The sequence below is a fragment of the Helianthus annuus genome, chromosome 14 (assembly GCF_002127325.2).
Source record: "Helianthus annuus cultivar XRQ/B chromosome 14, HanXRQr2.0-SUNRISE, whole genome shotgun sequence".
Classification (NCBI taxonomy): Eukaryota; Viridiplantae; Streptophyta; class Magnoliopsida; order Asterales; family Asteraceae; genus Helianthus; species Helianthus annuus.
Genome location: NC_035446.2, coordinates 163,414,856 through 163,486,944, shown reverse-complemented (window position 1 = coordinate 163,486,944; position 72,089 = coordinate 163,414,856). Strand labels below are relative to the sequence as shown.

At 34.3% G+C, this 72,089-nt stretch overlaps 3 protein-coding genes across 5 annotated transcripts; 1 reads left to right on the top strand and 2 right to left on the bottom strand.

Moving 5' to 3' along the window:
• The first annotated feature begins 31,984 nt into the window (after positions 1-31,984).
• Positions 31,985-46,895, top strand: LOC110904725 (rRNA biogenesis protein RRP5). Of its 2 annotated transcripts, none has more exons than XM_022150575.2 (36): positions 31,985-32,201; positions 33,392-33,560; positions 33,651-33,859; positions 33,951-34,094; positions 34,172-34,345; positions 34,549-34,758; positions 34,856-34,978; positions 35,563-35,634; positions 36,028-36,120; positions 36,251-36,364; positions 36,452-36,574; positions 36,702-36,887; positions 36,964-37,038; positions 37,141-37,277; positions 37,376-37,510; positions 39,126-39,268; positions 39,352-39,417; positions 39,510-39,616; positions 40,167-40,247; positions 40,327-40,401; positions 40,485-40,586; positions 40,675-40,843; positions 40,921-41,066; positions 41,152-41,235; positions 41,323-41,423; positions 42,064-42,205; positions 42,284-42,358; positions 42,444-43,187; positions 43,816-43,961; positions 44,049-44,328; positions 44,423-44,961; positions 45,044-45,140; positions 45,730-45,885; positions 45,962-46,192; positions 46,292-46,375; positions 46,529-46,895. In XM_022150575.2, the coding sequence occupies exons 2-36, from the start codon at positions 33,395-33,397 to the stop codon at positions 46,634-46,636; spliced, it is 5,637 nt and encodes a 1,878-aa protein (XP_022006267.1). In that variant the 5' UTR covers positions 31,985-32,201; positions 33,392-33,394; the 3' UTR covers positions 46,637-46,895. The 2 variants fall into 2 exon arrangements, with proteins under 2 accessions (XP_022006267.1, XP_022006266.1); XM_022150574.2 differs by having other exon boundaries at positions 31,985-32,227.
• A 3,467-nt stretch (positions 46,896-50,362) lies between these two features.
• Positions 50,363-53,795, bottom strand: LOC110904723. 2 transcript variants are annotated; one of them, XM_022150572.2, is made up of 3 exons: positions 53,642-53,795; positions 53,452-53,562; positions 50,363-50,748 (listed from the first exon to the last, which is right to left on the bottom strand). In XM_022150572.2, exons 1-2 carry the CDS (start codon positions 53,732-53,734, stop codon positions 53,461-53,463), a joined length of 195 nt encoding a protein of 64 aa, XP_022006264.1. In that variant the 5' UTR covers positions 53,735-53,795; the 3' UTR covers positions 50,363-50,748; positions 53,452-53,460. The 2 variants fall into 2 exon arrangements, with proteins under 2 accessions (XP_022006264.1, XP_022006265.1); XM_022150573.2 differs by lacking the exon at positions 50,363-50,748 and adding an exon at positions 53,088-53,353.
• Positions 53,796-56,419: 2,624 nt separating this feature from the next.
• LOC110906209 (protein ALP1-like) lies at positions 56,420-59,120 on the bottom strand. Its single transcript, XM_022151429.2, has 2 exons — positions 58,863-59,120; positions 56,420-57,606 (listed from the first exon to the last, which is right to left on the bottom strand). The coding sequence occupies exons 1-2, from the start codon at positions 58,978-58,980 to the stop codon at positions 56,531-56,533; spliced, it is 1,194 nt and encodes a 397-aa protein (XP_022007121.1). The 5' UTR covers positions 58,981-59,120; the 3' UTR covers positions 56,420-56,530.
• Between the last annotated feature and the right edge of the window lie 12,969 nt (positions 59,121-72,089).

The following is a 72,089-nucleotide window of genomic DNA, read 5'->3' as shown; positions in this document are numbered from 1 at the left end:
CTCCCTGATGTTTCAGTTTTTTTGTCAGTTTGCTCCCCGCCTCTAACTCCATTCAAATTGTTTGTTTTTCCATTTTGCTCCCCGCAGGGAGCAAACTGGCAACAAAACCAAAACATCAGGGAGTAAAAGGGTTATTTTTAAAGGTTTGGGAAAAAATCGTTAAAGTGACCAAACCACAGGGAGCAAAACGAAAGTTTACTCTTAATTAAATGATCCAACATCACATGAAAGAGGGGTGCACGTGGATGGGCTAGCATATAGTGGGCTTTTATCGATCTCATACATCATCAACAAATCAATTTGTTTTAAGTGGGCCGCAAGACATCACGTGGAAAAACACTTTGAGGTTCTTGTTTTTTACAGCAACATAAAGGGGACTGTTGGGCTCTCATATTTACGAACTGGAGGCAGCCGCACATAACCTTGAGCTCTAAAAATCATCGCATCAATATCATCATTCCACATCCATCGATCATGAATTCAACTTCATATCGAGCTTTTAATAGTATCATGAGCGGCTAAATCTTTTGTGGACACTTCGGGTGAATGATTATTGTGAGACACTTTTAATTCGAGTTTCTGTTTTGTATTGAGATTTGAATTTGTAGTCGGGTGACAGCCGACTATTTACATGATTATATTATTTGTATGACAGACAAATCCTGAGTGACAGTCAGAGTTATAATTATGTTTTGAATCCAACTATGCTTTTGTTGATTGAATGATTTCTATGTATGTTTGTTTTAATATTTATCTGATTAATTAATATTAAGATTTTGAACTGTATAGGTAATTAGTAGATGTGACAGATTTACTATTTAATCAACAGCATCCAATAAAATCAAAACTAGGTTATTAGTAATTACAGAAACAAAATCCCGGAGTGACCACGTTTTTTCTATCATTGTTTTTACAATCTCAAAGTTATTGTTTATAGTTTTCTAGCAGGTTCTCAAAGTAATTCAAATATTTACAAACAAATAATAATTAGCATTAACCACAGACTCCTCTGGATTCGATACTCTGCTTACCCTTGCTATCTAGGTGAATTAGGTTTTTGCATGTCCATAACGACAAACATCATACACTCTAGACACTTCCCGCTATAGATACATGCATGGCGAGATTGTGTGAAAACTTGATATAACATCTTAAAACTGGCATCGTCGTGTAAGGATATTAGGTACACGTAAACTAACATAAACTTTCACATTTTGTTAATCGTCATACATTATTTTTGAACCATTATGAGTTTAGCTAGAATTCGCCTACAAATCCCATTCCTTTGATCTAATCTTGTGAGGAAAGTGAAACTCTCACATTATTTCAAACATGTCAAGAATTAAAGGTTCAATGAATTGAAACCTTGCCACATTTTGTAATTCACAATGATTAAAACCATCCAGATACATTGAAAAAAAAAACAGTAGATGGCTAAAAAAATTCATGTAACAAAATATTACAAAATTACAACACTTCGGTATAAGACTGAATTTGTTACCTGATTATATACTTTTATCTCCTGTGGCTAGAAGTTTTACTTTTGAATATATTTAAAAGTCCGTTACCCTTACTGATAAGACCGAATTCCTTACGCATTTATTTAAAAAAAATTAAGTTTATTACCAGTGGTGGACCCAAGAATTTTTTCATGGGGGTACGGAATATTTTTAAAATTTTTAGGCGACTAGATATATAAATAAAAAATTCGGTTCGGGTCAGGTTCGGATCGGGTCATGTAGAAACAAAAGAACAACACACTAAAAAATTCGGTTCAAAATATACAATGATCTTCGAGTGTTCAACCATTAATATTCCTTAATTTTCAAGATTATTCACATCAACACGTTTTGAATTTCAACGTTTCAAACCCTAAACTAGAATCATATAATTAATAAGAGATTAAGAGATAACAAACCCATCCTATAAATACTAGAACAACCCAAAATTACCTCAAAACGCATAAAGTTTAAACATTTTTAACTCATCCTATTATCTCTTGAGTCTTGAACAAAATCACATAAACATCAAAATAACTAAAAACAAAACATGTACCTGTCTAATATTTGCGATTACAAGTTGTTAGTGGCCGGAATTTTGCAGTCGTCGAATGGGGCTGGGTGTCGAAGTCACTGGCAGAAGCAGAGGGAGGGTCAGAGTCACGCACAGTGCTGGCATCGGATTGGGTTTGTTGTTTTGTTGACTGATTTTGTTTAATTAAAGTAGTATTTGGATTAGGCTTGAATTGATATTAACTTATTGGGCTTGATGTTTGGTTACAAGAATGAATACAAGTTTAATTAAAGGGATTAGTGCCGGGGCTCAATCCGTGTTCACAATTTTTTATATAGATTCCTAACATTTTTTTCTAAGGGGTGCGGACGAAAATTTTCAAGGGGTGCGGTCGGAATTTTTCACGGAAAATAGCACTAGATTTTTTTCAAGGGGTGTAGTCGCCCACCCACGCCATAAGGTGGGTTTGCCCCTGTTTGTTACCCTTATCAAGAGTAAAAACACCAAGTTGGTTTCGAGTTTCAGACACTTACAATTTGGACAACATAAAGGATCTAGATTCAAGTACTAAGAGTGACCAATGTTAAGCAACTCAATAATTCGTTAAGACTCATTTAGCAAATTAACATTTAACTAGTATTAAGCACCCCAGCATTGCGGCGGGGGCGAGCACTAATGCCACACCATTGTCAGCGACCACCGACACTGAAGTTGTGGTGTTAATGCGAAGAAATTAAACCGAAACGTAAAACATAAAATAAAATAACTAAGTTGATCTAGGACTCGCGCGTTACGATGAACCCGCGTCTATGTTTTTCCGTTTGACATGTTCATCGTAATCTATATATAATATATATCACTACCACTACACAAACCATAATGCATACATTAGAACAACCATTGCATCAATATGTTGCAAATTATATTCATACAAGATTTTGGCTAAATTAGTTATATTATTATAAAAAATAATAAGTTACAAATAAAACAACACAACTTTTAATGGATCAAACCGATTGAATATGGTAAGATAATGAAACCATTATTTAATTAGGGTACAACCACTTAAGCATAATTTACAACCATACATGCATACAAAACAGATTGTATTTGGTAAGGTAATGAAACCATTATTATTTGATTAAGGTACTACCACTTAAGCATAACTTACAACCTATATTTGATTAAGGTACAATCATTTAAGCACAGCTTAAAACCTAAGATGCACACAAATGTTTCAAATTAATAGTATATAAATGGATCAGCCAAAAACATAACATGATTTCAACTTTTCAAGTATGTCTAACTCGGCACGAATAAAATACGGGTTAGGTCCGGGTTCACCTAATTTAACCTGACACGACTAATACCCCCTGCTATTTACCGTGGAACAATTTGAATCATCATTTCCCCCAAGTCAATTGATGGAGAAAAACTAGCTTATCTTTTACACCTAGAAAGAACTTAGATAAGTATCGGAGTAAATTGCTATTTTAGTCGGTTTGACCAAAATTGCCACTTTAGTCCAAATAGTTTTTTCTTGTCATTTTAGTCCAAATAGTTTTGTTTTCTGCCATTTTAGTCCCTGACTTTGTTATTTTTTGACATTTTCATCCAACCCACTAACTCTGTTCAAAAAATAGTTAACTTAGGTGATGGTGACGTGGGTAGCTAAAGCTTAATAAACTAACAATAAGTGCCAAATTGATTAAAGGGTTAAAGGGTTCAAGTAAACCACCAACTGTAGTGAACAGCAAAAAGCACTACACAGTGTCTTGTCCCATCACACTTTACGTGTGACTTCTCTCACTCAGCCGCAAAAGGGGCACGTGAGAAGAGACAATCTTTTACCCGCATGTCCGAAGCCTTGAACCTACCAAAATGGGCAACCCCCTCACTGCATCACCGGATCACTAGTCAAAGGTTTCTACTATTGGCTTCCTTTTTCCCTATAAATGACCGCCTTTGGTCATTCGGCCAAACATTCCAAAATCTCACACACTCTCTCTAGAACTTGCACATTGCATGTTCTATTCTTCACATTCAATAACACTATCATGTTGCATGCAACAGACCTAGGTTGAATCTTCTTTAAGCTAGAATTCGAAGCAATTGATAGTAGAGTGATCCGACCCTACGTATTGCATACGTAGGGGGACCTGCGACCTGCGTTTGGCAAAGTCAGACTCCTGATGCCTTTTATCTTACAAGTCTATCCACTATCCTTGGTCTCGTATTTGTTGTAGCAACAAGTTGGCGCCCACCGTGGGGCTACGCCACTAAGTTTATCTTTGAAGACCAATAGTGTAGCTCCAACTTCGTCAAAACCATCATGTCTGAAAGCGAATCTCCGGGTGAGGTGAGGTGAATCAAGTACCGCGTACTTCGACACCTAGTGCTAGCCAAACTCCACCGACTATACCCGCCTCATTCTCAACCCCGGAGAACACCCTAACATGAGCCACGTATCCTGAATTCTCCTTCTTTCACCCCATCTCGTTCAGGGGTTCCATCCCATCATGTCGGTGAAACAGGCACACCAACACGTATCGATCTAACACCTGATGGGGTAGCAAGCAACTTTCTACAGTTAAGGTCTCTCCGTAACCAGTAGGTGAACAGAGAAAGGGACAAAAGAGTAAGAATCAGGCTAGATTACGACGAGCATGAGCCCTCATTGTTACCTCGGCCACCTCTACCTCCTTCTGTGAGCTCATAACCTACCATGTCCAGAAATGAAGTTGGTCCAAGTCACCCTCCACAAAATCCAAGCCCATATGCAGTTGCAAGACCAAATCTAACCATCTTCCCTTTACTTTCCTCTCAACCAGTGGCAACTGGTGCACCGTTGGTGCATGAGTTAACTTTGGATCAGTTGTTACAGTCACCAGCTTCAAGCCTTCCCCCTCATATATCCACCACATGGAAACAAGCCTTCCCCCTCTTGGCACGAAGTGTAGCTATGAGCACCCCCATGGGGATGAACTACATGTCTACACCTGAAAGCCTTCAAGGCTTCAACCTGATGCCATAAATGATGGCTCAAATGATGGCAAACTTCCTGTGGCAACACTTCATTAACCAGGTGCTGACCACTCAAGGGAATGCAAGCAACAATCCGGTATCAATAGCAGAAGAAGATCTTGCCAAACCTTACAACCTAGAAATTTGTCTTGTTTTTTCTCAACAAATTGTCGATTATGATTTTCATTAAGATGCCTGATCGGAGTGTCGCGCTCCGGTCAAAGATAATATTTATAAGCCCAAATTACCCTTAACAATGTGTTAGTGGTAGTAAGGGGTCGATCCATAAAGAGTATGTGGTTTGTGTATGGATTTGACTGAATTATAAAGAATTGTCACAATTATGAAGCTTGCCAGATATTCTTGTATTTTTGTTTAGTAAAAAGATGTGAATTTGAACTACTGGAATTGGATTAATTAATTAACGACTACTAATTAACGATTTCAAGAAAATTGGATACTAGAACAATAATGATAAAAAGGAATCACACCCGGTTTCGGTAATTGCTAACCTAGGATTTCTACAAGTTTTAGTTTCAACTCAAATGCATTTGATTAACGGATTTAGTGTACCGTGACTTAGGTGCTACAAACTATCAACGCCCCGAAGAACGGACAAAAAAGACACTTTGTAATCAACACAAGTAAATCCTAACAATGACAATGTACAATTACATATCACCGTTTCGCAAAGTCATAACTTTTAACATCGCTCGACAATTCACGAATTTGTAACAAATGTAATACTATTGTCAAGAGTTTCAAAAACCAAATACAAATTGTCACTAAGATGAAACAAGAACAAATTGAAACCCTAAAATTAACAACTACCTACACCGGGGTGAAACCGATATGATTAGCCGCTCATGGTTGAAAAAGCTTGATCACCGGATGATTGGAATGCGGATGAAGTCATCTTGAATCTTGAAGGATGAAGGAATGATGGATGATTGAGGTTTGTGGGTGATGATGGTGAGATGGATGATGAAAATGGAGAATTAGGGTTTTGGGATTGTGAGTGAATGATTGATGGATTCGGGTTGTAGAGATGAAGATAGATGGAATGGTAGGTGAAAGATTGATGAATATGGCTCCAAGAACAAGTTCAAAACTCAAAAGTGAGTGTAACTTACGAATTGAATGCCCCAAGACCAATTAGAATCGTTCCTATATCAAAGATACCCAATTTTTCGTGTTTCAGGAAACCACAACCCGTCGCCGACGGCCTGGGACCCGTCGGCGACGGCCTCCCCATTTGCTGAAATCACCCGACGGCTTGTTTGGTTGTTTACGGGAATTTTTTCACGATGGAACTTTCTAGAGCCCGTCGGCGACGGCCTAGAGCCCATCCCCGACGCCCTCTAGTTTTTCCTGTTTCGTCCGAAACTGTTTTCTTCATAACTTCTTCGTTATAGCTCCGTTTTACTCACCGTTTTCGCCCACGTACTCGTAATTCAGCCCTCTATCATGCCATCTTCCAATATATTCATTTTAAATCCATTAACATTCCCAAAACACATCGAATCTTCGTGATTAACCCGGTTTTGTTCATTTCACATCCCCGGTTGATCCGATTCACATCCCGGTGCTCCGATTAGCTCCCGATTAGCTCCTTAAACTCTTTTAGACCTGTAAAACACAAATCCCATTAAAAGTAGGCTATTCAAAGATTAAAAGCTATGTAAAAACATCAACATAAGCACAAACGATAACAAGTTTTCGACCACGTATCAATGCCATCTCACATAAGAACGTATGACGGAACCGAAGATCCCGAAGACCACCTTCAAATCTTTACAGGAGCTGCAAGGATAGAAAAGTGGTCCAACATCGAGTCCTGCCTTATGTTCATGCAAACCCTTGTAGGGTCTGCCCGGATTTGGTTCAGTGCAAGTTGACAAAAGCATTCGAACCTTCGATGATCTAAGCAAAGGCTTCTTGGCCAACTTTTGGCAGCAAAGGAGGTATGTCAAGGAAGCGACCGTAATTTTCCAGATCAAGCAAAGAGACGATGAAAGCCTTAGGGATTTCATTGAAAGGTATAAGAAGGAAGGGTTAACATACGTAGGTGCTAACGAAAAGATGAGAGTTGCAGGCTTTGTAAATGCAATCACCTCCAAATACCTCACATGGGACTTTAACAAGTGCCTACCCAAAACCCTTGAAGAAACCCTTGAAAGGTCTGAAGCTCACATCCGGAGGGGGGGGGAGCTGTTGATATCAAGGAACAAAGATAAGGGGTCCTAGTTAGAGGAGTAACAACCCTAATAGAAAAAGAAGCAGTTATGGTTCTTATGACAACGTTCCATGAATTCAGATCCACGAAGGTCAGAAGGCAGGAACCCTTCAAGCAAGGAGAAGATTGTAAACTTTACAGCTTTAACCAAAACCCCACAAGAGATCCTTGCCACTAAAGAGGTAAAACATCGCTTTCGACCACCCCGACCTTTGCCCAAGAGCAAAAGAAATGAAAACTCCAATCAATATTGTGAGTTTCATGAGGAAAAAGGCCATCACACCAACGATTGTTTTCAACTCAAGAAAAGAATTGAGGAAGCTGTTAAGTCTGGATAACTTGCCCACTCGGTTAAAAGGGGTAAAGGACAAAATGGTTGATGGAAAAGGTAAAGAGGTAAACATGGCAAACATTGATGGAGAAACTTCCCACAAACGGCAACGCTTGGAGGCTTGGGAGCTTCAATGTGTATGCTTCCCGCCACTAGAAAAGGGCCTTATGTCGAACCCTTTGGTAGTAGAAGCCACTGTAGGAACCATTAAAACAAGTAGGGCTTACATTTATACAGGGGCGACAACTGAGATAATGTTTGAGAAATGTTTCAACCGTCTCAGCAACGATGAACGTTCGAGGCTTCAACCAACTGAGTCCTCTATTAAAGGTATTGCTGATATCCCCATCAAGCCTTTGGGCCAACTAACACTTGATGTTTGCTTCAGATAAGTAAAAATGGAAAGGACCAAATCGCTCACCTTTGTGGTGATCAACATGCCTTCCAACTATGACGTTATCATAGGAAGGCCGGGGTAGAGTGAGTTTGGTATGGTTTCAGTTGGTCAAGGTGTAGTCAAGTTCCTAACCAAAAGAGGGATTGCAACCCTTCAACCTACCCAGGAAGTCTTCCTGGTTGAAGGGGAAAGCTCAACAAAAAACTAAAAGGAAGAACAAGGTTGGATCATTAACCCTAAGTATCCCCAACAGAGGATAAGGGTGAATACCAACCTCACCGAAGACACTCCTTCATATCTCAAGAAGAAGTTGTTGCACAATATGGACATCTTTGCATGGTGTCCCAAAGACGTGACCGGTATCCCTCGAGATATCTAGTCGTGTCTAGAGCTGCCCGGAAGGATCCGGAACAGCCCGTATTGTTCCAGCAACATAAGGGCACTATAAGGACAACAATGCAACCAAGAAGACTTTAGAAATTGCTGGAAAAGGGTGGTCAAAACAACAAAAAATATCAGCCATGGAAGGATCTAGAATTCAGCAAAGAATCATGATATTTTATTACTATAAATAAGCAACAAAAATATGCAATACAACTTGTACCTTGTGCTTTGGGACTTTTTCAAAAAAACTTTTTTTTCTACTTTTAATCCAAAGGTTTTTACCTTTTGCAATTTTAACCCTACATAATTTGTTTTTTTAACTTTAACACCAAACTTTTCATTATTTGCAATTTAACTTCACAACTTTTGTCACTTATACTTTTCATCTTTCACAAATTTTCGTTTTACCTATAGTTCTAAATTTTTTTGAGTTAATACGACTCAACGTACGACTGTGGTTCAACTTTTTTATGTTTTGTTTCAAATTTTGCAAGTTAACACGGCGCAACGTGCATGCGTGGTTCAATGTTTTTACCTCTATTTTTCCATGTTTGACAGATTCGTCGTAGCACGCAGAGCCTAGGTCGAGTCAGTGTTGGTGGTCGATGACGGTTGTGTGGCATTAGTACTATTTGACACCGTTTTACGCCATGCCGCAATGCGATGTGTGCTTTGGGGTTTCTCAAAGAAAAAATGGTTATGCATATGGTTGTTGTAACCTTGGCTTTAGGGGTTTTCCAAGAAAAATTGATTTTTTTTTACATTTCACCCAAAAGTATTTCATAAATTACTTTTAACCCCAAACTATTTGTTTTTTACTTTTAACCCAAAACCGTTTATCTTTTGCAATCTATCCTCACAACTTTTTTGACTTTCAACTTTGGTCCTTTATAGTTTTCATTTTCCTCAAATTTTTCGCTTTATGCTTGGTTCTAAATTTTGTGACTTAACATATCGCAACGTGCGTTTTTTTTTTGTTTAACGTTTTTACGTTTCGTTCTAAATTTTACGAGTTAACACGACACAACGTGCGTGTGTGGGTGAACGCTTTACATGTCTATTTTTTCCCCGTTTCACAGGTTTAACATAACGTGCGGGTCCTAGATCGACTTGGTTATAACTAAAGAATCCCCATTGCATTGCGGCGGGTCGCAATTCTAGTTTTAGAAGAAATATCTAGATATAGTTATGTAGATTTTTGTTAAGGAACGATCTAGATATAGAACTATCTAGGTCATGTCCAAGTAGTATAAATAGAAAGGTTAGGCATCATTTTCACTTACCCCTCATAACTCACTCATAACCCAACTTATTGTAAACTCTCTTACTTGTAAGCTTTGTTCAGGTAATACAAAACCCATATTTGTTGTAGTATTGCACTACATAATTATACTTGTGATCCTCACAAACAAAGACTTCTGCTGCTATATATAACCAAACTCATCCAAAAGGCTGAACTTAGAAGCATTATAAGTGTCGCACAAGAGTTCAAGACTAACTCCATGACACATGGCTATCTAGAAAAAGAAGAAGACACATGGCATAAAAAACATGTCAACAGCAAAAGAGAGATTAGGTAAAAATGCTCAAAATAATTTAACTATGTTGGGTAAAAAACGAAAATTATGTTAACAACAAAGCGAGAGTTAATAAAAAAACTCAAAATAATTTAACTATGCTATGTAAAAAATAGACTGCCAGGTAAAAAACAGATTATTTTTTTTTAGCATGACACTATTTATCAGCCATGGCTATCTAAAAAAAAGAAGAAAACACGTGGCATGAAAAACATGTTAACAACAAAAAAGAGAGTAGGAAAAAAAATCAAAATAATTTAACTATGTTGGGTAAAAAATGAAAATCATGTTAACAACAAAGATAGAATAAATAATAAAAAAACTCAAAATAATTTAATTATGCTAGGTAAAAAACAGTTTAATTTTTTTACGGACACTATTCATTGGCTAATAATGGGGGTGTTTAGGATTCCTTCTCAAAAAGGACTTATTAACTTATATAAGTCAAAAGTGAGAAATTACAAATACTAACTTCTCAAAAACAACTTCTCAACACACAAAAATAACTTAAATAAGCTAATCCAAACACTATAAAATAACTTATTATATTTTATAAGCCAATAAGTTATAAGTTGCTCCAAAATAAGCTAACCCAAACACCCTCAAAAATCATGATTAAAATCGTATCTCCCCAGAAAATAATGTTACGATGTCCTTCATGTCAATCTTTTTAAAAATCCTTCAGATACTGATGGCATAGATGCAATCCCCGTATCAAATTCATTCACTAGACAACTTTGAAAAAAAGTCCAAATAATTCAAGATTCGGCTAATCACAAATTCGAAAAGACTTTCATAAAAATTAAGAATACACAATCGCCTTCAAGAGTTGGAAATATGAATCCATAATCATAATTTTCATAAAAAAAATGAAGAATACACAATCGCCTAAAAATTATTCTTAGTAGCTCTTTGAAAAGAAATCAAGAATTTTCTGAAATCCTAATCGCCTAACAGTTAGACTAAACACAGCAATGAACAAAAATCAAAAATCACTAAATCCTAAACGCATACCAACTTGCCTTTCTTATATTTCAACTCAGCGTACAATGCTTTCAGCGTATCATCTTAAAGGAGTCTCTGTTTATGAAATTGACGGTCTGCTACCAATAATGCATTTATTTTCACGGTTATCACTTCTACATCTTCATTCAGGGTATTAATCTGCAGTAGCAGATGTTGTTTATACAAATCTTCGTTGGAAGCCATTGTTGGACTGTTCATTCGAGGAAGAGCGCGGGAAAATGATAACAAGTAGTAAAGACTGAAATTGTTGGGTTAGATTTTTTATTTTTTTTTTATTTTTTGGACACATTACATAGGTAGAAGATCAAATGAGAAAGGTTAATGTGAGAATCAATGGTTGAGATTAGGGGCAAGATTAATAGTTTAGATTAGGGGCAAGATTTATGACAATTGTCAAAATTTGCATGTATCCGTACAATGATTAGACAGTAATTAGTGCCTTAATGACTGTGCTGATTTAAATTAATGACATGAGTACTTTCTGATTACTGTTATCAAACATACATGTGCATCATATATATTGCATAATGTCATATCATTATTGCATGCAACACTCTATTGACTCAAATGATGCACGAAACAAAGATGGCACAGTTATCAGACAAATCAGAAAAATGCTGACGGAGTTCAGTACATAGACAGACATGGTATTGAGACATAGAATGAGCCAGAAACCAAGAGTCACACTAGTATAGTGTGTAGGGAAGTAAGGATCATAAAAATGCCTTCTTATAGATAGTTTAAATGCCGGAAAGTGCCTAAAACTCACACAAACTGCAGAATTGTGCATAATTCAGCAAAAATCAGCATTTAAACAACTTGATATTATGCAGAATTATGGTTAAATGGTCCAGAATGCTTTCCTAAGTGTCGGGAATCAAAACTGTCACAAAAGGTAACATAAAGCACACTAAACTACATAGTTTAGCACCTTAACGAACCAGTATCCAACCGAACAACCAGACACTACCTGAAACACAAAGTTTTCACTAAAAGCATTGTTTTATCATTTTCGAGCTAGTTATGGTCCCCGTACATCATAACACCTATCATAACAACTAAATAACTTAACTAAACCATTAGATTTCAACTAATAAACTTAACAAGTCATTACAACCTAATCTCTACCCCCCCCTCTATTTACGGTTAGCACAAGGGTGCCCACCCATGATTTTGTTGTAATATTATATTTGATCTTGTCCATTCTTTTGTAACATATTTTACACTAGACATTGTTATGTTGCAAGGATTGTTATATGAACCATGAGACAATTCACAACTTCATTTCACAAACTCACACCACTCAAACTCTCATTTCTTCTCCTCTCCCCACTCACAGCCGAAACCACCAACATCAACATCAACACCATCATTTTCAAGTTTATTCCATCCATTCTATAGTGATATTAAGGTGTGAGAAGCTTGTTTAAGGAGCTAGGAGCCATTGGAAAGTGAAGGACCTCTTTCAAGTGCTATTAACCACCAAGTTTATCATCATCTTCATCTTGTGTTCATCTCTAGCCTTGTGCTAGTAGTAAGATCCTCCTAATCCCATTTTACATCTTGTTATGATGGTTAAAAGTGTATGTAAAAGTTTAATCATGAAGAACACTAAATATCAAGAACATAATCTTTAACATAAGACTAAAAATCATCATGATCTATGTTATTTAAGTGTTTATATGCTTATTGATTGTTGATTGATTATATTTATGATGTTAAACAACATATGAAACTTGCTAGAGTGTGATTAAACACATGATCTAGCAAGTGAGAGGATGATTATGTTATAAATCAAGATGATCATCCTTATGTGTAAACATGAACTTGAAATATGAAGATGTTTTCTTGAATAATGAAGATCAAAGTATGATATGAACCTTGTAAATGAATGATTTCAAGAATGATTTTCTCAAGAAACTAAGTTAAATTACAAGATTTACATAACCATGGTTTTTACAGAAACTAATCACATTTTTAGTGGTTAATCAAGTGTAGAAACATGTTAATGACAAGAAGAATTCAAAAAGAAATATTTTTAGAAAATCATTTTACAAGTTGTAAACATCTAAAATCTTCAAGAATGATGTTTTTAAACAAATAACCACCATTTAAAGGGTAACTAAGCTTACTAAACACAATACCAAGTTACTACAAACTTTTATAAATTTTCAAGTTCATAAAGTTGTGTAAATAGCTTGATTTTGACACTTGGTAAGTATTGTTTGATTTATTGTTGAATGTGATGATTTATGAAAGAAAATGATATGCTTTGAAAGCATGGAAACCTCCATTTTAAAGGGGAAACTATGGCAATTTTTTTCTAGAAATTAAACACTTAGGAAAATATTTTTAAACAAGTGTTTATAAGTATATTTTTAACCATGATTTCTCATATAAATTTTCCATAATTTTGTTACAAAAATTACAAATATTGGAGGTTGGTTTTTAATAACTAAAAGTGACTAAATATGTATTTAGGAGAATATATATTTAGATGTCACAATGTGTATAATTACTTGTATATTATATGTAGTAGCAATATTATTTTAGGACTTGAAATAATGTAACTCACCAAAATAGCAAAAATTACAATACAAGATATTACCAAAATTCCAAGAAATAAATATATAATTTATACCCAAAAATTTGAGGAATCGAACAAGGAATATAACTTACATAAATATTCCGAAATTAAATTCATGAGTATATTTTGGTAAACGGTATTTTGGATATCAAGAGAACAAAAATATGATTTTTTTTACAATTACTACAAAAATATATCATATTTTTTACAAGAATAAAATATATTATTTTGGACTAAAGAAAAATATATATGTTTTCTTGAATTACTAGAAAATATATTGTTTTTGGAGAAAATATATATTTTCTTAAATAAACTTAGAATATATTATTTTGGGTGAAAAATGGATTTATAAATATTTTGTGAGAAAATCTTGAAAATATACTATTTTTGAGGTTTATATGAAAATATAAATATTTTTGTCAATAAAGAAGTATAAATAAAGTTCTATGAATGATTTCTTAAAAATATATATTTTAAGAACATATATTGGTGAATTTTTATTGAAAATAATATTCCGGAAGAATAAATACGAAAATTAAGTATAAGAATACTTAATAAACACAATAAGAATACCTATTCTCGTACGTATAAATACACCGGAATACGCCACCAATACTTGGGCAAAAATATACAAGTTTAAGAATAAGAGCATGAATATACCCATCCTTGGGGAAGTTATACATGTACAAATACATAACGTGTCAAGTAAAAATATATTATTTTAACTAATATTCCAAGATTTAGTAAATATAATTTAAGTTAAAATATTTATTATTTTAACAAATAATTATATATTTTGGAAAAATATTAAGACACAAGGAAACGTAACTCAAAGATACTAATTAAGACTAAAGACAAGGCACGACTCATCCGCCTAACAAACCGTAGCACGTTTGTAGGTAGTCGTGTGACCTAAAGGAAGCTTTGAGTTATTTGATCGAAGAACGCAAGATTGTGAGTTCATGTCCCCCTTTCTTTTAATTGTTTTCAGTTTTATAACCTCGGGGGTGAAATACATGTTACAAATGATTACGATTACAAATGGAATGGTTAGCTAAGGAATGAACTGTTAGATCATGTGAATGGGTAGGCGATTAACTAGAGACCATTAATCCTTGTTTAAGGACCGAGGGGCATGAGTGATAGATCTATTGGGTGTTGCGAGCCCCGCCTATGAGCCCGCGGGTTGGACCATGAGGCGACTGTGTCGTTACTGCCGGATGGCCCGGTATGAAATACGCATAAAGGATTAAGCCATTCCTACACCGTTGCACACATATTAATGGCCTTGCAAACCATTAATTGCTCTGTTTCCGCGAAAGTCAGGGTGTGACAGTTTGGTATCAGAGCTTCGATTGTAGCGAACTATGATTCTTTCTCGAGTCTAGACTACAATTACCAGGGCTCTCACGAGAATATTTTTCAACATATTTTTCATTGCATACACGAAACGCCCAGATCCATGGAACAAACGTTTTATAAAAGGAAAGACAAGAAACACGACTGCAATCACAAACCCCATGAAGACTGGTAGACTAGGAAAGATAGAAAAAGTTTCATGAAGGATAGCGTGAATACATGATTGAGTGATAAGTGTCTAGATTGCATGCTAAGTGATAGTGGTTAATATATGTGCATATGTTATGATTGTTATGTTTCAGGCATCATGTCGTCTTCCGAGAGTGGGTTATCCGATATCCATGACCCGATGGCTGTCGTATCAGACGACGAGGTTATACCCGAGCCGGAGATATTTACGTCAGACATGGAGAGTGATTCTAATATGTTATCAGAGGACGAGGACGACTTCCAGCTGTTCGCGCTACCAGACTTAGGCGATGATTTACCTCTTGCTGATGGTTTCCCTGACGAGGATCCTTTTGTCATTCCCGCTCCAGTCCATGATCACCTCATCATTAGTCACCCCGATGGAGAGCACATCGTGGCTCCGATCCTCGATCCTGTTCCTCTTGTGGTCATCCTTCTCGAGGACTGGCCTTTCGATGATTTGTTTGATGACGACGTCGATTTGTTTGTAGACGGTCCTCCAGTTGACGCCCAGGGTGATGGAGAGATAGATGAGGATGTCATAGCTGTCCCACCTCCTGTTGTTCCTGTCATTGAGATATCTTCTGATTCCAGTTTGCACTCCGTTTCAGACTCCTTTGAGTCTGTGACTTCTTCAGCTTTACGGGCGGCCAGATTGCAGCTTTTTGCTACTGACTCCGACGATGACACTTCTATGTCTGCTGCACCATCTCCTGCTCGTGATCCCACGCCTCAACACGACCCCGAGCATGTCCCCGATCCGGACCCTATTCATTTTGGTCAGTCTGATGTTGCACCTGTCGACCCTGAGCCGATTCCTGCTCATGACCATGTCCCGTTTGGGTTACCTAACATTGAACCTCTTATTCCTGACCCAGTTCCTACACATGCTGATCTTCCAATTATTGAGCCATTTATTCCTCCACCCGCACCCGCTGATGTTGCTCCTCTCCCTCCTATAGAGTCGGATGTCCACCACACTGATTTGCCGAATATTTTTCTTCAGGACATCCCTGCACCCCATCCAGGGGAAGGTACTTCGGGCCAGCACTCGAGTTACAGTCCTTTTGTTCCAGCAGTTTTTCCTCCGATTTCTCATACTGCACCATTTGCTCCTTTCACTTCTACACCGCTTGACGAGCCATTCCGATGGTTCCCACCATACTCTATGTCGATCTCAGACCCCTATCATCCCGCCCATTTTGTAGGCTACATACAGGATGAGTTACTTTTATCGCTTCAGCTTCAGTTTGAGGTTTTGAGTCGTAGAGTTTTGGAGCTTGAGTTTACTCCACGTCCCCCACCGTGTCCCTACCAGTCTACTTCTGTCCCTCCACACTCATCACTGGCAGCTACGTTCGTACCTCCACATGCTGCTTATGTTCCTCCATATTCATCGACGTCTCCTTTTGCACATCCACCAGCTTCTCTCGCACCTTTTTCTGGGTTTTGATGCACGTTTCCTTACCGTCGAGCAGCAGATCAGTTATCTGCTTCGTCGTGTGTATGAGCTCGAGGAGGAGCTCGCGCATGTTCGCAATTTGCTCTTCTTCCCTCTTCCTCCTCCGCCATTAGTACAGTAAGTTTTGGTCTTATGCAGATGCATTACTTTAGGTGAGAGCACTACTATTGAGCCGAGATTGTGAAGACTTTTGAAGACCACTTATGACCATGTGATTTTTGGTATATTGACAGACTTACTAGACAAAGGTAGTGTGACCATATGTTCCTTTTGATGTGATACACATTATAAACAATGTAATTGTGGTCGGTAATTAAAGAAAGCTCAATCGTCATGTTCTCACTAAACACCTTGTTAATTTACACGATGTGCTATGATTTGGTTGTTGCTTGATTTCTTGCTATGATGATTGCTTATATCTATATGTACATACGACCTTTAGACAACTATTTATTTATTTAACGAGTAAGACCTCACCTATCCGATCTTCTTCCTAGAAGAAAGATGCCGCCGCGAAGGAACACCGATACCAACAACCATCTGCCGACGACGTAGGCGGAATTACAAGAGCACATCTCACAGGCCATCGCACAGCACGAGGCCCTTCGCTCCAAACACAGCGGAGGTACCTCAGGGAATAACCCGCCAAATGGTAATGTTTAAGTCATCTAAGACACATTACAAATACGTCTGGACATTTCCAAGTGTGCTTTGCTAAATGCTTTCGGTGAATGACGTTGCTTATGTTGCAGGTTGTATCTATAAGCAATTTTTGGACTGTAAGCCCCTGAATTTCGATGGCACTGGGGGTGCCGAAGCCTTTGTGCGCTGGGTCGAGAAGACAGATTCTGTTTTGCGAATGAGTAAATGTACCCTGGAGCAACTAGTCACGTACATATCTAGACTGTTTCTAGATGGGGCTCTATCATGGTGGAACCTTCAGGTTTAGACGTTAGGCGAGGCTGTTGTGTATGCTTTGACATGGAATGAGCTGAAAGAGCTGATGTGTAAGAAGTATTGTTCGAGGGTAGAAATCCAGAAGTTGGAAACTGAATTTGGAACTTGAAAATGGAAGGTCCAAAGATAGCTGAGTATGTGCAGAGATTTCATGATTTTTCCAGAGTTGTTCTGTATTTGGTGGAACCGGAATTTAAGAGGATAGAACGATTCATCTGGGGACTGGCACCTCAGATTCTGAGCATGGTGACAACATCAAAGCCTCCGACAATTACCTATGCTATTGACTTAAGTGTGGCGTTCACTGAAGAAGCGGTTAGATTGGGAAAATTTTTAATCTCTGAGAAGAAAAAAGAGACTCATGTGGAGTCATCTGGGGAGAACAAAAGGAAGTTTACAAATTTCAAGAAGGGTACTCGGGCGAGTAACAATAACAATGCCAAAAAGGGAAAAGGGTACATGGGTAACCTACCTAAGTGCGACAATTGCCGACGTTATCATACCGGGCGATATAGGTATGAAAAATGTGATAACTATGGCAAAGTGGGGCATGCCAAGGAGACGTGTTGGCATGGTACTGGACGTGGAAATGGAGGTCAAGATGGTAATGGAAATCACAGAGGAAACAACAATAATGACTACTAGGGCGGAAATGGTGATGATCAAGGACGTGGTCAATGTTGTTTTAACTGTGGTGACATAGGGCACTTCAGGAAATATTGCCCTAAAAACAATCAGGCACGTGGAAGAGTGTTCAACATTGGAGCTAGGGAAGCATGTCAGGATCCAAACGTGGTTACTGGTACGTTCTCTATTAATCAACGTTATGCGTTTGTGTTGTTTGATACTGGTGCCGATTTTAGCTTAGTATTTCTAGACTTTAAGAACATGGTTGATTTAGTTGCTAGTAAGTTAGACATCCAGTATTCGATAGAATTGGCTAGCGGGAAGTTAGTAGAGACGAATGAAGTGATTAAGAGGTTGTGTTATAAAGCTTGGAGATATCCCTGTGATAAGGGAATATCCTGAGGTCTTCTCCCGAAGACTTGCCAGGATTACCTCCTCGACGGCAAGTCGAATTCCACATTGACTTGGTTCCAGGCGCTGCGCCTGTAGCCAAGGCACCTTATCGACTTGCGCCTTCAGAGATGCAAAAGTTAACTACACAGCTTCAGGAGTTACTAGACAAAGAATTCATAAGGTCGAGCTTCTCGCCTTGGGCAGCTCCAGTGTTGTTCGTCAAAAAGAAGGATGGTAACTTTCGAATGTGCATCGACCTCTGGGAGTTGAGCAAGCTAACCGTCAAGAGACGGTATCCCTTGCTGAGGGTTAATGATTTATTCGACCAACTGCAAGGATCCAGTTACTATTCCGAGATTGATCTTCGATCGGGTTATCATCAGCTGCGGATTCAAGAAGAAAGTATACCGAAGGACGGTGAGTCAAAAAATTTGTTTTAGACATGCGCTAGTGTTGTGTTTTATACACGGTACACAAAACAGTTACACACAAAATACAAAACTTTGAAAATTTAGGAAACATGCACTTAGGACCTTCGGGAACTTATGTCAAAGTTCATTAAGGATTATCACGTAAGAACCACGTCTATTAACTCGGGAAAACACCATTTCTGTCATGTATGCTATATTAGTTAACCGAACAGGTAAAGTACTTAAATTTCTTTTATCGAAATTCCCAGTTTTGCATCTAGCGAGTAGATTTTAACATCTCTACTCCTCTTAATGGTAGTTGTATCACGACAATTTTCTTCATTAGAGCGAACACTTGTTTGCTTCGGTTCTTGATCATTTCATATGTTACACATGCATCGTTTGTTACGCATGTGGCTTCCCCTCGAATGATTGTTTTCATCAAAGTTTTAAATACTATTTCGCTATATCCAGTTATTGCCTTATGACTCGATAACCTGCATCATTGTAAGCGTTGACTCCTTGATATCGAGTCAACAAAACTTTCTTGAAATTTCCTTTCCTTCAAGTTACATACATGGTTTATCTTTGTAACATTGCCTAAAATTTCCTTGTCGATACGTGTAATTATTGTCGGATTGCGCCGAAACCAAGTTTGATTGTTTGAACTTGTCCGTTACACATATTCAATTCAAGACACCATATGATGTATTGAAAACATCATATTCAAATTCGTATTAACAAGCGTTTCATTTGTTCTGAGTCGTAGTAGACTTGTTTGGTCTACGGCTCCATTAAGTCGTGTGTTGATTTCAACACCTTGTGGCGATGTCTCGCTAATTTGAAGCATGCGCTAATCTCGTTTACGCATCTCATGCACGGATTTAATTATTTATTCATTGACTTGCTCTAAATTCGCTCTGATTCTATCATGCTAAAGCAGTCTAAATGCAATAGTGTGTTAAGACAATGGTACAAAAATTCATTTTGCATTCCAATGTACCTCATAATGGTTCCTTCATTATCGATCGAATGCCTTGCGATATTCAGTGCTTTTTCATCATCGATCGAAAACGGTAGTTCTTTGATGTTCCGTATTCAATTGAAAATCCTATAATGTCGTTTGAATCAAATTTTCAGATTTGCCTCTTTGCGCTTTCATTTGATTTCAAACACGGTGAACTCGTTCGGTCACCACTATTATTGAATCATTTCATTCACTACGACACCTTGTGGCGTCAGTGTAAACTTGTAGCTTCTGCTAAACATGGTCAACCGTTTCATACGAAACTACGTATACTTTTTGTTTGACTCGTCATTTGAACATTCTTAATGCAACTACGAATTAAGACGATGGTACACCAGGTTCGGTTGAATTTCATTTCGGTGTATTCTCGTAATTCAATAATGTCAACACACTAATTTTATTCATTCATTTGATTCGAAAGTTGACGGATTATTTTCATGTTACTATTACATTTGAGCTTGCTGATTTTGAGTTCATTTAACGGATGCTATTTTTTCTAGAACTCATTTGCATATCGTGAACGATCGTTTGGAATTGTATTGGTCGAAACCCCTCTTATTGAACCCCTATTAACAAAGTCACATTAGATAATACGCCTGTACCTTGACATCAAATTCTGAATCACATACCTTTAACCGTTGGGTTCTTATTGTTGTAATATGTCATTGGATTCACCTGATTCAAATAAGTGTTGATTCAGTTTCGTGGTTATTCACTTTGGTATTATTCATGTCCATCCACGCATAACGTAACTCTAAGAAGTTAACGTAGTCTAAATTTCGAGGACAAAATTTTCTTAACAGGGGGAGAATGTGACAATTGTCAAAATTTGCATGTATCCGTAAAATGATTAAACAGTAATTAGTGCCTTAATGACTGTGCTGATTTTAATTAATGACATGAATACTTTCTGATTACTCTTATCATACATACATGTACATAATATATATTGCATAATGTCATATCATTATTGCATGCAACACTATATTGACTCAAATGATGCACGAACAAAGATGGCACAGTTATCAAACAAATCAGAAAAATGCTTACGGAGTTCAGTACATAGACAGACATGGTATTGAGATACAGAATGAGCCAGAAACCAAGAGTCACACTAGTATAGTGTGTATGGAAGTAAAGATCATAAAATTGCATTCTTAGAGATAGTTTAAGTGTCGGAAAGTGCCTAAAACTCACACAAACTGCAGAATTTAGCAAAAATCAGCATTTAAACAACTTGATATTATGCAGAATTATGGTTAAATGGTCCAGAATGCTTTCCTAAGTGTCGGGAATCAAAACTGTCACAAAAGGTAACATAAAGCACACTAAACTACATAGTTTAGCACCTTAACGAACCAGTAACCAACCGAACAACCGGACACTACCTGAAACACCAAGTTTTCACTAGAAGCATTGTTTTATCATTTCCGAGCTAGTTATGGTCCCCGTACATCATAACACCTATCATAACAACTAAATAACCTAACTAAACCATTAGATTTCAACTAATAAACTTAACAAGTCATTACAACCTAATCTATACCCCCCCTCTATTTACGGTTAGTACAAGGGTGGCCCACCCATGATTTTGTTGTAATATTATATTTGATCTTGTCCATTCTTTTGCAACATATTTTACACTAGACATTGTTATGTTGCAAGGATTGTTATATGAACCATGAGACCATTCACAACTTCATTTCACAAACTCACACCACTCAAACTCTCCTTTCTTCTCATCTCCCCACTCACGGCCGAAACCACCAACATCAACACCATCATTTTCAAGTTTATTCCATCCATTCTATAGTGATATTAAGGTGTGAGAAGCTTGTTTAAGGAGCTAGGAGCCATTGGAAAGTGAAGGACCTCTTTCAAGTGCTATTAACCACCAAGTTTATCGTCATCTTTATCTTGTGTTCATCTCTAGCCTTGTGCTAGTAGTAAGATCCTCCTAATCCCATTTTACATCCTGTTATGATGGTTAAAAGTGTATGTAAAAGTTTAATCATGAAGAACACTAAAGATCAAGAACATAATCTTTAACATAAGACTAAAAATCATCATGATCTATGTTATTTAAGTGTTTATATGCTTCTTGATTGTTGATTTATTATGTTTATGATGTTAAATATCATATGAAACTTGCTAGATTGTGATTAAACGCATGATCTAGCAAATGAGAGGATGATTATGTTATAAATCAAGATGATCATCCTTATGTGTAAACATGAACTTGAAATATGAAGATGTTTTCTTGAATAATGAAGATTAAAGTATGATATGAACCTTGTAAATGAATGATTTCAAGAATGATTTTCTCAAGAAATTAAGTTAAATTACAAGATTTACATAACCATGGTTTTTAAAGAAACTAATCACATTTTTAGTGGTTAATCAAGTGTAGAAACATGTTAATGACAAGAAGAATTCAAAAAGAAATATTTTTAGAAAATTATTTTACAAGTTGTAAACATCTAAAATCTTCAAGGATGATGTTTTTAAACAAATAACCACCCTTTAAAGGGTAACTAAGCTAACTAAACACACTACCAAGCTACTACAAGCTTTTATAAATTTTCAAGTTCATGAAGTTGTGTAAATAGCTTGATTTTGGCACTTGGTAAGTATTGTTTGATTTGTTGTTGATTGTTTGTGATTTATGAAAGAAAATGATATGCTTTGAAAGCATAGAAACCTCCATTTTAAAGGGGAAAGTATGGCAATTTTTTTCTAGAAATTAAACACTTAGAAATTTTTTTTTAAACAACTGTTTACAAGTATATTTTTAACCATGATTTCTCATATAAAATTTGCCATAATTTTGTTACAAAAATTACAAATATTGGAGGTTGGTTTTTAATAACTAAAAGTGACTAAATATGTATTTAGGAGAATATATATTTAGTTGTCACAATGTGTGTGATTACTTGTATATTATATGTAGTAGTTATATTATTTTAGTACTTGAAATAATATAACTCACCAAAATACCAAAAATTACAATACAAGATATTACCAAAATTCCAAGAAATAAATATATAATTTATACCAAAAAATTTGAGGAACCGAACAAGGAATATATCTTACATAAATATTCCGGAATTTAATTCATGGGTATATTTTGGTAAACGGTATTTTGGACATCAAGAGAACAAAAATATGATTTTTTTACAACTACTACAAAAATATATCATATTTTTTACAAGAAGAAAATATATTATTTTTGAGTAAAGAAAAATATATATGTTTTCTTGAATTACTAGAAAATATACTATTTTTGGACAAAATATATATTTTCTTAAATAAACTTAGAATATATTATTTTGGGTGAAAAATGGATTTATATATATTTTATGAGATAATATTGAAAACATATTATTTTTGAGGTTTATATGAAAATATAAATATTTTTGCCAAGAAAGAAGTATAGATAAAGTTCTATAAATGATTTCTTAAAAATATATATTTTAAGAATATATATTGCTGAATTTTTATTGAAAATAATATTCCAGAAAAATAAATACGAAAATTAAGTATAAAAATACTTAATAAACACAATAAGAATACGTATTCTCGTACGTATAAATACACCGGAATACGCCACCGATACTTGGCAAAAATATACAAGTTTAAGAATAAGAGTATGAATATACCCATCCTTGGGGAAGTTATACATGTACAAATACATAATGTGTCAAGTTAAAATTATAATTTTAACTAATATTCCAAGATTTAATAAATATAATTTAAGTTAAAATATTTATTATTTTAACAAATAATTACATATTTTGGAAAAATATTAAGACACAAGGAAACATAACTCAAAGATACTAATTAAGACTACAGCCAAGGCACGACCCATCCGTCTAACAAATCGTAGCACGTTTGTAGGTAGTTGTGCAACCTAATGGAAGCTTTGAGTTATTTGATCAAAGAACGCAAGACTGTGAGTTCATGTCCCCCTTTTCTTTTAACTGTTTTCAGTTTTATAACTTCGAGGGTGAAATACATGTTACAAATGATTACGATTACAAATGGAATGATTAGCTAAGGAATGAACTGTTAGATCATGTGAATGGGTAGGCGATTAACTAGAGACCATTAATCCTTGTTTAAGGACAGAGGGACATGAGTGATAAATCTATTGGGTGTTGTGAGCCCCCATGAGCCCGCGGATTGGACCATGAGGCGACTATGTCGTTTCCGCTGGATGGCCCGGTACGAAACACGCATAAAGGATTGAGCTATTCCTACACCGTTGCACACATATTAATGGCTTTGCAAACCATTAATTGATCTGTTTCCTTGTTGCTTTCATACCGGTTTACAAATACATACATACATACAGAATTTTTACAAGGTTATTCGTGCACATATACAAAATACATGAACTCGCTCAACTTTTGTTAATGTTTTCAAACTACATGTATTTCTGGAAACTGATTATGGATATGGCGGGCGTTCAAGATATCAAGTTGTGTCTCAAATAAGTGATGTCATCCAGCACTGAAGGGTTTGAATCGTGTGTTCTATCCTTGATATGATACATGGTTCAAAGCCTCGTTTTTACTAGTGTCTTTTGTGAAGTCCAGTTTGGAACTTTAAACTTTGGTTGTTGTGTATTTTAAAACTTGAAGTCTTGGTTTGTTGGTAAACAAGGTTGGTTGTAATATTTTAAAACTTAATTGTGGATGAACATCATGGTTTTATCATATAGTTGTTTGTTATAGTTGAATGCAATGATATTAAGCAAGTAACACATAATTACGCTTCCGCAAAAGTCAGGGTGTGAGAAGATTAATAATTGAGATTGAATGGTTTAGATTAGGGACAGGATTAATGATTGAGATTGAAACTTATTTGATTTTTTGAATGAAATCTTTCTATACTAATAAATATTTTTTTTACACGTGTCAGTTTTTTCTCACCTTATTTTTCTATTTATCTTTCATATTAAATAATAATAATTATAAACAAAATTAGGATGAGGATAAAGGCTTGTTTTTATTAAGATCATATTAAATAATAATTACCAATAATAACTTTAAACAAAAAATTAGATAAGAATATATACATTTGTTTTTATTATAAACATATTAAATATTAATAATTTTAAACAGAAAATGAAATAAGAATAAATATTTGTTTTTTAATAATTAATGTTTAAGTATCCGTGTTTTACACGGGTTACTCAAAATAAACTATATAATATTTAACAGTGTTATAGATATGAAATTTTAAATAAAAGAAATTTTCCATGATTATATGTATGTTCCGTGCTCAACGATTATAAAAGAAGGTAAATTATATATTATATAATATATAACAATCACGAACTCTATGATTAAACCCTCAAACACGAACCAACTATCATTATTATATGTCTTTGTTCCGTGCGAACATTCGATTAGTTTTGGCTTGTGGAGAAGATAACATTGTATTTTGACTTCCTTAAATTATATTGGCCTAATAATAGAACATTACCCACCAAAACAATTTAATCTACGACAAAACATTAACAAAATGGTAAAAAAAAACAAACATTTATCCTTATCTAAATTTTTGTTTAAAATTATTATTATTATTTAATATCTTTATATACTAATAAACGAAAATCTTTTTTGGACACGTGTCACTTCCTGGTGCTTTCTCACCTTATTTTCCTATTTATCTCTTATATATTAAATAAATCTTTTTTGGACACGTGTCACTTCCTGGTGCTTTCTCACCTTATTTTCCTATTTATCTCTTATATATTAAATAACTAGGTTAGAGCCCGCATGTACACGCGGTTTAACAAAGTAAAATACTTTAAATTTGTTCATATTTAAAAAATATTAAAACAAAATGAAAATTTATTCAATATTAGTCAAATAAACTTAAAAATACATAGAATAGATAAAAAATACAACAAAAAATTCAAAAAGATATAAAAGTCATCTATACAGTGACATCATACTTTGTATTGGTCAACTGAGTTCAAACGTTTCCATGGCCTAATCAAAGTGTTTATGGCTGATTGCTCTCCTAACTTTATTTGAAAACAAAGTTAAGTTCTTGTTTTAATAAGAATTGTGGTTACAATATTTAAGATATTTATATAAAATTTATATCCAGAAAACAACAAAAAGAAAGTTGCATATCAACCCAACCTGACATGGCATGTTATTCTAAAACGCCCTAAACATTCACAAACTTTGATCCATTATTAAGTTTCACGCATCTGTGTTGTGATGCTCTTTTGTGGGAATAAGAATTGTAACCACATTAAAGAAGAACAACTTTAATTTTAGGTTGATCTTTTCAAAATAGAGATTTCCGCGGGTTAATATTAGGTTGATCTTTTCAAAATAGAGATTTCCGTGAGTACTAGCATTACAATAATTAAAACATAGGTTCATTTGTGTAATGGGACATTTTCATGTTGAAGTAAGAAGTAAAGATAGAATGTTTAACCACCTCAATTGCCTCGTCAGATGGCATAAAATCATTGACAGTAACCTCCTTCTTATCTAATTAGTTTGTAAGATAAACAACAAAGGATCCATTAACAGTGACATTAATCAAAAGGGTTGTAAATATTCAAGTTACTTAAGAGGTGGCGATAGAGAGGTCAAAATGGGTCATGTCCAAATAACTCACATATTTACTATGGGTTGAAACAGGCTGGATCGGGTTGGCCTGGGTTGTTCCACTAACACTTTTTGCGCTCATAGTAAATGAGGTAACTTGTGCGCTATCTTGTTGATGCGGCGGTATCTTTTTCCCAGACTTTCCATTCGCATATCTGCATCAAAGAAACACTTAGGCTCTAATCAACTTTTTTTAAATTAAATTTGGTCTTTTATAACTATTTAAATCGTCACTTATGCTTTCCCAACAATCAAAAGCGCCTTATATCCCTAGTTATCTTAAGCAGACTTTTAAAATAATCAAAAAGGTTAAATATAGAACAATGGAGGATGAATAAATATGAACCACAAATATTGATATCCAATTCAAGAATGAATAAAGATACTTTGTTATTAAAACATAAGTTTATACAATCTAAAAAAAAAGGTAACCTCATAAGTCTTGACCAGAAGATGTAAATTGGATCATTCACAATGTCACAAAGCATCACAAGCTTCATTCACTAAATCACAAGCAATAGATGGCAATTCGACTTCATTTGATTGCCTAACAACATGTGTGCAAAAGAGGTGAAAATATAACATTATAGTCTGGTAATGAAGAGAGGTAAAGGACAAAAAATTTCATGCAAAATCGTGATAAAGACCCCTGATTGGTTTCATGAAACAACAAATATGATTTTTAAACTGCATTTTAGATACATACTTTCCATCCGATGTATGTTAATCTGCAAATTGATTTACCGACATAAGCGTATTAACCTTCAAATCTAAAAGCCCAAAATTTTGTTGAAAACCACTAATTGATTGTCAAAAACAAATTTTAAAATGAATAAATCCTCGTGATTGTTACTGAAAACAACACTCAATTTTGATGCAAATTAAGGATGGAGGATTCAAATATAAAATACTACCTGGAGTATAACTGATTTATCTGGAATTTCATAAAACTGATTTTATAATAAATTTAGATAAATTGATTTTATCTAGAATTTTATAATAACTTTAGATAAAACTAATTTTATCTAGAATTTTTAAACTTAAAACTGATTTATCTAGAATTATATAATATCTTTAGATAAAATTGATTTTATCTAGAATTTTATAAAACTGATTTCGATCTCCTGAAATATAGCATATGTTTACGACAAATTAAAATTGTGAAAATATGGCAATGGTTTATGAAATAATGAAATGCACACCTTTGGTAAATATTCTACCACAATTATCATTGGACTACTTTGAGTTACAACCCCGAGAAACTGAACCACATCCAGGTGCCATATCTTTTGAAGTAATTCAAGTTCATCCCTAAGAGTCGCCCTGCACGAAACCAGAAATAATTTCAAAAAAAGTTTTAACCAAAGAGGGCATTTGAAAAGAACATTTGTTTACAACAACTCACACTTTGTCCTCATCGGTAAATAGTTCATCCCTAAGCTTTTTAACAGCAACCTGTGTTCCACGCCATGAAGCCATGGAAAATGTTCCTTGATAAAGTTAAACATATATAAACTTTCCATACACACATAAAGCTTTTAATGATAGAAAGTATCATGTTTGAATGGTTACCCAAAAGTATGACAATCTAGATGATAAAATTCTTACCAAGAACTTCTCTGATTACTTTGATATCTAATGGAAAACCATCCCCAAGCATCTGAAGCAAAAACATCTCGATATCACTGTTCATAGTTTCAGTCGGTGCATTATTTTATAACGCACACCAACTGTTCGATGATATGCTTGAAAGAAAAAAAAGGTCAAACAACATCAAAATCGAAACTTACTTTGTTTGAGTGTTTACCCAAAAGTATGACAATCTAGATGATAAAATTCTTACCAATAACTTCTCTGATTAATTTGATATCTAACTGAAAACCATCCCCAAGCATCTGAAGCAAAAACATCTCGATATCACTGTTCATAGTTTCAGTCGGTGCATTATTTTATAACGCACACCAACTGTTCGATGATATGCTTGACAGAAAAAAGGTCAAACAACATCAAAATCAAAACTTACTTAATGGGGTCACCGGAAATACCAAAAATATGTAATGCTTGCAAGAGTAAAACGGTAAACCAACGTCAAAATCAAAACTTACTTAATGGGGTCACCGGAAATTGACTTAAGATGTGCAATTTGTTCAGTTTTGATGGTTTCAAACATCTGGATTCGTTTAGGGATGACTGGTTGAAGATATGCATCATCTTTAGCAATAGATAGTGAAGATATGGGGGCGTTGTTTGCAGCTTTACCTATCTGTGGTTGCGGTGACGGTGGCGATGCATATAGGCGGCGCATCGTTTGGTTACTGGTAGAGTTTTGCCAAAGGTTTTATTAGGGTACACAGGAGATGAGAAGGGAAAGAGGATATGATGGGAAAAAGGGTATGGGTACGGGTTATAATAGGATCCGAAAGTTGTTCATGGGTCAGGAGTTATACCCGTATCAACTACCTATTTAACCAAAGGCCCTCTCTAAGTGACATGTGTCCCAAACTTGGTTTCTTTTATTATAGTAGATAAATAATAATAGGGTAGGGATATGGTAAAAAGTGTTTAAAATGTGAGAAGGGTAAGAAGTGTTTTAAACAATTGGATATTTGATCTAAAGGTTGAGATCAATAGGGTATAAAATGTAAATTGTGTTTTAATTAGAAGGGCCTTATGTAAAATCGAGGGGCAATAGTGTCTTTTCAAATGTTTCAAATATGGTAACCGTCTCCTACACAACCAAAACCCCCATTATTCTCCTAAAAATCAGCAACTTTCCCCAATAAAAAATGGTAACCGTATCCTACACTATATGAAGATATAACACTATATAAAGATATAACACTATGAACCAGAAAAATCAAGATGTTTGTACAGAATATAACACTATCGATTGGGGATAAAACACTATGAACCAGAAAATCAAGATGTCTGTACAAAATATAACACTATTGATTGGAGATAAAACACTATAAACCAGAAAATTAAGATGTCTCTAGATTTTAAAACACCATGACTATGATTCAAGTCATGGTGTTTTATCTGGAATCCAAAAAACATTGTAAATCATCAAACAAACAGACGATTCAAGTCATGGTGTTTTATCTGGAATTCGAGTCAGATAAAACACCATGACTTGAATCATAGTCAATGTCTCCAGATGTTTAAAATACCACGCCATGAACAATGTCTCCAGATGTTTAAAACACCACGCCATGAACAATGTCTCCAGATGTTTAAAACACCACGCCATGAACAATGTCTCCTGATAAAACACCATGACTTGAATCATAGTCAATGTCTCTAGATGTTTAAAACACCACGCCATGAACAATGTATCCAGATGTTTAAAACACCACGTCATGAACAATATATAATTAAAAGATGCTGCGATTAAAAGATGATGAAGAAGATAAAAGAATCAGATGTATAATGTTTCCTAAAATTTCTCCTAATTCAAAATTCGATTCATCCCTATAAAAACTCATCGAAAGTTTTTTTTTTTGGCAGTTATCTTTGAAATCAATTAAATGATAAGAAAGTCAAATTACTAATATACCCCTTTGAATTAATTAGGATAAAAGGACACTTGTCACTCCCAAATTATTTCTCACACTTCTTACAAAAGTCCCACTTTGTACAGGATCCTCTACCAATAACAATAATAATAATAATAATAATAATAATAATAATAATAATAATAATAATAGTAATTTTAAACAAAAATATTAGATAAGAATAAATATTTAGATAGGATAAACATTTTTTTATTATGATAATAATAATAATAATAATAATAATAATAATAATTTTACACAAAATATTAGATAAGAATATAAATGTTTATTTTTATTATGATAATACTAAATAATAATAATAATTTTAAACATAAAATTAGCTAAAAATACATATTTAACAAAGTAAAATGTTATAATAAGTAAATAGTCTATTAAAGTTCATTTTTGAAACATAAATCTTGACAAGTGTATGTGCTAACATATCTATATATATACTATATAATAAAAGAAACCAATTGAGGGACACCTGTCATCATATTAGGCTTTCTATATTTCTTAATTATATATAATTATTATTTAGTTTAATCTATTCTACTTAATTATAAATTAATTGTAAATTGTGGATTATGCTCGATTAAGGATATGGATTATTTGAAAAATTCAAAGGAATTGAAGAGGTGATTTCCATATCAGATATCCTATGGGCCGATCGAATCACCAACCAAATTTTATCATGAGATTCACATATTTTATTATTTTTGTTTCTAATATGAATTATTATTAATTATAAATATTGTTATTGTTATTGGTCTAAGTTTTCTAAAGTTTTTAAGGAAAACATGATTTATATATGTCACATTAAAGTCGATTTTTAAAGACATGTCTTGACAACCACATATTTTAACGTATGACAAATGTTTTTTTTAACCCATATAATATGTGGTTTTATTCAATTTGTGTAATACGCGTGTTTTTTTTAAAACATACTTTCTTTTTATTAGTAAGTTTTTAACATTGCATTAATTTAACCCGTGTGATACACGGGGTTATAATCTAGTGACATTATAGTTTAACAAAATATTAGATAAGAATATAAATGTTTATTTTTATTATAATAATATTAAATGATAATAATAATAATTTTAAACATAAAATTAGCTAAAAATACAAATTTAACAAAGTGAATGTTATAATAAGTAAATAGTCCATTAAAGTTCATTTTTAAAACATAAATCTTGACAAGTGTATGTGTTAACATATGACATTATAGTTTATTAAACTCGAGCAATATACGAGTTTTTTTAAGATATATCTTTTTTATGATTTATTATATAAAATCACATTTATGCAAAATAAAAAAAAAACAAAGTAAAATGTTATACTAAGTAAACAGTACATTACATCAATGTTCATTTTTAAAAGATAAATTTTGATGACTTTTTGTATTAACATATGACATTATATTTTATTCAATACGTACAATATACGAGTTTTTTTAATATAGCTTTTTATTATTTATTATATATAATTATATTTATGCAATCCGTGTAATACACGGGGTTTAAAACCTTGTGATTATAATAAAAACAAACGTTTACCCTTATCTAAATTTTTGTTTAAGATTATTTATAGAAAAAAATATGTATTCTTATTTAGTTTTTTGTTTAAAATTTAATACAAGAGTTTATTCTTATCTAAATTTTTGTTTAAAATTATTTATATAGACTTATTCTTATCTAATTTTTTGTTTAAAATTAATATAAGAGGTAAATAAGAAAATAAAAATAAAAATAAAAATAAAATAACCCTAAACTAAAGCAGCCGTGCTCCTCTTATCTATCTCCCCTGTTCTCCTCCATCTTCTAAACCTAAAACCCTAAACTAAAGTCTAAACCTAAAACCCTAAACTAAAGAAAGCAGCCGTCCTCCTCCTCTTGTCTATCTCCCCTCTTCTCCTCCTCCATCTTCTAAACCTAAAATAATAAACAGCCGACTGACAGATCTTCTTTCTTTCATTCTACGATTCATTCAGCAGGGAGGGAAGGTAAGGTAAGGTTCGGTTCAATCAGCAGCAGGTAAGCTTCAAATAGCCACCATTTCTTCTCTATTACATTTGAATTGTTTTTTCTTATGGTCCACTCCACCCTCGTACCGCGAATTGGATCGGACGAACCAAAACGAAAACCACCAGCGAATTATGTGACTAGGAATTAATTTATATTTGTTTTTTCATCTATTAATTTATCAAAAAGAAGAGAAACGTTCCATTCTACAAGTGAAATTCCATTTTTGAGACCTATCTATACTTCCATTTAAGAATACAAGTGAAATTCCATCTAGTAACAGTCCGAGACCTATCTATACTTCTTCTATGCCTAAATTAGTTGATTTGGATAGGATAATCATTTTTGTCTGACCTATTTGTAGCTGATTCGTAATGTGCCCCCCTTTAAAGGCCTAGTAAAACCTTCATGCTAGGGCTGTAAACGAGTCGAGCCGAGTCGAGCCAGGGTGGGGTCGAGCTCAAGCTCGAAATTAATTCAGGCGGTTAAACTTGGCTTGAGCTTTACGTCGGAGTTAAACGAGCCTAAGAACGAGCCAACGAGCCGAGCTTAGCTCGAGCCGGGCTCGGTTACAAAATGAGCCAGCTTGGTTCACGTCATCTCAAATTGAGTTTTTTTTAGCTAGTTTTTCTCGAGCTTCTTTCGAGCGAGCTACGAGTCGCGAGCTTTATGAACAGCCCTACTTCATGCATGGTTTGGTTTCGGGTTAGAGAGTTTATATATGTTATTAATGGTTTGACTTGGAAACTGTCAAAACCGGACTATGAGTATGAACATCCCTAATTATATATATGATTTATGCATTTTTTATCTACGTTATGTTATTATCGATTTGGCTCACAATTTGACCTAGAACACCCCTAATTGTGTGTATATGTATATGATTCAATTGTTAAAGTAAACAGTTTTAATAGCATAGTACCATAATCAAGTTCTTAATGCTTCGTTTTAAATATTTTGGTACGTAATTATCAAAGCCAGACCATGAACACTTCTAATCATATATGATGTAATCATTAAGGTATTAAACTAAACAGATTTATTAACACAATATGATAATCAAGTTTTATACTGCATGTTGTTTTTTTTTTGGTACGTAATTGAAGTATCTGTCTTTATGCATTTACAAGTAATAAAAAGGTTAATCGCTACTTAGTCGATTTTATATATGTGCAGGACATGGGTAAACCTTCCAAAAAATCCTTTAACAAGAAACCGGAAGACAAGCTTAAGACATTTCAAAAACCATCTAAAAAGTCATTTAAGCCGCCTCCGAAAGTAAATAACGCATCGAAAGATTCTTTATCGATTCAGCTTGAAGATGATGCCCCTGACTTCCCCAGAGGTCCAAGACTTCAACTTTCTATATAAAATTGTTTTATTAATATTCATGTAAATTAATATTCATGTAAGTTTTGACTTTTGAGTGTTGTAGGTGGACAGAGTTCGCTCAGTAGGGCAGAGGTTGATAAAGTTCGCGCAGATGTCGACAAAGAGTTTGAAAAAGAGAATATAGTTTTGAAGAAAACGAAGAAAGATCGAAAGAAAAACTTGACTCGATCAACTGACGATGACTTGGGTTCGCTTTTTGCTGATGGGAATAGTGGGAAAATACCTAGGTTTGCTAATAAGATCACTTTGAAGGTACGTTATTATGTTGTCAGTTAACTGAGAATGAGCCTTTTGACCAAAGTTATATTATGTTCTCTTTTGTTTTTTTTCCGGATTCTTCTAGAATGTTACTCCTGGAATGAAGCTGTGGGGTGTAATATCCGAAGTGAACGAGAAAGATCTCGTAGTTAGTCTTCCAGGAGGCCTTCGCGGTTTAGTTCGTGCTTCCGAAGCAATAGATCCTCTGTTACATGAGGACATGAAAGCGGTAATATTCTTTTCAAAGTGTTTATATTCACTTTTACTTTTCTGTACTCTGATATACAATTTTTTCTTCCCAAACAGGGCACAGAAGGCGATGTTCTTTCTGCTGTATATACGGTTGGTCAACTGGTTTCATGCATAGTACTTCAAGTAGACGGTGACAAGAAAGAAAAAGGGATGCACCGGATTTGGCTCTCTCTTCGTCTCGCTTTGTTGCATAGTAGTTTCTCTTTGGACGTTCTTCAAGAAGGAATGGTGAGATATTTCAGCAGTTCTTCAGATTTAGATTGTTATCATGATTCGATAGTGAGATTTTGTGCATGTGTGCTGCGAATAAAATACCGTCGGATCAGAATTACTGAACTGTGTATCATAATGGGAGTTCATAACTATAAGAACAATGGGCAGCAGGATGTCTTTAAGTCTTTTAGCTTCTGATTTTCTGATGTGCTTTCCAGGTAATTAGTGCATACGTGAAAAGCATTGAAGACCATGGTTACATGCTTCATTTCGGAGTAACTTCATTTACTGGTTTTATGCAAAAAAGCAGCAAAGATTCTAAGATGGTTGTTGTTGGGAAACTTGTTCAAGGAGTTGTAAAGAGCATTGATAAAATTCGTAAAGTTGTTAACCTTAGTTCCGATTCTGATGAGGTGGCCAAATGTGTGGTATATTAACAATTTAACATCATCTTTTTCGCTACTGTTGTAATAGTTTTACTTGATAAACCGTCACACCTTATGTCATTCTTGTACTTCCATACAGACAAAGGATCTTAAAGGCATTCCGTTTAATCTGCTTGTTCCTGGTATGATGGTTAACGCAAGCGTGCGCTCAACCCTCGAAAATGGCATCATGCTTTCCTTTCTTACCTTCTTTACCGGAACTGTATGTTGGTTTATCTTTTTGTCATTTATTTGCTTTAATATAATCTTGGTTTTAAAATGCGCGCATAATGCGTGATGCGCCCGATGCACTAATGAGAGTGCATCGCAACAGCTGATACCTGATCTGAGCTACGCTCAACATCGTGGAGTTTTTGATCTGTCTTACAATAGGTCGATGCGTTTACGTGATGCGAGAATATTGCGCGCATTTCGCATAATGCGCTCATCGCATAACGCGCTCTGATGCACGCAACATTGTTTCTTATGCTTTTTTTCCAGATTTTATGAACTGTGTTCGGTTTTTTCCATAATTAACACCTTAGTATGCTTGATTTGAACCAAAAAACACAATTCTTATCTTCTAATTACGTCAGTTGTTTTACTTTAAGTATGTCTTTATAAGTTTTTATGTATAAATAATTTTTAACTATTTTTTTTATAAAGAACGCATCACATACGTGATGCGCTCGCATCGCGCATCACACATCACCCATCAGATTTTTGGACTAAACGCATTGGAGCGCATCACGCAATCTAAAACCAAGAATATAATATTAATCGGGCCTTTAACTCTAATGTTTGTAGGTTGATATATTTCATTTGGGTAAAACTCTTCCCGGTTCAAAGTGGAAAGACGAGTACACTCAAAACAAGAAGGTAAAAATGCGTGCTTCTCTTTCGGGGACTTATACGTTTACTTTAGAGTTTAGATACCATTTTTGTACGATGAATTTATGTGGTTATCCTATTATATCAGTTGCAGCGTATTATGTTATATCTTAAATAAGATGGTTGGTGGCTATGCTATGAGAAAAAGACGAAAAAACAAACTCTGTTACTTTCTAAATTGACAAAATAGACCCTAAACTTTTTAAAACTTTCTACAAATTGTCATTTTCACACTCTTGGGTTCTAACTTTTATTCTTTAGCTTAAAAGTAAAAAACTATTTTCTCACGTATTATAATGAATTTATCCTATTTGTCACCTGCAAAAGCTATTATGCTTTTGCTATATCAATGTATTCACTATGTTTTTCTACCAATGTCAGGTCAATGCTCGGATTCTATTCGTCGATCCATCAACCAGGGCTGTCGGTTTGACCCTGAATCCCCACCTTGTTCAAAATAACGCTCCCCCCTCAGTAAGTCTTTAAACGTTTTTTATATCGACTCAAAACATCACTAGTGCACATCTAGAAACAACTGTTTATAGGAATTTTTAACAACTCATTCTTGTTACGCGGCTTATGTAAGTTTGTAACCTGTATGCAGCTTGTTAAAGTTGGAGATATATTTGACGACTCAAAAGTGGTTCGAGTTGATAAAGGATTGGGACTGCTTTTGGAAATCCCGTCTGCTCCTATTCCAACTCCAGCATATGTTAATGTACGTTTCATTGACATCTGTACTGGAAACAATCTATATTTTAACAAATAATGTACCTGAATTTTATATGTAATTCATGATTTTTAGGTGTCGGATTTATCTGACAAAGAGGTCAAAAAATGGGAAAAAAGCTTCAAGGAAGGAAGCCTTGTTCGTGTGAGAGTTTCTGGTTTTCGGTCTCTGGAGGGTCTTGCCACTGGTGTTTTAAAGGTTCAGCTTTATTGTTGTTCAAACTTTTTATCTTCCATAGCTCCAGTCTTTTTTATTTTTTTTATTTTTATTTTTTTAATTTTTTACTTGAGTTGACTTGCATCACTTGTTTTTCGGCTCTATACAGACTAGTGCATTTGAGGGCTCGGTTTTTACTCACTCTGATGTCAGACCGGGAATGGTGGTCAAAGCTAAAGTTATAATCGTTGATAGTTTTGGTGCGATTGTGCAATTTGCTAGTGGTGTGAAGGCGCTCTGCCCTCTTCGTCATATGTCAGAGTTTGAAATTGTAAAACCTAGAAAGAAGTTTCAGGTGATTTACAACACACTTCTTTGTAAATATCTTGTACACACATACAATCGTGTTAACGATACGTCTGTATATACAGGTTGGTGCAGAATTAGTCTTCCGTGTGCTTGGTTGCAAGTCTAAAAGAATTACTGTCACACACAAGAAGACACTTGTATGCTCTTCTCCCTTATTTATGTACTTCATTTAGAATGTGCTTACGTGTTTCAGTATATTTACATCTTAGTCAATGAATGATTCTGTTTGATCTTGTCAGGTAAAGTCAAAGCTTACGGTTCTCAGTTCATATAACGACGCAACCGAAGGATTATCTACTCATGGATGGATAACAAAAGTTGAACCTCATGGTTGTTTTGTTCGGTTTTACAATGGTGTGCAAGGATTTGCTCCGAGGTTAGATCCACATACTTTATAGACTGTAAATGCTTCTGGTTTTTGCAATGCGTTTTATCATTTAATTATGGATAATTAAGTATTTTTTTTTGAATCAGAGCTGAGCTTGGACTAGATCCAGGATCCGATGTGAGCTCAATGTATCACGTTGAGCAAGTTGTCAAGTGCAGAGTTACAAGTTCAGTTCCCGCTATAAAGAGGATCAGCCTTAGTTTCTTAGCCACTCCTGCAAGGTTTTTTTTTCTTTCTATTTTGTATTCTTCATTCGTTCATATTTCCAGGAGTTATTAAATGAAATAAATATATAAACTAGCAACAAGACCCGCGCGCGTTGCGGCGCGGGTACATCGCAAACGTCGAATGAATTCGTTCAAACGTTATGTGATGCGTTAACCATATGAAAGCACGCGTTTCGACATATCTGATTGAACTCAATGTAACCTATATAAGCATTGCGATTAGATCAAAACATAGAGTAAATCAAATTTATACCGTACAATAATAACGTATTATATGTGACTCGAGTCATACATAGAAAATGTAACGTGTATAATGGAAAAGCTGACACGTATAATCAAAAGAGATTAATTAGATCTTTTGAAAAAAAGGAAAAAAGAAACCACAATTTGACTCCACCTCGGTTCGAAACAAAATTTACAAAACATTCATAAAGTTAACCACGAAAACATATTATATTTGACCTTGTTCGTTTGCCAAAAAAGTTTACGACAAAACATACACCAACTCGAATTTATACCAAAACGCACATAAAAATATGCACGTAAAAATGTTTTTTTAAACGAAAACGTATTATATATGACCTGACTCGTTTCCAGAAAAAGTTTACTGCAAACGTAGAGCAAATCGAATTTATACCGACACGTATATAAAAATATGCACGTAAAAGAATAATTTTTCTTAGACTAAATTGCATAAATCAACCTTTATGTTATATCTAAACTGCCTTTTATACCTTTCAGTATGAAATCGGCAAAACCCAACCATTATGTTCATGTTTTGTTACATTCTATAACCTTTACAACTAACGCCGTCTGAAAACTCAGTTAAGTTACCTCACATGCTTTGCATGTGAGGGCTTTTTGGTCATTTTACTTCTTTTAAAATTGGTTTTTATTTAGAATTAGCGGTAAACTTGAAATAAAGTATTAGTAAAAAAAATTAATAGGTTAAACACGTTCGTAAAATCGTGCCAAGTAGCACTATTGTCAAGCCACTATCAGCGACCACCAACATCAGAAAAGCTCGAAAAAATAAAATAAAAAAAGTAAAAAATAACACTGAACGAAAAACCGACGTAAAATTGTTGTACCACGCACGCCCGTTGTGGCGTGTTAATGCGAAGAAAGTAGACAGAAACGTAAAATGCAGAAGATAATAACTAAGTCGATCTAGGACCTGCACGTTGCAACAAACTTGTCAAACGGAGAAAAATACTGTCAAACGGGAAAAAACAGGCGAAAAACTTTAAACCCCACACACACATTGCGGCGTGTTAACTCGCAAAATTTAGAACGAAGCGTAAAATGAAAAACTTGCGAGAGATGAAAAGTATGAGGGACCAAATTGAAAATAAAAAGTATTGCGGTTAAATCGCAAAAGATGAGAAACTTTGGAAAAAAAGGTAAAAAGTCATTGGGGTTAAAATTCATAGAATAAAACCTTTAGGTTAAAAGTGAAAATTGAATTGTTTTTTTGAAAACTACCCTAAGCCATAAGTACAACCGCTCTATGCACAAAATCGTTGGAAATTTATAGTGTGGAAATGTATTTATAGTGTGGAAATTTATAGTGTGGAAATGTATCAACGCTAATATACTTTGTTTGCAGGACACCTGAAGATTTTGAAGTCAAACTTGGGAGTCTTGTATCGGGCACCGTTGAACGGGTAACTCCTAATGCTATAATAGTTGATGTTGGTATTAAGGGTTACAACGGAATCATTACTCCGGAACATCTGGCAGATAACCATGGTGAGTATTTAATTTGGCCAGTAAGTATTTAAGCAACATTGTACTTTTTTACCGTTCAACGTTTTTTATTTCTCAATGGTCAGGGCTTGCTACTATAATGAAGTCGGTATTGAAGCCGGGGTACAAGTTTGAAAAGCTCTTGGTTTTAGGTAAGTGTGCATCTTAGATGTTTACACTTTGACAAAAAAGCTGCCATTTACAATATGAATTTGTATTTACGACATTTACGTATCTTATACAGATCTCGAGAACCACAACTTGATTTTAACTGCCAAATATTCTATTGTTAATGCGGCTGAGCCACTGCCCGCTGATGCCAGTCAGGTTCATTCGCCTGCAGTGGTTCCTGTAAGATTCTCTCTTTTGTTTTATGCATTTAGCTATTCTATGCCTGACATAGTATAAAGTTGAAAAGAAAGTAGACTTGTACGATAATTTCTTCCATTTTCGTCCTTGAGGTTTGGCCAGTTTTGCGACTTTGGTCTGAAGGTGTGTTTTTCCGCATCTGGATCTAAAAGGTTTGAAATCTTGCCATTTTCATCCGGCTCGTTAACTCCATCCATATTTTCTCTGTTAAGCCAGGGGTATTTTCATCTTTTTGTTAACTTAAAGGGCAATTCGAGCGTTTTACATAAAGTGAAAAAGACTTAATTGCCCTTTAAGTTAACAGAAAAGATGAAAAACCCCTGACTTAACAAAGAAAAATGGATGGAGTTAACGAGTAGGATGAAAATGGCAAGATTTCAAACCTTTTGGATCTAGATGCGAAAAAACAAACCTTTGGACGAAAGTCGCAAAACTGACCAAACCTCAGAGACAAAAATGCCATCTTACTGTTCTCTGTATTTGTCTGCTGATTACAACTTTCTTTAGTAACTTATAATCTTCTCTGAACCAGGGCTATATCTGTAATATCATTGACACCGGTTGCTTTGTGCGCTTCATCGGCCGCCTAACTGGTTTTGCTCCTAAAAACCGGGTATGTCTTTGGTAATAAATCATTAAAAAGTTATTGACGGTTATGTAGCTTACATAACCTTCTGTTATATATCGTTTAGGCTGTTGATGACCACAGAGTTGATCTTTCTGAATCCTTTTTTATCGGGCAGTCTGTTCGTAGTAACGTACAAGAGGTACATTAAGGACTTCAAGTTTGATTTTTTGTTAGGATTGCGTATCTGTATCGATCTTTATTTATTTTATTGAAAATTTCCAGGTTAAAAAGGAAAGTGATAGGATAACACTATCCTTGAAGCAATCGTTATGCTCTTCAACAGACGCATCTTTTATCCAGGAATACTTTATCTTGGAGGAAAAGGTGATTTTTATTATCAAACCGACACTTACAAATTACAACATTTTGTTTCGTTTTACTGATTTTAACAGTTTCTCACTTGATTTTTTAGATTGCTAAGCTGCTTCACTCTGGTAACAAGTCTTCTAGTTTGAAATGGGTGAAAGACTCCCCGATTGGTAATGTGATTGAGGGCACGGTCCACGAAGTAAAAGAATCTGGAGTTGTTATCAGCTTTCCGAAATATAATGACGTGTTCGGGTTTATCACACATCACCAATGTAAGTAGCTAACTGCACGTTAGCCGGTTGATTCGTGCAACATGTTACCAACAGTCTCACATGTAACTTCCATACAGGTGGTGGATCAACCGTGGATATCGGTTCAACTGTTAAAGCCGCAGTTCTCGATTTAGCAAAGATGGATCGTCTTGTAGATCTGTCCCTAAAGGCAGAGTTTGTTAACAGATACACAGAGAACACCGGTTCCAAAACTCCCAAAAAGGTTATCCATATTTTGTTTTTCAACATTATCTATACGTCTTTCACGCACACATGAATATATGTTGTTAATCCTTTTTGCCATTCAGATGCGCAAAAGGTCAGCACACAAGGACTTGGAGGTGAACCAAATCGTAGATGCAGTGGTCGAAATTGTGAAGGAGAATTATTTGGCAAGTGACGTTTTTGTTTTATTTATAAGCAGATATGAGCAATTTGCAGTTACCTAATACCTTATGCCTCATTTTTTGCTATGTTAGGTTCTTTCGATACCGGATGCTAACTACGCACTGGGATATGCATCTATATATGATTATAACACTCAAGCATTCCCACCGAAACAATTTGTCAATGGACAAAGGTAAATATTCAAGTAACCCTATTCATTGTTACCTTTGCGTTCATTAGGCCTGTAAACGAACGCGAACAAATTGATGTTCGTGTTTGTTCATTTAACTTTAACCGAACACGAACCGAACACATTTTTTTGTTCATGTTCGTTTATTAAGAAAATGAGCATGTTCGTTTTCGTTCATTTAAAACCTAAATGAACATAAACGAACATAGTTTAAGTGTTTAACAAACAATAAAAAACATAACTGAGCATAATTGAACTAACATAAATGAACATAATTAGCTAAACATAAAGTAAGTTCTTATATAAATTAGTGATTAATTACAATAAATTCCATTGGAAAACCCTTTTTTATTACTAGAAAGCCCAATTAGCAGTTAGTTATATTTATATAAGTAGATAGAAAAAGTTCCTTTATGATCAATATTTATATAAATATAACTAGGTGTGTATTTAAATTGATGCAAACATAAACGAACGGACATAAAACGAACATAAATGAACGAACAAGACGTGTGTTCGTGTTCATTTGTTTAATTAAATGGACAAAAAATTGTGTTCATGTTTGTTCGTTTACATGCCTAGCATTCTACTATTAAGGGTTTTTTTTGTTGATGTGTGTATATGTATTTCCTTTTGGTTCTAGGGTGAGTGCATCTGTTAAGGCTCTTCCAGATTCTTCAACCGCAGATCGGTTACTGTTGTTGCTTGAGGCCGGAGACACTTCCAGTGCAAAGCGGGCAAAAAAGAAGTCTAGCTATGATGTCGGAACTTCCGTTCAAGCAGAGGTCAGTTTTTTTTTTTAATTTGTATATAATTTGGCCTTAGAGCATCTATATAAAAGATACAACTTTATTGGTTTTCAGATTACTGAAATAAAACCGTTAGAGCTTAAATTGAAATTCGGTTCCGGCTTACATGGGCGGATACATATCACCGAGGTAACACGTTTCTTACCTTATGCTCTTGATCTACTCTTTTCTGTCATGGATATGACAATATGTGATTTATATTGGTTTTTAACAGGCGAGCGATGGTAATGTTTCGGAGAACCCGTTTAGTAACTATAAGATCGGGCAGGCACTTACAGCAAAGATCGTGTCTAAATCTAAAGTCGAAAAAAGTAGTAATATTCGGTTCGAGCTGTCCATCAAACCATCTGTGCTTGCAGACAAATCAGTCGCGTGTGCGTCACAAGATTTCAGCTATTCAGTTGGTCAAAACGTAACTGGGTTCGTATACAAAGTTGATAAGGATTGGGCATGGATAACGATAACTCGAGATATACGGGCCCAGCTATATATTCTCGATAGTGCAAGTGACCCCGTTGAGCTTCAAGATTTTCAGAACCGGTATCCCATTGGAAAACGAGTATCCGGATATATTTTAACCACTTACAAAGATAAACGATTGTTGCGGGTAATATTACATCCACTAGGTGGTCTGACAGATGATAGTGAAACTGTCACGTCTCATGTCTCTGAAGGTGCGATTATCGGTGGCAGAATATCTAAAATTCTGCCAGGTGTCAGTGGCTTGATTGTGCAAATCGATCCACGTCTGTCCGGTAAAGTTCATTTTACCGAATTAACAGATTCGTGGATATCGAACCCGTTGTCGGGGTATCACGAAGGGCAGTTTGTCAAATGCAAAGTACTCGGCATCGGTCGTTCTGGAACGGGTTCGGTTCATGTTGATCTGTCTTTGCGCTCGTCTGGAAGTAATCGATACGAAAAGATTGAAGATCTTAAGTCTGATATGGTCATAGAGGTAAATATGTCTGTGCTTTGTTCTTAGGGGTCTGAATTTCTGACACGACCCTAAAACACAACACGAACCTAACACTAAGTTCGCGGGTTTGGGTTTAGTCTAAACGGGTTGGGTTTGGGTCAACCCGGTCGGGTTGGCGGGTTGACCTGTTTAACTTTAACCTATTTATATTCTATTATATATTTTTACATGTTTTATGTCATAAATTAAATTGGGTAGTGTATTTTATGCCATAATGATAACTTAAAAAGAGAAATTTTATAATTTAAATGCAATTGTATTGTACACATTTGTGTTTTTTGTAGTAAATTTTAGGTTTAATATATTCATTTGCGGAAAAAAATAAAATAATAAAAAAATCAGGTTGAACGGGTTGTGTTTGGGTCAACCCACGAACATTCAGATTGTGTTTGGGTTCATATGCATGACCCAATTTTCGGATTCGGGTCTTGCTCGGGTTCGTCTAAAATTTTTGGGTTCAGGTCGGGTTGAGCCTGTGAACACGGCCCGTTTAGCACCCCTATTTGTTCTACTACTCAGCCCTATTTAGTCTGTGTGTGTGTCATATTTCAGAAGTTATCATTTTATGATACCAACTATTATTTTGCATAACTGTTTTTTTTTTCAGGGTTATGTTAAGAACGTAACGCCAAAGGGATGTTTTATTATGCTTTCTAGGAAGCTTGATGCGAAAATCCTCATTTCAAACTTGTCTGACGACTTTGTCTCGAACCTCGAAGAAGAGTTTCCTATCGGGAAACTTGTAACTGGCAGGTGATTATTAATTTATTATTTTTCAATACTTTTTGTTTGTATTTTTGACGTGAATACGATGCTCATGTAGTGATGTGTTTTACACAGGGTGCTCTCTTTGGAACCTCTATCAAAGAGAATTGAAGTTAGTCTTCGGAAAACAAGTGGTTCGAAAGAAACGAAAGGTGATGGTGATTTTAGCAGCCTCCATGTTGGAGATATCGTATCGGGAAGGGTGAAGCGTGTTGAGTCGTATGGTTTGTTTATCACTATCGATCAATCTAAGTCGGTTGGATTGTGCCATGTGTCCGAGCTTCCCGAGGATAATGTTGACAACCTTGAAACGAAGTACAAAGTTCACGAGTGCGTTAAAGCTAAAGTTTTGAAGGTGATAAACATTTACATTATATTTTGAATTGGATTTCACAATCAGAATATTAATGTATTGATCATGCGGCTGTTAATCTTCATTTTGTTTTCAGATTGATGAAGAAAGACGAAGAATATCTCTAGGGATGAAGGCATCGTATTTCGATACCGATGTTGGAACCGGAACGCCTGCAAATCATGGTTCTGATTCAATCAACGAGAATAATTCCGAATCAGATGAGGAAACGCCTTTCGAGGTCCAGGAGCCATTGATTCTGCCCGGGAACGGGAATCATCCAATGTTAGCGGAAGTGGAATCAAGGGCTTCGGTCCTTCCGCTTGACGTTTCGTTGGATGAAACCGAGGACTCCCCCATGGATGATGTCGGTGCTCAAAGTCCCGAAGCTCTTGATAATGTAACGAAAACGAGTGAGAACAAAGTTAAACGCACCAAGAAGAAAGAGATGGAAGAAAGGGAAAGAGAAATTAGGGCTGCTGAGGAAAGACTATTGCAGAAAGACATACCGAGGACCGCCGATGACTACGAAAAGTTGACCAGAAGCTCCCCAAATAGCAGCTTTATCTGGCTTAAGTACATGGCGTTTTTACTCTCCTTGAACGAAGTTGACAAGGCTCGATCAATCGCCAATAGGTAGTAATATCACACGTACACACGCAATATCCGTAAGTTTACAAGTCACGATTTAATGTACGCTGTTCATATGATATTGCAGGGCTCTGAACACAATCAACATGATAGAAGAGTCGGAGAAGCTAAATGTTTGGATTGCTTACTTCAATTTAGAAAATGAATTTGGAAACCCCCCAGAGGTATATGCAATTTACATATTTTTTTATTTTTTAATGAGTAAACTGCCATTTTCGCCCCTGACTTTTGACCAGTTTTGCGACTTTCGTCCAAAGGTTTGTTTTTTCGCATCTGGATCCAAAAGTTTTGAAATCTTGATTTTCATCCAGGTCGTTAACTCCATCCATTTTTCTTCGTTAAGTCAGGCATTTCTGTCTTTTTTGTTAACTTAAAGGGCAATTCGGTCTTTTTCACTTTATGTAAATGTACAAGTATTCAAAAGACCGAATTGCCCTTTAATAGTTGTAAAAATCCGGACTAGGCGCCGATTAATCTTGATTAATTCCAACTAATTCCAATAGATTCCCGATTAATCGCTAGTCCCCACCTCACTACCCGACTAGCGACTACCAATTACTACAACACTGAAAAAAGACGAAAATACCCATGACTTAACGGTGAAAAATAGATGGAGTCAACGAGGCGGATGAAACTCGCAAGATTTCAAACGTTTCGGATCCAGATGCAAAAAACCTCGGACAAAAATCGCAAAACTGGCCAAACCTCTTCTTTTGTTTTGCCAACTAATTTAAATGTTTGTTTTTTCAACAGGAGGCTGTTGTAAAAGTATTTCAAAGAGCATTGCAGGTGTGTGACCCTAAAAAAATACATTTTGCACTGCTAGGGATGTACGAGAGGACCGATCAAAATAAATTGGCAGACGAGCTTCTTGAAAAGATGATCAGAAAGTTTAAGCATTCATGCAAGGTGCCTTGATTGATTATTTATTTATTTTATTTTTTCGTTTTTATATTTTAGTGGGACTCGTGTAACCAAAATGCAGGTCTGGTTAAGGCGGATTCAGAGAGTATTAAAGCAAAATGAGGATATGGTTCAGTCAGTTGTGAAACGTGCTCTCATATGTCTTCCAAAACACAAACATATTAAGTTCATCACACAAACAGCAATATCGGAGTTCAAGAGTGGAGTTCCGGATAGAGGAAGGTCGTTGTTTGAAGGAATGCTTCGTGAGTACCCGAAACGGACAGACTTATGGAGCGTTTACCTGGACCAAGTAGTTCACTTTCCCTAATAATTTTTATTTTTTATTTTAATAATAATAATAATTCTACCGCACTTTTTATCTAATAGTAATTCTATCTAACCCTAACAGGAGATCCGGCTTGGTGATGAGGCTGTGATTCGTGCTCTATTCGAGAGAACCATATGTCTAGAACTGCCACTCAAGAAAATTAAGGTGAGTTATAAAACTTAAGTATGTCAAATATGGTTACCGGAATTATATATTCTTATGTTAATTTAAACTCTTGAAAAAGGTAAATTAAGGATATTTTTTTTACAGCACACAAATATGATCTAACATGGTTTGTTATCTTTCTCGATTTTGCAGTTTTTGTTTAAAAAGTATCTTGAATTTGAAAAGTCGAAAGGAGATGAAGAAAGAATTGAATATGTAAAGGCAGAGGCGCTTAAATATCTTGAGAAAACCCGTTCTTAAACTTGTAAAGGCAGAGGCGCTTAACCCCCGCAATCCTGAAAAATCGGTCCATTGAGTTGTAGTTGGGAGAAGCGTTGCCTTTGAAATTTTGCAGTTATACAGAGAGTGATCAAAAGATCTACGTATGAATTTTAGGATTTTGATGACGCGTAGAGTTATTTATGCATTGTATTTTTGCTTAAATTTTGGTAATGTTGTTGCCTAGCATATTTTGTTAACTCTGTCTGTCTTTTCTCATTCATTTTCTCCATGTGCAAAAGGGTCCTGTGTATCGGTGACCATGTCGCCTATTATCAAGAAAATGTCAGTTTTTCTTTGAAATTTAAAGAAAAATATAATACTTTTGAAATAATTTTTCACATACTAAAAAGCCGATGTATAACGGATAATTATTGCTAATTATCATTAAAAACATAAGTAAAACTGTACAATTTAAACACTTTGAATTATAAATAATTTAAAATGGAACACTAACATGAATAATATGCCAATACTTCTAAATGTTAAATATCAGCTTGAGTATAGATTTCATTAACGGTTTTCACTTTAATATAATATTTTCTTTTCTTTTGTGTTTTTGTGACAATAATATTAAAGTTTAAACATTTTTTAAAACGACCACAAAATTTTTATACTCTGAAGTTTAACGACTTTATTTCTTTGGTTTTTTCTTTTCGTAGTTATACGAGTGTCGTTACCGTAATGTCATTACCGTAATGAACCAAACCCATATCGATCGTAATTGAATTCCTACTGAATCACACAAGGGATTTCAGTTTTTTTAGGCAAATTGGATTTAAATAATCTCAGCCTTCTCAATTTGGCCGATAATAATCCCAACTCAGTCCAGTTTTGGCCGATAATAGTCCGCCGTTAAAAATAGCTTAACGGAGTTAAGATTTTTTCCGAATTACAAACTGATGTTGTATGAATTTTGATTAGAACGAGGATACGAGTCGATTTATGTAAAAGTTACCTCGAAACGGTATAATAAAGAAATGAAAGAAAAAAATAATAAATAGATTTTGTAAAATTGATTTAAACTTAAATAAAATTAGGTGTTAGTACCCAAAGGTGTTACATTGATAAAATTAAAAAAATGAAAGGGTATTTTAGTCGTTATATTGATAAAATTAACTAATTTTGGTGTTAGTACCCAAATGTGTTACAAAATTTAAACCATAAAACCTAAACCTGTTAAAAAAATAAGTTAGTACCTAAAGATGAAACTAGTTATAAACCATAGGGTCCATCTGTGTAATTAACTCTAAATTTTATTCGAACGTGTCAAACACAGTTTTTATTCTTTACTATGAAAACCGAACCGATATATATCGATCGTAATTGAATTCCCTTCGAATCACACAAGGGATTTCAGTTTTTTAGGCAAATTGGATTTAATTAATCTCAGCTTTCTCAATTTTGCCGATAATAATCCCAACTCAGTCCACTTTTGGCCGATAATAGTCCGCCGTTAAAAATAGCTTAACGGAGTTAAGATTTTTTCCGAATTACAAACTGATGTTGTATGGATTTTGGTCAGAACGAGGATACGAGTCGATTTATGTAAAAGTTACCTCGAAACGGTATAATAAAGAAATGAAAAATAAATAAATAAATAGATTTTTTAAAATTGATTTAAACTTAAATAAAATTAGGTGTTAGTACTCAAAGGTGTTACATTGATAAAATTACAAAAAGGGAATATGTCACAGAATAGTAACCAAGTTTCAAAAGTGTTCTAATTAGGTCACTCATAGCGTTTTTGTCTCAATTAGATAACTTAACATTCAAATCGAGTCATGTCCTTTTTTCTATGTGTCAAGAAAAAAATGAAGAATAAGATGTTTGGGTCGGATTATTTCAATATATGAAATTATATTTATTAAAAATAAAAACACTTTAATTATATTAAAAATTAAAAAATTAAGTTACAATTCATGTCATCACTCAAAGTTAGCATCAAATAAAAGAGAAAAAAGAAACAAAAATACACATCACCATGGTTACTTATAAAATGGATGAAAAAACCCTTAATTTTAATGAAAAATGAATGATGAGTGACCAGATTGGAATACTTTTGAAACTTGAGTGATCTAATTGAAACACTTTTAAAACTTGGTTACTATTCTACAAAGTTACCCCTTAAAAAATGGAAGGATATTTTAGTCGTTATATTGATAAAATTAACTATTTTTGGTGTTAGTACCCAAATGTATTACAAAATTTAAACCATAAAACCTAAACCTGTTAAAAAAATAAGTTAGTACCTAAAGATGAAACTAGCTATAAACCATAGGGTCCATCTGTGTAATTAACTCTAAATTTTATTCGAACGTGTCAAACATAGTTTTTATTCTTTACTATGAAAACCGAACCGATATATAAAATGACGATGTATACTTTTTCACTATTTTACTAATAGAGTGAATTCATTTTTGAATCCTTGAGTTTTAGTGGTTTTAACTACTTGAATTTAAAACCAAAAATGTTAACAATCTAAGTACCTGGTTGGTAAATCTGTAACCAATTAATTCCAAATTTGTAATGATCTTAACTACACCACCATCACTCCACCACCGATGATCCCTATTAATTTGTAGAGAGAGATAGAGAGAGCGTGCACGATGAGAGAAAGAGGATACGTACCAGATAGAGGCGCTGTTGAGAGAGAGGATGGGTTTAATTTAAATTAATATTTTTTATTTTGTATTTTATTGTGGGGTAGTTGTCTTTGAGTAAATTGTCATTTTAGTCCAAAAAGTTTTTTTTTCTCCTCTGGGTCCCTGACTTTTTCATTTTCTTGTCATTTTGATCAGATTGTTTAAGTAAGTCTAAAAACCAGGTTATAATCAGGGGTATTTTTGGCATTAAATTATTATGAGGTTATAAATTATGTTGTAAACTACACCTAGTTATCACTACACAATAGTTATGGCAAAAATATCCCTGGTTATAACCAGATTTTTAGACTGAGTTAGGCAATGTGATCAAAATGACAAGAAAATAGAAAAGTTAAGGACCCAAAGAAGAAAAAAAACTATGTAAACTAAAATGACAATTTAGACCAAAACTCAGGGAGTAAAATGGCAATTTTCTTCTTAAACTTGGTTGTCTCATTTACACACCTAACGTGAATGAATTTTAAACTATCATAGGTTCCTCTTCTATACAATATTCCCTATTTTTAACCCTTATAACTTTATTACATTCCCACAAGGCCACAATAATCCCCATTTTTTTTGAAAAACAGAGTTTATTAAAACACACCTACGACACAAACGAGGAAAAGGCAAAACAACAATAACCCCCATTTACCTTTGTTGCCTCCAACACATAAAAGTGTGAACATCACTAAAAGTGACTACACAAAAACACTCTAATATCATTACTCGATTAATAATAATATTATCAATTAACTTTAACACTAACGTAAAGGCTCTTATTGAATAATTCGCAAAAATAAACAATGAAGGTGGCCGGTGGCGTAAATAACAGGCCCTAGGCGTGTTGACATTAGGTAAAAACTTAACCGGCTCAAACAGCTCACATTGTTCAGCACCAAACTGAGCCTATTTGGGTGGTCTATTCGCTAAAATCTCGATTCATATCACAGCTAAAGGAAACTAAAGGATGCAGCATTCTGTTTGCTTTAATAATCATTTCATGATTCCACGTTGGCTAGAAATCGTTTTCTTATTGATCTAGATTTCTTTTGACATAGGATTTATTGACCGAACACTGTGAGAATCACATGGACGCCTTTACGTGTGTTACATGTGATTATTACGACGATTACATGACTGCATAATCTACGTTCTCTCTCTAACATTATATCTAGAACTAAGTACAATGTATAAGCAAAAGGATCATGTTTTATGGAAAAAAAAATGTTTTTCAACTTTCACATGGTCACAGAAATCACTCACAAGGGCAAAGTCTACCTTCATATGCACCAGAATGAGGTGTAAAGTTAAAAAGGTCAAACTTTATAATGGGAACTTGCAAACATGTGGATCAGTTTTGTTGAATGAGACCGCACCATGGTGGGAACCTTGGACCGCACCTGTTCCAATCTCAACTTACTTCCCTGATTCTTAACTTCTCTTTTCCTGTCAAAATACAAATAATGCCTCATCAAGACATGTTTGTGGTTCATACATTTGCAGTTTATAACCACCATTGTGGCTCATGGTCCCATGATTTAAACATGTGTGCATGAGACGAAAAAGATGATTTGCCAACACCTATGCATTAGTTGCAATAAATAAGGTTCAAATTACAATATAGAAAGTAGGAGGAGTTAAATGCCATTTTAGTCCCTGTGGTTTGAGCCATTTTGCCAGTTTAGTCCAAAGGTTTGAAACGTTGCCATTTTAGTCCACTGGGTTAGCTCCGTCCATTTTTTATGTTAGCTAGAAGGGTAATTCGATCATTTTATATGTCGGATTGCTCTTCTAGTTAACAGAATTACATATAAAATGAACGAAATACCCTTGTAGTTAACATAATAAAGGGATGAAGTTAACCCAGTGGACTAAAATGGCAACGTTTAAAACTATTTGAACTAAAATGGCAACGTTTCAAACCTTTGGACTAAACTAGCAAAATGATGCAAACCATAGGGACTAAAATGACATTTAACTCAAGTAGAAACTATGAAATAGGAAAACTGACAAGGCATTTTTATTTTATTTTATTAGTAACTGATCCTTTATTTAATTTAATATCTCATGTATATCGGCAAATTTAGAAAAATGAAATCTTTTTAGATCAAAATATGTAGAAGTTTGAAGACAGTCCAAATATAAAAAAAAGAACTTGTATTCAACTGCAAGAGACAACCCTCAAGAGTGATTGAGCGGCTCAAAAGCCTGATTAATATATGGCAACCAGATTAACCAGTTTTCCCCTTGCAGGCGAAATAGTTACTATTTACTAAGATATCAAACAGGTCACTTTAGTATCGAAGAGTTGGTGATAAGAAAATTCTGTAACGAAATATTTTGTCTGTAACCGTGAGAACCCATTAGGGAAAACTCACGGACCCCACCAATACCCATCTAACAAGTGGAATCAGGTAAACCCAAACTTACATTGGGCAAGTGTCATTAGACGCAAATCGTAATAAAGATTTTTTATAACCATATACATCACAAAGGCGTAATATACAAAACTAGCAATCGAAACTGTAAAAGAACACAAAAAGGAAATTTTCTTGTATCTAAAGCCATATAACAGAAAATCTAGGACATAAATTTACCCAAAAAAGTTTAGTCTTTATTGTTAAGTAGTGTACTGCCCAAGAGGATGTTTGTAATATACTAACATTCATTCAATCTTTAAATTCTCTTGCCTTAGCTTCCCTTTGTTTTTATGAGCACAAAATAGAAAATGCGATTACAGAAAAAGAAGGATTGCAAAACAAATTGCTCATTCCTACATTCTACCATTTGGATCATTTCAATACGGCAATTGTCTCTCCTCTTTGAAATAATAATTTTTTGTTACCGGTTATATCTCACCCTTGCAAGTTTCTACCTCGTTACGTAATAAGATTCCGAGTGCAGTTTTACTACCAGGTATAGAGCATCGAGTCAAGACATTGCTAGAACAAATCATTAGCACAAAAGGTCCCCAGCTAAAGATCTATACGACACAAGAGTATGCTAAAACTTAGATAAACTAGGGGAATTGGCCTGCAATAATCCCACCTAGACCTTATTGGCTATTAATAATCCCACCTCAGAATATTCCCCCCACCAGTCCACCTTTCACCTATTTTTCCTACAATGGTCCCCCGTTAAAAAAAACTTAAAGGAGTTAAGCTTTTTTTCAAATTATAAACAGATTTTTAGGGCTTTTGATCAGAACGATGATACGAGTCCATTGATGTAAAACTTACTTCGAAATGGTGCTCCAAGTGACTTGATTTTGGTTAATTGGAAATTTAAACACCTGAATTGAAGCGCCGTTTTCATCGTTTGGAGCACCGTTTCGAGGCAAGTTTTACATCAATGGACTCGTATCGTCGTTCTAATCAAAAGCCCTAAAAAATCTGTTTGTAATTTGGAAAAAAGCTTAACTCCATTAAGGTTTTTTAACGGAGGACCATTGTAGGAAAAATAGGTGAAAGGTGGGACTGGTGGGGGGAATATTTTGAGGTGGGATTATTAATGGCCAATAAGGTCTAGATGGGATTATTACAGGCCAATTTCCCTATAAACTATGGGCACCAATTACATGTAAACTAATCGAAACTTTTGCCTTCTGAGTTCTGTCATATGTAACTTTTGAACCATTTCAAATTTCATGAGTTGCCCTAATTCTTCTAGTAGTCGTTTGCTTTTCTAAATAGTGTGTGTGGATTCTCCTTGCAGATTAAGAATCATTCAATCAAACACGCAAAAAGATCCAACAACGGTCGTGAAAGAACAAACAATTTCAGACAAATTACAAATAAAAAACGCAAGATCATAACTTTCGTTCATATGCACAAAATCATTAAAAGTCAAGGACTCCTAAAATCACACAACTCACTCATCTTATCAGTTATTCCTTACCCTTCTTTGTCTCTCTAATTGAACTTAAATTACTATAATTGTAGCAAAACCGTTCGCCTACAAATCCCGATTGTTAGATTTAAACATACACATTAATTCAAATATGTCAAGAATTCAAGGCGTATTGAACTGAAAGTTGAAACCCTAACAGCATCTGTAATTCACAACATAAAAACCATCCAAATACATTATAAAAATAAATTAAAAAAAAAAACCAGAAAACAGCTAGAAAATTCATGTAACAAAATATACCAAAACTAGTCAAATTGGAGTAGAATCATGTCGATCGTCAGTATCGTGATCATCTAGGGTTCCAAACTTCTGCTTAAATGAATCTTGCCTCTGTAACCACATCATATGCCCCTATATCCAACAACTACATATTTCAAAACAAACAAACAATCGATTGTTACGTTCGAGAGGCGTTAATTGAAATGATCACCTGTAAAGCAGCAGCCCACGCGATTAAGAACGAAGCGAACCAGAATTTCCTGTCGTTTAACAGCTTCTTCACGTCAAAATTTCGAGTTCCCATATCGAAATTATAAACCCTAAACCCCCAATCTTTCAATTCAATTTTGTTTTATAAATTTTACTAGGTTAGAACCCCGTGTATTACACGGGTTGCATAAATGTAATTTTATATAATAAATAATAATAAAAATTATATATTTTTGAAAAAAACTCATATATTACACGTGTTGAATAAAATATAATGTCGTATTGTAAAATCGAGAATTGTTATATCTAAAAATGGTGTTCTTTCTACATGTTCATGCAATGTGCGATAAATGATAGGTTTAAACCAATTATAACAGTACGTCTAACATTATTGTTAAAACTAAGTTGTCTAAAATTGACATTTAAAAAAATTGTGCGATTATAATGGTGAGGCCGGACCATTACACTGATGCGTCTAAAAACACTTGCAATTTGATAAAAGCATATGCCCAACCTAGAATACTTATTTAATTATAGCAAATGAAAAAAAATATTATTAAATACATAATAAAACCAAACGTTTATCCTTATCTAAATTTTTGTTTAAATTTATTATAGAATAACAAAAATTTAATCTTATATAATATTTTATTTAAAATTATTATTATTTAATATGAGAGATAAATAAGAAAATGAGATGAGAAAACACAAGAAAGTTATACGTGTCCAAAAAGATTTTTATTAGTATAGGAAGATTTTCAAAAATTTCACTGAATTATAACGTAGCCTTTAAACTTCTTTATGCTTATATAAAAACGATAAAGTAAAGGCTATGAGTTCTAAAATTATTTTTAAGTGTTTTTTTAAACATATAAAGAATAAATTGCGCTTTATAAGTTATGGAATTTCTAGACCACAGTCGATATGTATAAATTTCCGACCACATGAGGGTATTTTGGTCATTTTACTCTCATGTGAGGTCCATTTCGTCAGATTTAACCACAAAATACCCTCATGTGGGGTCCAATTGGTCAAATTTAACCATAAAAATTAACTGAGTTAGGGCTAAAGGACATAACTTGCAAGGGTTTGCAAACATCGAGTACGTTTTCTGTAATTATTGAAGACAAAGGATACAGTTTGCAATAAGTGACATACATAAAGGACGCTTTTTGTAAGTTACTCATAATATAAAGAGTTAAATGTCATTTTAGTCCCCGTGGTTTGGGTTATTTTGTCAGTTTAATCCAAAGGTTTTATAATACACACTGTTTACAAAGATATAACAATGTATAACTTTTTATTTCCGACTAATTTGACTTATAGATGTTGAGTTATAATAACGATATCTTTAGAATCGTTGTTATTATAAAAATTATTAAGAACCTCATGTATTGTATGCGTTAAACACATGTAATTTTATATATCAATCAATAAAAAGTTATATATTGTTATATCTTTATAAACCCTGTGTATTATAAAACCTTTAGACTAAACTGACAAAATAGCCCAAACCACAGGGACTAAAATGACATTTAACTCTTTATATTATATTAATTTATATTTAGTGTACTAATAAATATTTCAAAATACTATATTATCTCCTACACGAATAGTTTAAATTTATATTAAATTTAATTTTATAATTATCTTTTAATTAATATTAATTATAATTAAATAGAAGATAAATATGAGAAAACTAAGAAATAGATGGCTTCAATGAATGACATGTGTCCCTTTATTGGTTTCTTTTATTATATAGTATAGATTATGTTAGAGTAATTTACACAAAAGCCCTTCCTTTTTGCAGTGTTGCGTTTTAAACCTCCGCAATTTTTCAAAAGTTCGACCCAAAACATATTACAACTTAACGGGAAAAAAAAAAACATGAACCGAAAATACTTATTTTGGGTATTACTAATTTGTTCCACCAAAAGTCACTTGCCGGTACGTTAATATCGATATGTTGTGGCAAAGCTTGTCTCACCGCACGAACCGAGAAACCACTGTCCATGTCACTTTTCTGTTTCCACACGTCGTTCCTTCTTGATATCTTTTGTCGCATTAAAATTTCGTTTAGTTCTTATTTCTTTCATCTCTTCTTTTTCTTCGGTGTTGGATGGTACTCGGACCCAACAGGTCAGGTTTGGTTTTTAATCTCTAATCAGTGATTACCCTAAAGTTGATCCACACCGTGTATACTGAATTATTCTTGTACTTTTTAAGGTATCTTATTAATTTATACAATTCATGTCTTTTAAATACGGAACTTCTTGTTTTCAAGTGTATTAATTAAACAAATGAGTCCATACTTATTGAACTAATCGCTAACGTAATTCTTATAGAAACTCGAGTATTTACCACGTTTAACGACCTTTTAGGATCACTAGACATACGGTATCCTAACATTAGACTGTAATATGTATGAGTGTACTAGATTTATAGCAAATATAATACATATTTGACATTATTTTGCAAAACAAGCATTTCACATTTATATTGCCCCGCCCGTCTACCTTCTGTTTTATATGTTATCAACGATAATTTATATTAAAATTATATATAAAAAAAATATCATTTTCAAAGACCAAACTTGCCACCTTTGTTGTAAAACAACATTTGTAGTTTTTTGGTCATTTTAAGGTTTGACACAACTACACTAATACTTGTACTGCAACAAGGTGACAAGTATATGAAACTTAGCATTCAAACTGCATACAGAATCAACCACACATACTGATTAAACATAAAATTAAAATTATACCAAAATCCTTAAAATCTTTAAAAAAAATCCAGAGAACAACAACTACCCTTTGATAAACTCACAGTTTCATCTCAATAGTTTATATATGAAGAAAAAAAAAGATACGAAAACCAGAAATTATTCATGTCAAGCTGCAGAACTGTGATGCATGCCATCGTTTTCCCGAAAGGAAAGATAACGACAGATCTTCTCCCTCAAAACCGCACCAACTTGATCATCATCATCCGCATCACAAAACACAGGACGATAATCCAAATCATGACCGCCTGAAAACACGAGCGTCTCTTGAACTTCATCTTCCATATCAATAAGTATATTATGCAGTATGCAACACGCAGTAATAATCAACGGTAATCTGTTTTTATCAGGCCTCCACAATTCTCCTTTAAGGATCTTCCAGTTCTCTTTCAGCTTCACAAACGCTTCGTTCGTCACCATTTGTGTTTTAAACAACATCTCATTGAATTTCATTTCATAATCGCCAAGTTGGTCACCCTGATACGGAGTTAGCATCCATTTAAGCAACGGGAAACCCGAATTACCAACAATATACTCATGTATTTCGTTTCCTTCCGAAAGTTGTCTTTGTTTCCCGTTTAGTCTAACCCCGTCTTTGCATAATTCCAAAAATGCTGACTCCTTAAAGATATACTCATCAGTCAAACTTCCAGGCCACCCGCCGCTGATGTCACGGAACCTCAAAGTGGGGTCCACGATCGCTGATAAAACCATGGATTGGTTATTCTCTCGGTCACACCAAGCGTTGGTTGAGCATTCGACGTTTAACAAACGCATCAAAATGTGGGTGGTGCCGATTGCGCCACAACAATTCGGGAGTCCCCCAATTTTCTCGAATTTAGACTTTACGTCCTCCATCTCGAGTTCAGTTGAAGGCCAGTAGATATGAGAGTGAGTTTTTTCTACCAAGGCATCCACGAACCTTTTGGTTAGCCCAGCAACGGTGGTTTGGTGAAGGTTGAGTGAAGTTCCAACCGTTGATAAAGAATCACCGGAGCCTAACCGTCTTAGAGCAACACCAACCATGTCATATAGATTCAACTGGTTTCCGTTGAGGTCAATGTAGTTTTTGTTACTGGCCGACATTTCTTCGTTGACAAATGAAGTGATATAGTCAAATGTTTTGGTTGACATCTTGAACATGGATTCGAAACTTTGTGAATCCGTTGACTTTTTTAAGTCCCCTGAGAAGTAGCATACAAAGATCAAGATCACGATTTTTATCGCACCATGGAATGAAAAGATCTAGCAAGTTTTAACCTTGACAGATTAAGAAAAATATGCAGAAAATGGTTATGAACATAACTGTTTTTATTTTCGCATAACATAGATTTTTTTTTTTTTTTTTTTTTTTTTTTTTTTTTTTTAAGTTTAAGATTAAATATCATTCCACACGAAAAAGGGCAATTACAAAACAATGGCAGGTAGTCGGGCAACAAGTTGCGCCGCCACCCTGTAAGGAACTCACAGAACGCTGGTGTGTATTCTCGGAGAAAGTCAAAGACGCAAAAAGTATTGAGTTAAATGATCCGAGTCTAGTACTACATGTTATCAATAGCACAAGCGATCACTTAGATTCGGACATCGTTGGATTTTTTGTCCGCATATGTGTAAAGCATGGATCTTCCATATAACTCGTGATTATCAATTACCCTAACACTAAATACGGTTGATGCTAGCATTAAAGCAAGTTCTTGTCGTTTGTGTTAACGAAGAACTTTCCCTAAAATTCGGCAAGGTCATGGGTTCAAGCCAAGTAGACCGTCTCTTCGCAAAACTGGGACCCAAACCATAGCCAAGCATTGAACCCTGGTGCACTAGGATTGACCTTAATGTCCCTACTAATCCCAGAAAAGAACACATATCTACTCCAAACAGCATAATGAATTCACCCAAAATTAGTGTTAAAAGAGTCAAAGTTTGACTTTTTAGTATAAAATTTTATTGGTTTTAAGGTCAAAGTTGGTTGAACTTTGTCTTTGTAACATTTAAGCCATTAAACAACATTAAATTAAAAGCTATTTTTGGATCATAAAGCAATTATTTTGGGTGAACTTTAATACTAAAAAATATTAGGTTAGAAATTTGAAAATTTATTCAACACTAAAATGATAAACAAACCATTAATCACATAATGACATATGAATTCATGTTTAACCACAAAATGCGTAACCTGCAAGTATATTCTATGAAGCAAATCAGCAACACCGCGATTTAAGACCGGTTATCTTAACATAAAATAAATTTAAAAACATACTAAAATCTGATAAAATCAGCACAAGAAACACAAAAATCCCCTAAACACACCATATGAATCATCCTCAACAACAACAACCACATTCTACACAAATTAAAAAAAAAAAAAAAAAAACAAGAAACATTAAATGATATCCACAAAGAACAAGAGCATTACATAAAACATATGAAGATAGAAACATACCATGAAACCTTTTGGAGAAATCATGCCACCAATCGGAGGGTTGAGAGTGAATTAACGGCGGAGTAGAGAGGGTGGTAGTAGACTTCTTTTTCGATTTGGAACCTCTAGTGGGGCCCATTGGAGAATCAATTCAACAAGAACGAAAGTCAACAACCTAAGTTGATTTTTTTAAGGAAAAGTCAAACGAGGACTGTGAAGACGAAGAAGAAAGCAGGGGAAAACGGAAAGAATTTGGAGAGAACATGCAAATAAACATGAGAATCAAGAACAACAACAACATTGGATTTATATACAAGTATGAAAAGGCTGTGTGTAATTTAGATATTCTGACAATATTGCTACATATAACATATCATATATTGTAAGCCGTGATTGGTAAATTGAACATTTATTAGAAAGAGAAAAAAAAAAGTGTTGAAATGATTATTAAATTTGTATTACTTGTTATTTTGTGTAATTTAATGTAATATTTATTTACTTGTTTGGGATTCACTTCTTCCAATGTGGTTATGTTTTTATTTTTTTTTGAACGGCAAACAACTCTGTATATATGAATATATAGGGCCAGCAAGAAACTGGAGAAACAAACAACAAAACAGGAAAAAAGTTATTAGAAAAAAAGTTATATATGAAAGCATTTGAAGAATTACAATGCTGTTTTTCCTTTTCACTATAAGTATAGTTATAAAGTTTAATATATCTAACTTATAATAAAAGACTACAATTAATAATGCCACGTGTCAAATTCTCCTTCAATTTATTTTATTAATAATATTATAACTAAATATTATTAATTTTATTAATTAATATTAATATATTAATTAATATATATCCGATTATATCTAGATTATCATTCTTACGATTTATCTTTATTTATTGTATGATATTATTAATTTTATTAATTAATATTAATATATTATTTATATATAGGGTAGGGATATGGTAAAAAGTGTCTAAAATGTAAGAAGGGTAAGAAGTGTTTTAAACCATTGGATATTTGATCTAATGGTTGAGATCAATAGGGTATAAAATGTAAATTGTGTTTTAATTAGAAGGACCTTATGTAAAAATTGAAGGGCAATAGTGACTTTTCCAATGTTTCAAATATGGTAACCGTTTCAAAACCCCCATGAACTTCCTAAAGATCAGCGAATTATATGGTAACCGTCATCAATCTCCAAAAAATCAACGAATTTCTTCATACTTTATCATAAATAGATCTATAATCAGATTCATGGCGTGGTGTTTTAAAACAACTGGATAAATTGACTATGATTCAGGTCATGGTGTTTTATCAGGAGACATTGTTCATGTCGTGGTGTTTTAAACGCTTATGATTCAAGTCATGGTGTTTTATCTGGAGACATTGTTCATGGCGTAGTGTTTTATCAATAGAAAACATTCCCAGATTTTAAAACACCATGACTATGATTCAAGTCATGGTGTTTTATCTGGAGACATTGTTCATGGCGTGGTGTTTTATCAATAGAAAACATTCCCAGATTTTAAAACACCATGACTATGATTCAAGTCATGGTGTTTTATCTGGAGACATTGTTCATGGCGTGGTGTTTTAAAACATCTATGATTCAAGTCATGGTGTTTTATCAGGAGACATTGTTCATGGCGTGGTGTTTTATCAATACAAAAACATTCCCAGATTTTAAAACACCATGACTATGATTCAAGTCATGGTGTTTTATCTGTAGACATTGTTCATGGTGTGGTGTTTTAAACATCTATGATTCAAGTCATGGTGTTTTATATGGAGACATTGTATAACCAGATTCATGGCGTGGTGTTTTAAAATAACTAGATAAATTGACTATGATTCAAGTCATGGTGTTTTATCTAGAATCCAGAAAACATTGTATTGTGATTACATCCATGGTGTTTTGACATCTGGACAATCAATACAAAACATTCCCAGATTTTAAAACACGATCACTATGATTCAAGTCACGATCAGAAATGAGGATGACGAAGATGAAAGACGATGACGGTGAATGATTTGTGGAGACGAAAGAAATTGGTGACGGTGGTCGGAGATGCAGATGTTCAAATCGGAGAAGATGACGTGAACTGTGATGATGATGACGGAAGGTTAACAAGATGGTCGGAGAAGATGATCTGAATCGGAGATGGATATGAAACGATCAATCCCTAAAAATTCTCATAGCCAGCTTTTTTTTTCAGTTATATTGTAAATCAATTAAATGACAAAAATGTACAATTACTAATCTACCCTTTTGAATTAATTAAGAGGAGGGACATTTGTCATTCCAAGATTATTTCTTACACTTCTTACAAAAGATGGACTTTTTTACAGGATCCTTTACCTTAATATATATCCGATTATATCTAGATTATCATTCTTTACGATTTATCTTTATTTATTTTATGATAACCAAGTGATTATTTTCAAATTCCAATCAAACAAACATTTGCAATTTAGACCCTTTGTTTTTTTACTTTTCGCCTAAAGCTTTTCATCTTTTGCAATAACCCCAACTCTTTTTATTTTTCAATTTTGGTCAACCATATTTTTCATCATTCCCAAGTTTTTCGTTTCGTTCTAAATTTGTGAGTTAACGCACCGTAAAGTGCGTGTAGGGTTCAACATTTTTTCGTGTATTTTTTCCCGTTTGCCCCGTCCCAACACATTTTCTCCATTTGAAAGGTTCGTCGCAACACGAGGGTCCTGGATTGACTTAGTTATTTTTTCTCTGTTTTACGTTTCGGTTTAATTTCTCTATAACGAACGTGCGTGATTCAAATATTTTACGTCTGCTTTTCGAGTGGCTTTATTTTTTCTTTTTTTATTTATTTTGTTTTTACGAGCTTTTCCGATGTTGGTGATTGATGATAGTAGTATAGTATTGATACTACTTAACACAGTTTTACGACAACCGCTGTAACGCCGGGGCTTAATATAAATTAGATATATACCCGATTATATCTAGATTATCATTCTTTACGATTTATCTTTATTTATTGTATGATATTTTTAATTTTATTAATTAATATTAATATATTAATTAATATATATCCGATTATATCTAGATTATCATTCTTTACGATTTATCTTTATTTATTGTACTAGTATTAAGCCCATGCGTTTCAGCGGTTGTCATAAAACTATATCATTGTCAGCGACCACCAACACCGGAAAAGCTCGTAAAAGCAAAATAAATAAAAACAGGAAAAAATAACGCCGAGCGAAAAGCAGACGTAAAATCTTTGAATCACACACGCTCGTTGCTGAGAAATTAAACCGAAACGTGAAGCACAGAAAAAATAACTAAATCCATCCAGGACCCGCATGTTGGACGAACTTGTCAAACGCAGAAAAATAGATGTGACGCGACGGGTCAGCCAAACGGGAAAAAACTATGCGAAAAAATGTTCAACCCCACACGCACGTTGCGATGCGTTAACTCACAAAATTTAGAACGAAGCGAAAAACTTGTGAAAGATTAAAAGTATGGTGGATCAAAATTGAAAATAAAAAAGAGTTGGGATTAAATTGCAAAAAATGCAAAACTTTGGGTTAAAAGTAAGAAAACAAAGGGTCTAAATTGCAAAATTGAAGTTATTTATTAATTTTAGATAAAGATAAGGATAAAAATAAGTGATATCTATATATTTATTATTAATTAATATTAATATTAAAATAAATTTATTAAACAAATATAAATAAAATTTATGAGCTTGAAGGAGAATATGCCATGTGTCATTATTTGGAGTGTTTTATTATAAGTTAGATGATAACCAACTGATTATTTTCAAATTCCAATCTAACAAACATATTAACTATATATTAAAGATAAAGGCAGGTGACTACAGTGCCACCAACCTTAATCTCATATTCTTTTGTCTTTTACTCTTGAAGCTAAATTGAGTTTTCAACTACTTTTTTGTTTTTTTCTTCAGACATGTATGTTTCTGTTGATAATGACAAGTTTTTATTTATTTTTTTATCCTTATTCAACACTATTTGATAACCTGATGTACTCAAAAAGGTTTTTGTTGAATACACTTTAATGTGATTTTGTTTGGAAACAAGCCGAGTCAACAATATAAAGTTTTACTTTTATGTACGTTTTGAGTTGCACTTTGTTTTGTCGTAAATTTTGTTTGGAAACAAATCGGACGAAATATAATACGTTTTCATTCGACGATATAAATGAGTTACTATACGTTTCGACGTAAGTTTAGTTCGGAAACGAGTAGGGTCGATTATAGCCTAGAGTTATCACGCCGTGTTCGACACCAACACACGTGTATATTTTGTGTGCATTTTGAGTTGGTCTACGTTTTAACGTAAATTTTGTTTGGAAACAAGTCGTGTCAGATATAATACATTTTTATTCAATGGTATGAATTTGGATTACTCTACACTTAAACATAAATTTAGTTCGGAAACGAGTCGCGTTGATTATAATCTATAATTTATCACGTCACGTACGGCGGTGCCGCCGCAACGCGCGGCGGGTAAAAAACTAGTTTTAATAATATATTAATAATTTTGATGACATGGGTGATACTCTCCGTCTAGACACCAAGAACATCTCTCTATAGATGATTCATTATTGGCACCCAGAACATCATTGACGTGATTCTATCTCACATTGACCGTAAGGAGTGGGGAGTTTCAAACGGGCCACGCTGAAACCCAAGTCCACTCGGGGTGGTGACTTGAACGTTTGTACCTAACCCACGCCCCAACCCCCGCTCCATACCCCATAGTGTTAGATACGTGGCACACACTTTTTATTGTTAATTTATTATTCGAAATTATACAAAATCTATTTAATTTAAAAAAAAAAACATTCATACTAATTAAACAAATAACATTAATAAAAAAAATTACATAATTTAAAAAATAAAAACATTACACAACTTAAAAAACGAAATTAAAAAAAACACACGAAATAAACCAAAAAAAATACATAATTAAAATAAAACGTTAACCCTAAGCATAATTAAACAAAAAATCTAATTATCTATCACGCCGAAACGTGTTTGAAGTCACGGTTGTAGGCGTGCCTGTAGTTGATGAGGGCGATTTGTATGACGTTGTCTTGCGAAAGGTCACCATCTTCATTTTCCATCGCGTTGTGTACCGTCTCAAATCTTTCACTATTCAAACGGATAGTCCTAAAACGTGAAGAAAGTGCATCCACGGTTCGGGTAGTGTCACCCCTATGAATACAAAATTATTGGAAAATATGGCCCAAAACGGACCCTAAAGATTACGAGGTATGTAGTGGATAACTGGATATAAGCACTTCGACCCACGATTCCAAAAAAAAAATCATTAATAAAAAGTCTCGATTTTAATGGATTTTTTTTTTTAATATGTGTTTGAGTACTTTGTTTATACTCACGCTAGTTCTCAAATTCTTAGGTACTTTGTTTATACTCACGCTAGTTCTCAAATTCTTAACCTAAATGATGGTTCCTGGATGATCCTCACCCTATATAGATAATACATATAAAAAATTTCTTTTTCCTGAACGGCAAAGGTTACATAATCTCAACTTCTAAATTACATCAAATTTACCATATGCCAGGAATTAAACCCGAGTCTCTCCCCAAGAGGCACAAAGCCTCTACGACCCATCAAAGTGATAATATAAAAACTTCGTAACAACCCATAATGTTAGTAATCACATTACATATTTCATCATAAATGTTTGATACAATATGTAACTAGTAATATAATTAATTTAAATTATAGACAACCTAGTTAGTAATAAATACATTTGACTTTATAACATACATGTTTTACATTTTAGGTTAATTGTTTAATCTAATTCATAAATAAGTTTTTTTCTACCAATTTGGGACTAGTTCATTAGCTACAAAATAGCAATGCGTCTTTTTTTTTTGAAACTTAAACTTCATTAACAACAGCCGGCCCAAAACAAGCCGACCACAAACAACAAACAAGCAAAAAAAAAACTTAAATATTCACAAATGAACACCACTCATCCCAACCTATCCCCTTATGTTTCGACCTATTCGAAAACCATAAAAAACCCATGACCTTTATCTCACTAAGAATACTTTCAATTTTGATCGGACAATTAGGAAAAAACCCTGCTTATTCCTAGCTCTCCACAAACTCCAACACGTCAATATAATGATACCGTGAACCGTTTCTTTCTTTCTCTCCGAAACATTAAGATTTTTGTGAACTTCGAGAAGGTCTTTGAGCGAAAATGCGTAAATTGCCGGAATTTTGCACCAATTACTAACCCCGATCCAAACATTAGCTGCTATAAAGCAGCCAATGAAGACGTGATCGGCAGATTCAACAGCAGACATACACATCCGACATATCCCCTCTCCGACGTGAATATTTCTTTTATTTAAAGCTTCACACGTCGGAAGTCTATCCTGCTCCATCCTCCAAACGTGAACATTGCATTTGGCCGGGACCCATCTGCACCAATCCATCACGAAATAGCAATGCGTCTCTTACAGAGAAAGTTGTATGATTAAAACCCAAGCAAAAGAATAACATCTGTCCTTAAGAAATATTATTTTTCTAAAAATAACTTTTGAACTGAAAATGCATATGTATGGTCTTTCATTTAGCATAATATTAACAAAAGTCTAATAAAAATTAATACGTACACATGATTTACAAGATAGATTGAAATTATGTGTTCGTAGTAAATATAAGCAACTAAAATAAGAAAACATAGATACAAGAATTACCTAATCCGAGCTTTTGCACGATTTTTGTTTCTTTAAACAATAAGTTTTTTTTTTTTTTTTTTTTTTTTTTTTTTTTTCACAAATGAGAACATAACACGTCATATTTCGACACCAAACAAAATGCAAAATCACATTAAAACAGTAACCCTGACACATGACGTATAGCATTCTTATTTGGAAAAAAAACCATAAATTATGTATAACTGATAAGCAAAACAATAAAATTGTATAGAAAGTAATTACCGTGTAAAAATCTAAAATTATATGAGAAAATCATCTATAAAAAACTTGAATCACGTAAATCATCTCGTATTCCCTAGTTGGTTTTTATATTATGTTAGGTGAAGTCAAATGCTACTATGGTAAAACATTATATTTCTTAAATTTTGTGGGTTGAATGTTGATGGGTTGGTAAAACTCAAATTCTTAATCAATTTAATATTATTAAATAGTGTAAAATATATTCTTGAATGGCACTACTTTAGGGGTGTTTGGGGTTGATTTTTGAAAATAGATTATGCGTTTTGAGTAATCAGAATCAGATAATTAGCTGTAACAAAACGTGCTGCAGAAAGATAGTGTTTGGATTTGATTATGTTGTTTGATATCACAACAATCAGATAATCAACATTGTTTGGATTTGATTATGTTGTTTGATATCACAATAATCAGATAATCAACTATTTGAGTGTTTGGCAAGTATATATATTTCAAAAAAATAAATAAGTGAAAACGTAAAAAATCAGTTTTTTGATTATCACGTTTTCCTGCAGCAAGGGGTGACCTACTTATGGATTATCACGTTTTGAACTCTACAAAACGTAAAAAATCACTTTTTATTATTTTTTTTACCAAACACTCAAAATAGATTTTTTGCGATTTCAAAACACAATAATCAAATAATCAGGTTGAAAACGCAATCCCAAACACCCCCTTAATATGGTTTGTGTTTTGGATGTCTTGATAGGTTTGGGTGTGCTTGAAAGGCTTTTCAGAGCACAAAAGATTGAAAACGGACCAACCGGGGAAGCCAAACGAGTCAAACAAAGCAACACAGGAATTCGAGGTTCCTGGAGGGTGTTGACGATAACCCCTCTGCTAAAGAAATGGGATTTATGATATTTTGGCATTAAACTTGTTTTTAATTGAGAGGGCGTCGGCGATGCCCCCTCTGCTAAAGAAATGGGATTTATGATTATTTAACATTAAACTTGTTTTTAATTGAGGATTTCGGATTTTTGAACATGTTTTTGACCCATTTGACATTTCTTCTTCAATTCCACATCATCCTAATCCATATCTAATCATTCCCTAACACCTAATTTTTGTCTTTCTCATAATTTTTTTGTAGGATTTCTATATTATGTTTTAGAAATTCCTTTTTGTTAGTTGCCTAAAATTAATCTAATTTAAAAGGTTTTTAAAAAATATACAACTAGTTATGTTAAAATTTAATATGATTGTTTTAAAAGGTTTTTAAAACTTTTGATATTGGTTAGATGGTTATAATTTCTAATATTAGTTTTATTAATTTATAGAACAATATTAATTTTCGTAGCATAATATATAGTTCAATTATTTTTCTTCTATGTGCACCTTTTTTCTAGGGCAAGCGCCTTTTTTTGCACCTTGCGTCTAGACTTTGGGCGACGCATATGTGCCTTGCGTTTTTGACAACCTAAGTTATACATATGTATGTATTTTAAATAGGAAACCCATGTAACACATAAACTTATATCTTAGACCCATTTAAAATAATCAATCTTAAAATTTATGACTTAAACCATTATGTATTAACCCAATACATAGCTTCAAACGGTTGAGATACAATAGGAAGTTTATTTAGCTAGGAAGGCTAGGAAGTGATCTTGACTATCCATTTAGTTAATCAAGGGCTAAGATTAAATGAATGAGATTGAAGCAAAAAAAAAAAAAAAAAAGAGGCGTGTGGGTTTGTTAGGGGCATTCTAGTCAATCCAGCACAATAGTTTCTCTCTCCTCCAATTCCCCCCCCCATTTTTTAAATGTTAATAATTTTTTCATACGACATTATTTTTTTATAAAAATTGCACCAAAAAAACGAGCGTTTTTTATCTTTAAAACGAGTATACTATTGCTATATTTTCGAAATTTTTTTTTGAAAACTCAGTTGCGTAAAACGCAATGAAAAAAAAAAACGTAAAAAATGACTTTTTTCTAAAACGCAACACACCAAAAACACAAATAAATGTCTTATTTCTAAAACGCAATAGCCTAAAAACACAAAAAAAATGTACTTTCTAAAACGCAATGGACTGAATGTGTTTTATCTAAAACGCAATACACCCAAAACACTTAAAATGTCTTATTTCTAAAACGCAATGGTCAGAAAACACTTAAAAATGTCTTATTTCTAAAACGCAATGGCCAGAAAACACTTAAAAATGTCTTATTTCTAAAACGCAATGCCTAGAAAACACATAAAAATGTCTTATTTCTAAAATGCAATCCTTAGAAAACACATAAAAATGTCTTATTTCTAAAACGCAATGGCCTAAAAACACAAAAGAAACTGTTCTCTCTAAAACGCAATGAACTGAATACACATAAAAATGTGTTTACCTAAAACGCAATGAGTAAAAACACTTCAAAAATGTTTTATTTCTAAAACGCAATGACCAGAAACTGTTGTTCATGGAACCAGAAACTGTCTAAAACGCAATGACCAGAAACTGTTGTTCACAGAACTAGAATCTAACTAAAATGCAATGACCAGAACCTATTGTTTACAGAACTAGAAACACTGTCTACGAATACAGTTTTGTATGTGAATTGTCTGAACCAGAAAGCAAGAGATAAAAAACTGTCTACGAATGCAGTTTTCCAGAGGCAATTTACAGAAAATTAAATTTTCTGATGCATTTTTATTAAAGCAGCTCAACCCCAGCCAGGGGGTCTGCCCCTTGGACCCCGCCAGGGGCTGCCACCCCTTGGACCCTGCTACCAGGGGCGCTGCCCCCGGACCCCCGCCAAGATCGTAAAATGCAACGACTAAATCAAAAACCCATATCATAAAACTGAAATTAAAGAATTTCTTACATGGATCGAAGCCGATTTCTTCAACGATTGACGAAATTTGAATGATGGAAACACTTATCAGCGACTGAATCGAACGGATCGAGTGATTATCTTCAAAATCATGAGAAAAAACGAGATTTTCTATGAAATTAAACTGCGTTTTCTTCAAAAAAAAAGCTGATGAATACGTTGATCGGGTGTTTGAATCATTGATTGTTGACGAAAATCGCACTATAATGTAGTGATTATTGAGATAGAAAGTGAAGAAAAGGTTGAAGATTGTGGGTTTTGAAATTACTGGGGAGAAGAAGGAATAAGAAAGGATACGACTGACTAAAATACCCTTGCTCTTTATTTTAAATGTTGCCACATGTCATTATCCTATTGCTTCCTATCCTTCCTAACCAAAATAAAGTTCCTATTTGATCTTTTCCCTAGCTTCAAAAAATAATAATAACAATGAATGGAAAAAAAATGCTTTACATTATCTATCTCTTTAGAGCCTAATGGGTACGTTTTTCCAAGCTTGAACAGGGCATCTGAATTCTCAGGGTTAGCACTCATTAAAAACTTCTTTTCTCATAAACTTGTTTGTCACTTTAATTTGCAGCCCATTTATGTAACAACTGCCACTAAAATCCATAATTAGGATGGTAATTAGGTAATAAGAAAACCCTAATTAAGAAACCCAAGTGATTCCGCATAAACCCTAAAATTTTCGTAACGATCGGAATCAGGATCAGGGCCCCTAAAACTCAGGGGGGGTTAAACCCTAGTGACATTTATCATCTAAAACTTGCTGGAGAAGTAAAAATTTCGTTGATTAACAACTCACCAAGGCTAGTTTGGACACGAAAACACCTAGGCTAAGAAATAGACCCGTCGCGCCACGCGACGGGTACACAGGTCTTCTTCGCGTGGCGCGAGGGAGGCCAAATTCCAGCTATAAATAGAGGGCCGTGGGACTTAGTTCTGTGCTTTACTTCGACGTCCAAATTCACTTTATATACTGAGTTATAGTCGAAACAGTTCACAAACACACACAATTATCGAAACGCTGCCGCAATCAGGGTAATAACTCGATCGCTATTACGATTCAACGTCCGATCGATTATAACTATCCAACGATAGTCCAGGTGCTGCTCAATTGAGCTTGTACTTTGATTATTCGTCGTGATTTCGACTTGAATATTAGAGTGCTGTTCGAATTCGGACTATGCTCTGTTATTCGTTGTGAATCCGATTAAATTATCGAGTATCGCACTGATTAATCGTTGTGAAGGTTTAATCTCGTGAATTGTCGTAACTGCTGTATTAGTTACTAACCTGCCTGTGTGTGCATTGTGTTAAACTAGGTGAAATCAAGGCTAATCAGTAGGCTTATATCTATTGCTCGTTAATCTGCAATGTGAGTCATTCTTCTTTTTAAATTGTTTTCTCACAGTTTGTGAGTAAGTATTACAATACCTCAAGTTATTTTCAAAGTTATAATTACAGGGATTAAGTCTTTGTAATCACCAAATTACAGCTGGTATGTGGGGTATTGTGCACATTACTATTATTATCACTCTATGTGAGTGAATATTACTCTATGTGAGTGATTATTACTCTGTGTGAGTAAACCGTCACTATTAGGGCAACGGGACCAATAGTGATATGACCACAGTCACAGATCCGGTCGAGTGACAAATACCCATTCTTGATAATTGGTTGATAGAAACATTGTAATCACTCTTAATACTGTAAATTTATAACTAACGGGTCGTTTTAGAAAATGGAATGATTCACTCAGTATTTCCCCGCTGACAAAACCTTTTTCAAACATGTTTCAGGTGATCTGTGTGATCCAGGAAAAATGCAGTAAAGCAATATCAAGCTCAGAGAAGTGGCTAAGTGTAAATAAATGAATAAAACATGTTTTGGAAAATAAAGATTTCTGTGTGAAATCAACTTATTGTAAATTATGGGATTTATCCCTTAAACTTTGTGTAATATATTAAACGAGCATTTTCCGGTGAAAAGATCCTGTTGTAAAAAGACTTCCGCTGTCGCATAAATTAAATACCACGGGTACCACTGAAATCTGCATCGCGGGCCCCGACTCCGTCCAGGGTGGGTCGGGGGCCGCGACAGAGAAAAGGGATTCGATACTTAAAAAGAGTCAGGAGAAAAAGAAACCCTGAACCAAGAGAGTTAGGTTTAGCCCAGAAGTCCAAGAATTGGGTAATAGTGCACCTTGGGAAGATAAAATAGACGGGAAATGGGCAAATCTCTATATGCTAGCTACTGTAGCAGAAAATACTAATCTCTAAATATCCGATAAGTTGGGTCTAGTAAGAGAAATCACAATCCCGTAAATAAATAAAATCCCAGTGTGTTTATTTCAGTTATTTCTGTACAAAAAGTAATATGCAATAAAACTTCAGTGTTTGTTTGTTAAACTTTGTTCCAAAGTTTTAACATTGCATTTTGCATATATGCTATGTAGCATGAATGAGATGTCGGAAGCCTTCCAGAATCTCAAACTTATATCCAGTGCCTATCGAAGTCTCGCATGACTTTACTGGTTACATTGCTGACATAGAAGAACCTGTGGAATTCAAAGCTCCACCGCTGGAAAAAACCAAACCTAAAAAAAAGAGAAGATACGTAGGATGGAGGAAAGTACGCCGTAGGAAACCTGCCACTAGGAGACTCCCTAAAATAGAAAATCCTGTGATCGTGAGCAAGGGAAAGGAAATAGAAACTGGAGAAGGTTCAAAACCACCCGAAAAGAAAATAGGAATAGATCTGAAACAAAAGGGAATAGAGATTGGTGAAAGCTCTAAACAATCTGAGGAAATCACGTTCCAAGAAGAAATAGATCGCCTACTGGATAATTGTGATGTTCTAGAGCCTATCAACAATAATCTCTTCTCTTACCCGGCTACAGTTCAATTCCCACTAAACCTAGGACCAGCTATTCCAGACCCACTAGTTCATACCAGACCATTAGGCCAAATGGAGGAATGGTGGACTAAGGACTGGCAATTCCAAAACATAGTCAACAGTCCTTATAGCTTCCTTCCACAATTTGACCCAGAACCACTCCCAAATCCTCCCATGAGTAATGAAAACCTAGCTGAACTCCGTCAGTTCGGTGAAGAACTGATAGGTACAGGCAATAGGATCAGGGAAATGGGAAAGCATCTAACTTGGAAGTACGATGAGAGGGAGCATCGTTACTAGAACCGTCAGTTAAACCACAGAAAACCGTATTGTATGATAGTAACTCAAAATTCTGTAAAATGGGCAATAAAACTCTGTAAAATACAGTGTGTATGGATGCATATACAATATACCATAACAAAGTAAAAGTCGAGAAATCGACAATTTTGGTTATGCTGTGATAATCTATGTGTTTATCTATGTGAATTTTGTCATTGATAAGTTAGACACTAA

Excerpts from the sequence above, each read along its gene's own strand:
- LOC110906209 (XM_022151429.2), bottom strand. The coding sequence starts at position 58,980 with ATGGGCCCCACTAGAGGTTCCAAATCGAAAAAGAAGTCTACTACCACC. Across the intron at positions 57,607-58,862 it reads TTTCTCCAAAAGGTTTCATG|GGGACTTAAAAAAGTCAACG; the intron begins GTATGTTTCTAT and ends GCTACTTCTCAG.
- LOC110904723 (XM_022150572.2), bottom strand. The coding sequence starts at position 53,734 with ATGGGAACTCGAAATTTTGACGTGAAGAAGCTGTTAAACGACAGGAAA. Across the intron at positions 53,563-53,641 it reads CGTGGGCTGCTGCTTTACAG|GGGCATATGATGTGGTTACA; the intron begins GTGATCATTTCA and ends TGTTGGATATAG.
- LOC110904725 (XM_022150575.2), top strand. The coding sequence starts at position 33,395 with ATGGGTAAACCTTCCAAAAAATCCTTTAACAAGAAACCGGAAGACAAG. Across the intron at positions 37,511-39,125 it reads TTCTTAGCCACTCCTGCAAG|GACACCTGAAGATTTTGAAG; the intron begins GTTTTTTTTTCT and ends CTTTGTTTGCAG. Across the intron at positions 39,617-40,166 it reads ATTCGCCTGCAGTGGTTCCT|GGCTATATCTGTAATATCAT; the intron begins GTAAGATTCTCT and ends TCTCTGAACCAG.